Consider the following 72089-nt stretch of genomic DNA (forward strand, 5'->3'; position numbering starts at 1 on the left):
AGATAAGTGAAGATTTACTTTCTTTTTCATTTTTCAAAATGAATTTTTCAAAATCTAATAGAATTAAACTCTCTACTTTGATATTTTTTTGGTCTTTTATCTTATAGTTTTCTACTGTCTTACAATTTTTTTCTCCCAGAATATTAAAATGTTAGAAGTTTCGTTGAAAATATCCTCTCATCTTCTCCTTTCTTTTACTGTCTTAAATTCTGACTTTTCTCTTTTTTATTGAGTTTTGCTTTTTCTTTTTACCCCTGCCATTCTTTGTATTTTCTCTTTTGCATTACTTCTCTTTCCCTCCCTCTTTCCTTCCTTCCTTCCTTCCTTCCTTCCTTCCTTCCTTCCTTCCTTCCTTCCTTGTTTTTTGTGTTTTTGTTTTTTAAGATTCAGATACACTGTTCTTATGTGTCCTTTAAGAGCTTTAGAAAATTATTCCAAAATGATTCATTACTTTTTAGTTCTGTCAGAAGCTGACTGGTATATCGTGCTTAAGGTGTGTGTTTCCATGCTTTCAGAATGCAGTTCACTTCACTTAACATTTGCAAAGGTTAGGACTAGTGTGTGAGTTACCCTGTGGGTTGAAAATCCCTAGTTGCCAGGCAGTACTTATTTGCTAATCAATGACAAGACATCCCACACACCCTCTCAAACTCTGGGGTTTTTGTTGTTGTTGTTGGTGGTGGTGGTGGTTTTTTTGCCCCCACTAGAGATACATTGTTTTGTTTTTAAACAGCTTTATTAAGGTAGAATTTACATGCCATACAATTCGCCCATTTTATGTATTTCAAGGAAAGAGAAGCTTCCTTCTCATTCGACTGCAGAAGTTTATTTATTATTTGAAACTGGAAAAGCTACAAAACATGATCAAATGGAAATCTTAAAACATTCTGTGAACCCCATTCTATTTTAATGCATAATTTTCCTATTACAGCCGCCTGTTTGCACCTCCCGAGTTAAGGTCACAGCAGCGTCTGCATTATAAACCCTTTTTTCAAGCGTTTATAAATGCAGCTGCTTTTGTTTGTTCAGGACTGAAGCTTGCCTCATGAGGTTTCCGTGCAATAGAGCAGCTTTTTGGGGTTGAGTTTTCTTTCACTAAATTAAAATTTTAAAACACCACATTGCCCTTTAAAAAAAAAGTCATTGCGAGTGTCAAAAAGTCTAGGAAGGAATTTCTCCCCAAATAACGTTTTTATGCATATGCCATTTTTAATTGCCTTTAGTTTCCCAAAATTCTCCACTGTGCTCAGTTTGTGATTAATGTTATTTGCCTCAAATATTTACAAACCTAAATCCAAGTCAGTTTCTAAACTAAAGAAACATGTTATATACAATTGCTGTCTTTCAGCATTGTTAACAGAATTATTTCACAGTCACAGTAAAGCCTAAAGATGGAGTGAGAGGATGGAGAGCCTGTCATCCCTTGTGAGAAGTTATACATATATATGGATGCATTGGGGAATGCATATTCTCTAGGAGAGTTTAAAATATTTAAAAAGAAAACCATTTACATTTTTAGGATCATATTTTCCCTTTTTTTCAAAACAATAAATGTGAGTGGTACAGGATACAGAAACAACCATGAATTATTAAATTGGTTTTAGACATTAAAGAACAGATCAGTAAACAAAATACAGTGTTAAAATGTAAGTTTAAAGGAGGTATAATTGAGAATCCTGACTTGGTAATTGCCAGAAACTTCTAATCAGACCTTCACTTGGTAATTTTAGGACTTTTCAGTCACAGACCAGTGAGTATGAGACGTAACCTCACCTTATGTTTCTGAAGCCTGGTTTCATCTTGCTCAATTTTATTTAAAATAATATTATTTCATATTTTCCATGCCAATACATATTTTGTATGGACAAGGTGAATAAAATCAAATGCAAAAGATTACTAGTGAATATTGTGTTCTGACATGTACATTTTGATGGGAAACAGCTTTTTTTTCTCCTACACATCAACATCGGCTCAAGCCGAAAGTGTTTTTCAGCCAGGTCTATTTCGGGGTTGACTACAAGCCCCCAGAAGTCACGGACTCCTTTTCCTCCCATGGCCATTTATGGCTTGCCCATCCCAACGCAGTCCCTGCCTCCAAAAGGTTTGTTGAATGAAGAAATGACTGCCCTGAGCCGCCCCACCCCCCACCCTAGACCTTACGGACAGCAATCAAAAACTCAAAAGCCAAAACTGTTTTTCTAACCTTCTTCCCACCTCCTGGCATCTGAAAACAAAACAAGACTAGCAAACAAACAGAAAGGTTTAATCTGGATTTATGAGACCTAGCACGAGGGTGACAGCTGGAGTTGAGGTTCCAGCGGCGGCTGACAAAGGCTGCATCAGGTGCCAGAGAAAGGTTGTCTCAGAATCTTTCTGTCATCGGAGGCTGCGATAGCCGATAGCCATCCTAAGCCCTGAAATGTAGTCGCTTGGCTCCGAACCTCCTGGCTTTTGACAATCCTTTGAATTCAGAATATATTTATCTAATCCAGTTTTTTTTTTCTAGCCAAATAAATACAATTCTAAACCAGTGTTAGGAAAATAAATGTATTTGTTCCCTGCTAAGATATTTAATAATCCTCCTTGTCTCTCCCAATCTGATATTTTTTTTACTGGAGGATTCTGTGTATCATCTGTATCTGCTGTTGTTTTTTTAGCCAAATATTGTTTGATTGAATTGTGGTGTACATTCAGGATCATTAGAGGAATGGGAAAAATCATTGTATAAATTCGCTAACAGGTTTAATCCTTCTGTGTGGTATTTCAGTTAACGGACTGTTTTTCCTGTGGGTAAACAACAACAAAAAGGTGCCTCTGAGCGCTTTTATCCCCAGCGAAGTGAGGCATTGCTGAGCCAGAAACGTCGGAAGCAGGGGTGGGGGCGGGGGGTGCACAAGGTTTCTGTGTAGTGATATCAGCCAAACAAACATGCGTTTCTGTATTCCACATCCACACACGTGCGAGGGAAAACGGGCACCCAGCACCCAGAAAGAAAATACAATGATGGAGGTGTGAAATCATCTTCTTTTGTGAGTGAATGCATCAGATTTTCATTCCAGAGTGAAAATGAATCCATCATTTCCAGCCCCCCCACTATTTCCCATTAATCCCTGAGTAGTTTTTGCTCTAAAGTTAATGCTATTAAATGTGGGCACTTAGGTCCCTGAAAAACCCAGAGTTCAGGGCTCCCTGAGAAAAATTAAAATCCTGCTTTTATTTGCTCTGGTGCCACGGGGCGGGATCTTGTCAGGCCTGGCTGAAATGGTGAGGAAGGAGGGACACTGCCCTTTGGAAACCTGTGCTCCCCTCCGGCGTGTCAGCAACAGTCAGGAGCTAGGTGCCTGACCATTTCCCCACGCACACCTGGTCTGAAGACATATTTACAAATTTCAAATACATATGTACACAGTTGGGATTGATCGGTTGAACCAATGACTCTGGGCTTTCTGTAGCCCATATCATTTAAGAATAGTGTGTCTCCTTTCCATCCAATGGGCTAGAATGAAATTAGGATTTGACTTGATTTGGTTTGAATTTTGGAACGCCACCGTCGTTTGGCGTCTGTAGAAACTTCTCTTCCATGAGTATACATATCCCTGTCTTTTTCATATTCCTGATACAGGCAACCATGTCCTTAAACAGTTCCTCCAATCTCCCCTCCCTCCTTCCTTCCTTCCCTTCCCTCTGCCTTCCCTGTGCTCCTCTTTCCACCCCCATCTTTTCTTTTTCCTCTCCCCATCATATCACCTGTGATTTTCCTGTTAAGTATTCCTCCAATGGCAGAGGTTAAAATCCACGGTCTGAGTCCATTTTGTTTTTTAAGTTTTCATTTAAAAATAAAAATGTAGGTCCTTCCGATTGTGTCTGCTTGATACCCTCTATTTAAATCTAGGCCATTCTAAAGGAAAACTTCTTTTCATTGTTGGCAGCACATTCAATTTCCCTTCTGCTCCTTATAGGGACAGTAATGAAGGGCTTAAAATTGATCCTTTTATTTTTTGAAATGGAGGAAGTGTCAAATATTCGAATTTGTCTTGATCGTTTATTTTCCACAGGCAGGGAGTAAACACTGTGTGAGCGATGCATGCACATTCTGTAGGTGGTTATGATGAATAAATTGGTTGTGTGATGCAGAAATCAAGTGATGGAGGGATGAGCAAATCAAATGTCTTTGCGTTCTCACTTCTGAAATGGCGTTAAGTCAGAGATTTTATAAGAGTGATTCCAAACGTCTGCTTTTCTACCAAAATGAAAGTTGCAGCTCGTGCATATCAAGACTGGGGAACCAGAAGGATTTGTGCCAATTTAGAGAGGAGGAAAAACGTCAGATTGATAAGAAATTTGTGGATAATTGAAAGGAAGATGGCTCTTGCTGCAGTTTGTGAAATTTGGGGGCCTCCACAAGTACTGGGGGGAAAATAAATGGAACATGGAACCTAAGGAATAAGAAAGAGTAATTGAGAAATGCTCATGATAAATCCAGTTAAATGCATGTTCCGTGGGCAGTTTTCATGGCCAAACTCTCCCTGTTGTTTTTTTTTTTTTTTTTTTTTTTGTAAAATACTTTCAATGCTTATTAAATCTGAAACCAGAAGCCATAAAGCAAGAACTTTGCTTATGGACTGAAACTGACAATCACCCCAAGTATTATATCCCTTTCAAGACAGAACATGAACCTAGTGGAGGGTAATTGCCATGTATTTAGTTATTAGTTAATATTGCGTCACTTCAACTAGAGGAAAAGCCACAAGAAAAAATTTCATCTCAAACACTGTGTTGTTGCCTGCTTTGGAATATTAGCATTAACAAATATTTAGCTCCGGAGGAATTTTTTTTTCAATTTCATCAAAATGAAAAGCAGTGTTGCTGTTGTTTTCTACTTTTCAGTAGTCTCTGAAACTGAGCAAATAAGTGATCTCACCTGGCCTGTATTTGTACTGTTTCTTCAAAGCAGAAAGAGTCAGCTGAATGAAATTCAACACCCATGGATTTTGCACCCTACTGTAGATAAGTATTACCAGGCCAAGCACAGTCTAGACATTTCTATACCCACTCTCTTGCCATGTTGGGAAGCTCAACACAGTCTTGTGTTTTAGACATGGGGCCAGCTTCAAGAAAAAGGGCACAGGAGAACTGGGGGAATATGCGGGGTTTGTGTACAAACAGAAGTTCTCTGAGACGTAAAGCCAGTTTCCACACATTTTGCCCGTTTCTCTTCCTCATTCTAGGTGAGGATTGCAATGGCATCTGTCCAGCATCACCTTTATGGAACATGCCCTTTGTGCAGCTCATCCTTCTCTCACTCTTTAGGTCAGGTGATTCAGCTAGACTTGAATCGTTTGTGGCCATTTCTGGTTGAGATGACTGGTGTTGGGTTTTTCATGATGACATATGGTAAAAAGTTTCCTTGAAAGTAGTACTCACCATGATAATACCTTCTGTTGATGTAGACATTTAAAATTCATCATAGTTCGTTCACATTTGTTTCCTTGTTGGATCTTCAAAAACAACTGTGTTGGATAATCAGGGATACTTAGGATTTTTCCCATTTTATAGAAGAAATGGGATGATTTAATGATTTACATTAAAATCACATGGAAGGAACTAGAACTGAAGCTCCCCTATTTCTAGCCAGGGGCTCTATACACTGTCCCAGCCGGGGTTCCATAAACTGAATCCCAGGGGCCAAGACAAGCCTGTTTTTTTTAAGGGCCCTGTGAGAGAAGAATGGTTTTTACATTTTTAGATGGTTGTATTTTAAATGGTTTTATAAGTACTTACATAATAGCCTTGATTTCACCTCTTGGCCCACAAAGTCTGAAACAGTTACTATCTGGCCCTTTAAGAATAGGTTTGCTGACCCCTACCTCATCCTCTCCAGAGCCCCCAGCTCTACTCCTTAGACCATATTTCCCTCATATCCCACTCTCCCCTCCCCCGACAATAGATTTTTGACTCTGTAAGCAGATAACTTTTTTTCCCTTATGAATTTGGAACAAAAGGTATGGGCCTCTGTGCGTGTAGGAATTTGGCTAATACTATTTGACCATTTAACTTACCCAGACAAACCCAAGTATGCCAGTTATGCCTGGAATCCTGCCTTAATTTGGGGTTAAAGTTAGAAACAGGGATGCGGTGGAGGTGGAAAAGATCTAGCTGCTTTAACTTCAGTGTTTGATTTCCAGCGTAAAAATTGGTTTCAGTCTAACCCGGACCTTCAGTGATAGAGTTTTCTCTTGTATCCTTGTATCCTAAAATAAAGGGGAAACGTGTATTGCATTTAGTTCCCTGCACCCCATGAGGTAAGTCAGGGAGTTCCTTTTTAGCTCCTCTGTGACTGTTTTTAAATAAAGACAACAGAAGAGACAGTGTTTGCTAGACATGGGTTCTATTTTAAGAGGGTCTTGAAGGTTAAGGTATTTGAATGACCACATCCGCCACCCGTAGACCTTTCTGCAGATGAAATACTCAGACCTAAATTGTCATTTTTTTTTTCGTTAGAGTAGAGCCAGAGCAGCCATTAAAGTAGAGAGTGACTTTGTTAGGCTCCCAAAAGCAGGTAGCAATTAATTACTCCAGACTCTGCAGTCTCCAGGGGTGGATCCAAGTGACCACCTGAAGTGCATGGGATTTGAACAGGAACCTGAAACATACGGGTGAAAAATGGATTTTCTTCTGCCTCAGTCTACCCCAGGAGAGACATTAGAAATTGTCTCCGCATGGTGGCCAACACTGGCATGGTCGTAGACATGGGCCAAACACTCCTCCCACAGTGCTTAGCAAGAGGCAGAGAGACCCAGCGACTCCTGATGCGGGGGAGGGTTAATAAGGCAGCTTGCAAGGTGAATTAGATTTTAAGTCACCTGGGTAGATGTTTTGGGGGGTAATGAATTCTTTCTTTTTTTTTTTTTCTTTTAAGGCTACTATTTATGTATTGCTCCCTTCCCTGAATTAGAAAATGTAGTCCAATGTAGAAAATTGGAAAAATATGAAAAATAAAATCTGAAAAAATCCATAATCCTTCTATGCAGAGCTGCCCAAAGGTACTATTTCAGTGCATTTAGTTTTAGTTTTATTTTATGTAAATATGTGCAATTTTAACAGTGTTGAGATTATACTATATTTGGTTTCTGTTTTGCTATTTAATTAATGGTATAGTATGATATTTTCCTGAGTGTTTTTAATGAGCATGTTGATGGCATAATATTCCCTGCCATAACTATATAATTATTTCCGTATTCATTCTCTTAGCAGTGGCCACATAACTTGTTTTAGTTTGTCCATTTGTTAAAATAATGCTGTGATGAATTTTTTAGGAGGGATTTCTGGAAATGGGATTACTAGTTCAAGGGGTTAAACCCTTTTCAAGATCTTAGATAATTTGTATCAATTTATATTCCTTTTAGCTCTCTATGAGAACACATTGTTACCAACTTGCATATATTCATTTATTTTTGATCTTTGCCACTCCAGTTGTTTAACAGAACATCTCAATGTTTTGATTAAATTTAATTTTTTCATGGACTTATTAACCAGTTTTATTACCTTTGAGAGATATTGGTTCATGCTTTTGCCCTTTTGGGGGAGGGTATTCACCTCTTTTTCTTACTGATCTACATGGTATCTTAAAGCCATCAGATAGTAATATTTTTAAATTATTTTACCAAGGAGAGAGAAGGAAACCAAATGGAAGCAATCAGAATTAGGAATTCATGAAGTTTGTGGTTTTACAGAAAAGATTTAAATAAATGTAAATGTTCTTATTAAGACCTTTTTTGGGTATGATATGAAGATTAGGGCAGCCCCCACTGCAGGAAAAGGCTTCGGTTCTCTTCCATTTGGGGGTACGACTGCTTTCATAGTGGGGAGGTGTTTGCTTCTTTGTCTTTATATCCAAGTTAAAATTAAGAATTAGAAGCTCCTACTTTTGCTACATTTGAACGTATAACCAAAATGCAGCCTGGGTGTTGCAAGACGTAGATTTCTCTTTGGGACCACACTTTTTGTGGCTTTCCAAACTGAAACAATTAAAACATTGTTTTAGAATAAAATATTACATAGTAAAGCCCACCCCTCAGTTTTTAAAATGTTAGCATTTTGCCATGATTGTTTCAGATCACTTTTTTCCCCCTGGTTTTCTTTTCTTTCTTATAAAATAAGAGGTCACAGCCTGCTAATCCCATTCTGCCCTTAACTCCTGAAGTTGATGTGTTTTGTTCCTGACCACGTTATGCTTTTACTACCCATGGATGTTTGTCCCAGGATCCTTTATTCTGTGTTTTACCGTTTACGCTAAGCATCGATTTCAGTAACTTCTTTCCCTTCGCTTAACATTATTGTCAAGATAGCATCACTTTTTAAAATATGAAAGTATACATTTTCAAATGCTGTCTATGTCAAGGAATATCTAGTGGGGCGAATGTGGTGAAAGTGACAAAATTGAACAGAGAACAGTAGGGTGCCACAGAACCAGAAATCGAAGAAAATATCTAGGAAATGCCTGTTCTGTTGGGTTACTGTGGGGGGTGCACAAAGTTGTAAACCTGTTCTCTGCCCTCAGTAAGTTTTATTTTAATTCAAGAAAAAGAGAAGTAAAATTTAACTCATGACAAGTTATAACAAACAGAGTGCCAAACAATTGTTAAATAGCAACACAAGGAAACTTTTTAAATGTCACACAGTAATATATGTTTCAATGTCAAGAGATGAATTGAGTTTTCTAACACCTAAAAGCCAGAGCGGAAATATATTTGTTAGTAGAACACTAAACATTTTCTGGAAAAAGAAAAAAAAAAAAGGCTATCATTCATGGTGTTGAGGTTGTCCTCAAATATTTATTGACCACCCACTCTGGGTGAGGCGGTATGTGAGGTGTTAAGTATAGCTTAAAGGTCTGGAGTCAGACTGGGTTCCAGTCCCTCTACTAGTGCTCCATGATGGATCAGATTTGGGTTATGTGCTTATTTCTCCAGAAGGGGTAAGGTGAGGGAGGTTGGCTAAGCCTGTGACAAACTAAATGGTACAGGTTTCAAAGATCCATGATGCTATTTGAAGAGAGACCGTGGTTTATACACTGGCCCAAAAAGTACGGCAGACGTGGTGATATGGGGCAAGAGGGAATGGGGAAGAAAAAGTCAGCTGTCTTCACATTTCTGGGCCACTTTCAGGTGCCATCTCTTGTGATGTTTCTCATGATTTCTTCCCAAGCTATCCATAAGAAATAGCCCACTTTAGACCTTTGTCTGTGGCCTTTGGTCTAATTTAATTAATACACATTTATCCAGATTTGGAAGTTGGTCCAAATGGTGCGCATGAGCAAGGTATCCTACATTCGTACAAAGAAGGTCTGGGGATTCCCTTATGAACCATTGAGATGTTTCCATGCACAAATAAGATGCTCAGTGTATACTTACTGATTCAATCATCTAACGGCTCTAGGCCTCCCAGCTTTACCACGGGAGCACTGGGGGGTGGAGGGAGGAGGCAGAAACTAGGGGGAAACTAACATCTGCAGCAAAATCTGAGCATAAACCTTCTCAAACAGGAGAAGCCAATTGACATCAACAGGCTTAAGAGCTCACAAAATAAAAATTCTACTCTCTGAAGAGAGGACTCATTTTCTCTATCCTGAAAGTGAACCTCATTATACCAGGGGAAGGGTATTCACCAGTGGATTGTTAGAGTTTTTTATTTTTTTAGTGACATTTTAATCTTCAATTTATTATTCATTGTGTAAACGATTTATATAGTTCTCAATCAGCTGCCATCATTTTTGATGACCTGTACTAATGGAGGGAAGCAGCCGTGGAGAAAATCCAACGCAGTTGACAATCCCAATGCTGTTAATGTTTGCTTGTGAAATAGAACATCTGGTTTTCAACTGCAGTTGGGTTTGGATTCATGGGCTCTCTATTCAGGAGGGCCCTGCTCCTGACTTAATGTTCTCCTGTCACTGCCTTGAGATTCTAATCATTTTTAAACAAAGGAGCTCCACATTTTCATTTTTCACTGGGCCCTGCAAATTATGTAGCTTGTCCTGGTTTCAGATTGGCTTTTCTTGGATCGACTCTAACATGATTCTGCATCCCAGATGATATCCATACTGACAGAAGGAGGAGACTTCCCAAAGGCAGGCTGGTAGCTGACATCCAACCTGTGGTTTTCCTTTGTCTGATACCCACATGGTTAATGGAGAGGTAACTGACATGCAGTGAGAGTCTGTCAAGCACCCAGAGCCAGAAGGGGAAGTATTACGTGTAACATCAGAAAATAAAGGTCACAGAGACTCAACTTGTCCTCCTGTGTAAGAACTAGAAAGTTATGGAGAAACCCACCCTTTAAGATACTGTTCTCATAAAAGTATGACCCAGAAAGGTGTTCTAGCATCCCAACATTAATTTTAAGTCCTGCTCTTGGACAGTGAAAGAGAACGGGTATGAACTGAATTTTGTGGATGAAAGGTGGTCTGTCTTGACCTGGCCAGGCCAAAAGAATTTGTGCTGAGGAAGCTGCAGGGAAAGCAGAAAGTAGAAGTCTGTGAGCTTCCTAGTGTCCGGGGCCCTCTCCCTGCAGAGAAGGCTTGCCTCTCCCTTAAAGATCTGCCTTATCCCAACTGCCCGTCCCGTCCCTTCTGAGCTGCACTGGGAGCAAGGGTACCCTGACTGCCTAACAGGAGCCCTTAATCTCCTCTCCCATATCAAATCAATCTTTCTGCATGACCTCATGAAGAGTTGTCTGGGAGCCATCAGGGGCCATCCCAAATGTCTATAAGGACAGTGACAATGTCACTCTGTGTCCCAGAGTCATGCAGTATAGGCCTCAATATTTATTCATTTACTCATGCAGCAGTTACTTAAATTAGCACCCCAAAGCTCTACTGAACTCTCATGGATTCCAGTGTATTCATTTCCTAGAGCTGTTGTCACAAATTACCATGAAGTAGGTGACTAAAACAATAGAAATTTATTGTCACATTTCTGGAGGCTAGAAGTCTGAAATCAAGGTGTCCTCAGGGTCATGTTTCCTCCGAAAGCCCTAGGGGAAAATCGACTCCATGCCTCTTTCCTAACTCCTGGTAGTTGCCAGCAACCCTCGGTTTGTTATTGCTCCAATCTACACCATTGTCTTCACATGGCATTCTGCTCTCCTGTGATTTCACATGCCTTCCTATAAGGACAGCAGCCATTGGATCCAGGGCCGCCCTCATCCAATGTGCCCTCATCTTAGTTCAGATAATTATGTCCTCAAAGACCATATTCCAGATAAGGCCATCCTCTGAACTTCTGGGTGGACATGAATTTGGGGGAGGGGTACTGTTCAACTCAGTACATACAGATTTTTGAAAAGATAAATTTACTGCTCTGAAGTTGCTTGCCGTCCTGAGTAGGAAAAGAGAAATGCAAATATATGGTTTATTGATACAAAGTGATAAGGCTCATTAGAAATATACAGGTCAAATGCTGTGGAAGCCCAGAGAGGGGGAGACAGTTTCCAGAGGGCAAGATCAGGGAAAGCTCTGTGGAAAAGATGACATGGTTGTTGGGTTTTAAATGATGTGTAGGACTAAGACATGTGGAGATAATGTACTGGGAGTTTGGGAAGCAGCATGAACCAGGGCAGGGAGGTAAGAATCACAGGGGTACATACAGCATATGAGTTATTCAGGTTAGCTGGAAAATAGAACATGTGATGGCGAACAATATCCAGAAGAGTCAGCTGGAGCAGACCTTGGGGATCATGAATGCTTGTGGGACTCTAATGCCTAAAACATTAGAACTTTGTTCAGCATGCAGTGAGGAGTCACTGATTTTTTTTTTTAAAGGAGGTGATAGACCGTGCTTGATCCTTGAAGTAGACTCAGTAAGGCAGAGGTAGATAGGTTGTATTCACTCATTCATTTGTGCAACACATATTTATCATGTGCTGAACTCTGAGGCTTATAGGAGATCTGAGAATATGATGGCCAGTTACAATAATATATCCTACCCACTAGAAGCTTCTTGTCCAATAGAGAAGACAGAGAAGTGGATAATAGATATTGTGTATTGTGATGAAGCAGGGTAAAGCTGAGATGGGGGGACAGGTGGCAAAGAGGGCACTAAGGGTACCCCAGGCAACATGTTTGAAGGTCCAGAAGCTAGGGCCATTACAAGAACCTAAAAGAACTTCCGTGCAGGAGGAAAGGTGGTGGGTGGGGATGGCCAGTCCAGTGTAGGTAGGAGTGGGGGAAGAGGTCAGAACTGAAGCTAGAGAGAGAGCTAGGAGCAGGTGTAAACTCTGTCCTAAGGGCAATGGCTTAGAAAGAATTGCATTTTAGAAAACCTCCCAAAGCCTGTTTTGTGGAGAAGAGATTAGAAATTGGTTATCAGGCAGAGGGAAATTGTGGGCCTGGTTTGTAGCAGTGGCATTGGGAATGGAGAGAAGAAACCAGGTTCAAGAGCTATTTAGGAAGCATAATCTATTGGACTCCAGATTGATTGGATGCAGAGTTGAGGAAGAGAAGGTGCCACAGGTGACCATCACACGAAGACAACCAAATCAATGATTCAGTGAGTTAGAGATCAGTGGAAGGGGTGAATGTGTGCGTGAGGTTAAGACAGTGAGTTCAGTTTCAGTGAATTTGAGGCTCTTGGGAGATACTTAGTTGGAGATATCCATCCAGAATATATTTATATCTCTTAAAGAGATGTAAATTAGAGTATCAAAATATCGGGACTCAGATAACGGTGTAAAAGCCATCAGCATATTAGTGGCAATTGAGTGTGAGTAGAGTCCGAATAGAAGGTCTAGCCAGAACAGTATTTGCATAAACAGTTAAGGAATGGGCAGCCAATTGGGACCAAGGGATGTGACCAAGAAAGTAGGATGAAAACCAGAATAGAATGGAGTCATGGAATCCAAGGGAAAACAGTGTTTTAAGAAGGGAATTGTTAATTTTTTGTGCAGCTGAGAGGGCAAGTAAGATGAAGGTTGAACATTGTCCATTGTATTTAGCGACTATGCAGTAGGGGCGCCCTTTCCAAGAGTACACTGGAGGCTATCATCCGGCCTGTGAGATGTGCAGACCTGGAAGAGGAGAATGAAGGCAGAAATAAATGAGATGATTAATAGTCAGGCAAGCAGTCTCAAGCTTTGGTAACAGGGATGATGGTGATATTATTGACAGAAAGAGGGACACAAATGGAGAAGTTATTTATGTGTGGGAAAGGGGAGATAATGAGCTCCATTACTAGCAGTGAAAGCATCCTCAGGAAATCTGCTTGTTCCAGCAACCCTAAGACAGATACTCTCACACATACTCCCTTGGAGACCTATGCAAGAGCTTCTCTGGGGTTTTGATGAGAAATGGAACTGCTGAGTCATACTTGCATATAAGGCTATTTAAGCCAGTTGGGTCGCTCTTCAAAAAGCCTCTCCCATTTTATGCTCCTACCAGCAGTGTATGAGGGTTCATATAATTCCACTTTCTAATGTTTCCCAGTCTCCTAGGGGTAATGTGGTATCTCACTGTTGTTTTCAAATACATTTTTCGCTATTGCTGGTAAGATTAAATCTTCATACATGTATAAACATTCGGATGTTTTCCCTCCTTGAATTGCTTAGTCATATCCTTTGTCCGTTTTTTTCCCCTGCTGGTTTCCCATCATTTCCCCATCATTCATTTCTTCATTGTATATTTTTGATGTTAAACCTCCATTGGTTTTAGACCGATGGTTCTCATTTATTAGAAATCTGTAAATTTGATGTTGTCATACCTTCAGTATTTTTATGGTATAATTTCTTTTCCCTATCACCTTTCAACATCCCAGGTATTTTCTTGATCTTTCAGTTTATAGGGCTTCTTCTTCTTTTAGCTTATAGTGTTTACCTTTTGTTCTACGCTTCTTAACCCGCCTGGAATTCCCTCTTGAATATGATGTAACATAGGAATCCGCCTGATTTTTCTCCCTCTGCTGAATCAGCTTCCCCAAACAACTTAGTCAACAATACACTCCTTCACTGGTTATTTGTTTGTTCTTAGAACATATCCCATCGTGCCGGTTCTGTGTCCTGTCTTTGTTTTATATCTTGATATTCTTAGAATGAATTCCACATTTTTTATTCTGCTTACATACACCTTGATATAAATTTAAGTATAATTTTGTTCATCTTTTTAAAATCCTGGCTTAATTTTGATTGAAATTATAGGGAATTTTCAGACCCATTTTAGAACAATTCATACCTTTGCAGTACTAACTTGTTACATCCATGAATAGGATCTATCCCTTTCTTATTCAGATCTACTTTGTATCCTTTAATATATTTTAGAACTTGTTCCTATTAGGGTCCTGTGTCCTTTGTGCTAGATTTATTACTTGATACTTCTTAGTTTGGGATGTTATTGTGAATAGCATCTTGTTTTCTACTAGAGTTTCTAGTTGGTTATTGTTGGTAGAGAAATGCTATTGATTTTTTTTAGTTGATCTTATATCTGGCACAGTCCTGAACATTTTTTATTAGTTCTAATAGTTTATCTGTGGTTCTTCTGAGCTTTCTCTCATAGATGATCATATCAACTACAACAAATGACGGTGTGTCTCTAACTTTCCAATACTCACAGCCCTTAGAAGTGGTTTCTTGTCTGAACTGGTCTCTGTGATGTATAAACGCAAAGTACTTGTTCTTCATATTAATTGCCACTTCAAACCCACTATAGTGGATTGAACTGTGGCCCCCAAAAGTTATGTCCAAGACCCAACCCTAGGAGCAGTGAATGTGACCTTATTTGGAAATGGAGATGATATCACCCTGAATTTAGGTGGGGTGGAGGGGGGGCGGGGTTCAAGTTTTTATTTAAATTCTAGTTAGTTAACATAATGTAATATTAGTTTCAGGAATTAGGGTGCATGCACTTTAAATCCAAAAACTGATATCTTTATGAGAGAAAGTTGAGGGAGATTTGAGATGTACAGAGACAGAGCAGAAGAGCCATGAAGATAGAAATGGGAATGATGTATCCTCAAGCCAAGGAACAACAAGGACTGCCTTAGCCAACAGAATCTAGGGGAGAGGCATGGAATTAATTCAGCTTCAAAGCTTCCAGAAGGAACCAACACTATTGACACCTTTATTTCAGACTTCTGGTGTCTAGAACTGTGGGAGACTAAATTTCTGTTGTTTTAACCCACCAAGTTTGTGATAATGTGTTACAATACCTATAGGAAACCAACATACCCACTGGTGGGCTTAAACTTCCCTGACCCTAGATGAAATACTGGGAAAATTCTATAGTTTTTCTGGCCACTCCACTTCTGTCTCCCTTGCTATTCTAACTTCTTGAGTTAGATGTTTAGGTCCTCAATTTTTAGACTTTGTCTTTGCTAATATATGCATTTAAGTTCATAATTTTTTCCCTCAGGAGTTCTTTCTGCATTCTGCAAAATATTTACACTCTACATATACTATGTTAAATATATTTATATATACCATATATAAATGTATGTGTTGCAAATGTTGGTATATAATATTCTCATTGAGTTCTAAATATTTTCTAGCTTCCATTATGGTTTCTCTTTTGAGCCATGAAATAAATAGAAATGTGCTTTTGTTTCTAAGAATAAGGTTTTTATCTGTTAATGCTGTTGTTGTAAGCTATTGTTACCAGTATTTGTTTATGGTCTTAGCACAGGGCTTAATTTTATCTTTAGCCACATGGATAGCCAGTGGTCCCAGTGTCATGTGTGGGAAAGTTGTTCCTTTCTACACCAATTCTGCAATATTGCCTCTGTCACATATCTAGAGCTATACATTTCCAGATCTGCTTCTAGACCATTCTGTTCTATTGGTCAGTTTATCTCATGTCCATTAACATCACTGTTGTAATTGATATGGGTTTATACAAACTCTGGTAGGACAAGTCTTATCTCTTCCTAGTCTTATTTTGGTCTTAATTACTCTTGTAAATTTCAGCTAATAAAACCCCTGTTGGTTGGAATTTTCGTTGACATTGCCTGCTATCTGTGGATTCACCGGGAGGTAACTGATACTATTTCACCCTTGAGACTTTTCATCAATGAATGTGGCATGGTTCCCTATTTATTTAGATCTTTTAAAATTATTCCAATAAGTGTTTGGATTTATTAATAGGCACATTTTGTGGTTATGTTATTGCAAATAATATCTTTTTAAAATTTAATTTTGCAACTTGTAGTTGAATTATATAGAAATGCAATTGCTTGTTGCATGTTGATTCAGAGTAACGTTGCTAAATTCTCCTGATAATTTATCTTTAGAATTCCTTTTAATTTATTACCTTCACAATCATATCTTATTTGAATAATTTTGTTTCAGCCTCTCCAATCATACCTTTTATTTCTCTTCTTGCTGTCTCTGTGACCTCCACCAGAATGTGAATAGGAGCAGTGGGAGGGGGCATCCTTTCTTAGTGTCCATTTCAAAAAGAAGGCTTTCAATATTTCACCATTAATAAGATGTTTGCCGGATGTAAACACCCTTTATCAGGCAAAGGGTTTTTAATTCTATTTCTATTTTGCTAGAAGTTTTCATATTGAACTGATGTTGAATTTCATCAAATTCTTTTTTTGCATCTATCGAGTAAATCATACTTTTCTCTTTAATCTGTTAATGTAGTGACTTACAGTAATTACTTTTCTGATCTTAAACAAACTTTTCATCTCTGGGATAAGTCCTACTTGGGCATTGCATATTATCATTTTTATATATTACTGGTTTGTGTTTGTTAATACTTTAGTTAGAATTTTGCATCTATTTATTTTTATGTAATGTTTTCTGTGATTTTTCTTCCCTCACAAGATCCCGGTCAGAGTTTGTTTTTTAGTTTTGTTAGCCTCATAAAATTAATTAATTGTTAGCCTCATAAATTCATTAGCCTCATAAATTAATTAAAAATATTTGTTCCCTGATTGTTTGGGAAAACTGAATTGATAAACTACTGAAGGCCTTAGTTTTCTGTGTGGGTGGATTTTTGATTACTGATTGAATTGTTTTAAAAATGTTTATGTTTAGGGGTGCCTGGGTGGCTCAGTCAGTTAAGTGTTTGATTCTTGATCTCAGCTCAGGTCTGAATCTCAGGGTCATGAGTTCAAGCCCCATGTTGGGCTTCATGCTGGATAGAGAGCCTACTTAAAAAAATAATAATAAATACTAAAAATGTTTATGTTTTAACATTATGTTTAAAATGTTTATTTCGTTTTTCTTTTTCTTTTTTCAGTCACTTTTGGTAAGTTTGATTTTTCTAAGAATTTGTCAGTTTACCTAAATTTTCAAATTTATTGATAAAAGGTTGGTAGCACTTTCCTCTTAGATTCTTCTAACTGTCCAATCTATAAGTAATCTCTCTTTTCATTAATAACACAGCTTTTATATCTTTTCTATTTTTTTCTTCTGTCCACCAGTGGTTTACTGGTTTTATTAAATCTTTCAAAAGTTAAAAATTGGTGTTTTGTTGAATCATTTCACTGTGTATTTATTTCCAAGTTCCATGTGTTGCTCCTACTCTTTTTTATTGCTTTCCTGCTTTCTACTTTTTGCTTTAACCAAACCCTTTTATTGTGGAAAACTTCAAACATATGCAAAAGTAGAATAGTAAAACGAACCATCATGTACCCATTATTTAATCTCAACAGTTATTGAGATATGATCATCCTTGTTTTATCTATACCCCTACCCACTTTCCCCCTGCCCTTAGATTATTTTGCAGGGTATACGTCCAGCCCACGTGGCATTTTCTCAATAAATATTTTACTGTATATCTCTAAATAATAAGAAAAAGTTTAATTTTTTTTGTTTTTTCATAGCAAATTTCAAATATGTACAAAAAATAGGAAATACACTTCACCCTTGAACAACACAGGTTTGAACCACACATGTCCATTTATATGTGGATTTTTTTCTATAAATGCAGTATAGTACTGTAAATGTATTCTCTCTTCTTTATGATTTTCTTGATAACATTTTCTTTTCTCTAGCTTATTTTATTGTAGGAATTCATTATATAGGACATGTAATATGCAAAATATGTGTTAACTGACTATCTTATCAGTAAGACTACTGGTCCACAGTAAGGTATTAGTAGTTAAGTTTTGGGGAGTCAAAAGTTATACAAGGATTTTTGACTATGTGGGGGGTCAGCACCCCTGACCCCCACATTGTTCAAGGGTCAACTGTAGTTCAGTGAGCCTTAATGTATGTATCATCCGGCTTGAGCAACTATCGATGCATGACATCTTATTTCCTCTGTATCCCTCCTATTCCCCTTATCCACATTATTTAGACAAATATTTTTTTTTTAAGATTTTATTTATTTGACAGAGAGAGAGATGGCCAGTGAGAGAGGGAACACAAGCAGGGGGAGTGGGAGAGGAAAAAGCAGGCTCCCATTGGAGGAGCCTGATGTGGGGATCGATCCCAGAACGCCGGGATCACACCCTGAGCTGAAGGCAGACGCTTAACGACTGAGCCACCCAGGCGCCCCTAGACAAATATTTACCTAAAGAAATATCCTTACATATCTTTCCATTTACAACTGTCTGAATGTATCTGTAAAAACTAAGGACTTCTTTACAAAATGTGGACACCACACCATTTTCATGTCTAAAGATTATTAACAGTAATTCCTTAATATCATCAAATATCCAGTGTTCATTTTTCTAATTCTCATTTTTTTTACCATTTCCTTGAATCAAGATTTAAGTTTATACAGTTCATTCATCAAAATGTATCTTAACTCTTTATCTATAGATTCCCCATCTCTCTCTCTTTTACTTCCTAATTTTTGCTTTGTTTTGTTTTATTTGTAACTTGTTTGATTAAAGAAACCAAATCATTTGTCCTGTAGTTTTTCCCACAATTTGGATTTTGCCCTTTACATCCCTTTGTTATCATTTAATGTGTTTTGTTCCCTTATTTGGTGTAAATTTTTAGTTAGATCTACAGGTTTAATTAGATGCTGGCTTGATTTTTTTTTTCTTTTCATAAAATATGGGGTGAGATATACCTTTATAAGGAGACACATGATATCCAATTTTTTTAGTGTGATATTACAGCTATTGATGATTATTGCCTTTATCTATTAATTCATCAGAAGCTTCAAAATGGCAATATTCTGTCATTTACGTTCTGTTTATTAGCCAGCACATTTCTTAGAGCAAAATAACCTCCTCGGCAAATATTTGACTTCGGGTAAAGTTTATATAGGAAATACAGGGCAAATATTTGATTCTTTCCCTTTATTTACCAGTTTTCAAATAAGGGTTGATTTTCTAAAATAATGATGACCAATGTCATCAAAAGTAATTTTATGAACTCATGAAGTTTAATATGTTGATCTGTTTAGATGGGCTAAAGTTATTATTGATAATAATAATGCTGCACATGTTGTCCCATTTGTGACTGTTGGGAATCTCTTTAATTTGGCTCTTATTACCTTTTGATACAGCTTTAGTCATCACTGGCACCCTCCTTTGTGGCATGATAAGATGTTCCATGTTCATTTTGTACAATTTTGTCCCAGACTGGGAATCAATTATATTTCTAAGGAGCTCTGGTTCCTCTTAGCTGAAAATAATTAAGAGACCACAATCTTGATGGGAGACTAGTTCATTGATAGTAGGCCTGCCATGGTTTTTAAGAGTTTTCAATAGACAAAGTTAGGACATGGTTTTGTTTTAGTGAGTCTATACTGATACTTCCAATTCAGGTTTAGGACTCCAGGTTTTTAATTACCTTCATCAACCTTATATCCGTATATCCTTTCTCCCATGCTGAAAATCTCTGTGCCAATATGATTACTTATCTCCTTATCCCACGATAGACGTAGAACAGTCTCAGCATAATGAAACCAAAACTATCACTAACGATATGATTGTTGAAAACAGTTTGAAATTTTTTACTGTATTTATTATTAAGGCACTTGAAATCTTTCTTCTTTAAGGGACAATGTTGCCTACTAGATGAAATTAGGTGACATTGTTGTACTTTAATTTCAATTTTTAAGGATCGCATTTTTAAATTTAATGTTGTTTTATACTTTTACCAGGTTCCAAAGTCAAATCCACAAGATGAAATATATTCGTAGCTAACATTATAACTTCTTTTACTGTCCATTCCTCTTCTCTTCCTGTAGGTAGCCATTGTTTTTAATTTTTTCACTTATTCTTCTCTTGTTTATGTATATTAACAACATACATGTGTATGATTCCCCTAAATTCTGAACTTATGAGGGTTTCCCTAGATACCTTTGTTTTTCTGATTCTAGCTTAACTGAATGTAGAGAATATACCAGTGTTTTCTGTAGTAGTAGTAGATTATGTAACTAGTCACTTCAATTCTTTGAAATTTGCTAAAATTTGCCAATATTGCTATTAATACCCAATATATGTCCTATTTCTGTAAATGCTTCGCATGTGCTTGGAAAAAATGTGTATCCTGTTCTGTGGTAGGGTTGATGCAATGTTCTATCTACTTAGGTTGTACTATATGAGATTGCTATTTTTGGATGTCAAAATGGAAATTCTGCATTTTTTTGGTAAAAGTAATTCTTATTTATTTAAAATCTGTGCAGTTAGCATTGATAGTTTTTCTCTGGATGGAAGATTTCATGTTTGTAAAATTTGGCACTTTTAGACTGTAGGAATTATTCATATCCTCCAATTACAACTTCTCTAGCAAATGTTTCATTTATTGGGAAGCACTCCAAATCCTGAGAAGGGGTGCAGCACATTGGATAAAAGTCTGCTGAGAATGCTGGACGCGGCTAATACGTGTCACCCAGTTCAGTGGCTTTTGCCGTGGCAACCTGTGACGAGTGGGTTACTTTAAGATCAGTTTTCGATGCACAATTTCAATTTCTTGATCATATGCAACTGCTACTAACTCAAGTTTTAAAAAGAATGATAAACTATGACTTTCCCAACCCAACACGCAGTCACAAGAACCACATCGGTAGTAGGTAGAGTTTTGGTGCCTGTTTGGGAGTGTCATCAACTGCCAGCCATCGTCTGGGTCCTCTGCAGTGTCACACAGCTGCTTTTGTCACGGATGATGACTCACTCTAAAAATGTCTCTGCAGTAGTAAGAAGTGGGTGTATTTCTAAATGTCTCTGTTTTTTGATCACTAAGCAGTTAGGGTGTTCACTTGTGTGATTTTGTAAACGTTTTATATTTAACTCAGAGGTTGAGGAATTGTCACAGATTTCAAATTATGAATTACGAATTAGCTTCTACTGGAACTGTGTGTGTGTGTGTGTGTGTGTGTGTGTGTTAAGATTTAGTTATTTATTTGAGAGAGAAGGTGAGAGAGAGTGCAAGGGAGGGGCAGAGGGAGAGAGAGAATCTCAAGCAGACCCCCCGCTGAGCGTGGAGCCTGACGGGGTGGCTCAGTCTCACGACCCTGAGATCATGACCTGAGCTGAAACCAAGAGTCAGATGCTTAACCAGCTCAGCCACCCAGGCACCCCAGCTTCTACCGGGCCTTTAATTGACCTTTGAAAGCAGAGGTCTTTGAGATTCAAATCACAGAATATAGTTTCTGACCCATCAGCAAAGAGCTCTTTAACTAAGAGAGCCATCTCTAAAGGCAAAATCGTTATCATAACCTCTTTCAATGGTACCATGTCTGGTTATATTTATATATTTCTGTTATAAGTATTTAGAATTCTTTTGAAGACATCATAATATCTACATAGTGGGGAAAAAATAACCAATAGCAAAAATAGCCCAATTATCAAAGAAAATTAAAGAATGTATCTGTTATAAATTTTTTTTAAATTTTAATGTTTTTTTATTATATTATGTTAGTCACCATACAGTACATCCCTGGTTTCTGATGTAAAGTTCGATGATTCATTAGTTGCGTATAACACCCAGTGCACCATGCAATACGTGCCCTCCTTACTACCCATCACCAGTCTATCCCATTCCCCCACCCCCATCCTCTCTGAAGCCCTCAGTTTGTTTCTCAGAGTCCATAGTCTCTTATACTTCATTCCCCCTTCTGACTACCCCCTTTCTTTATCCCTTTCTTCCCCTACCGATCCTCCTAGTTCTTATGTTCCATAGATGAGAGAAATCATATGATAATTGTCTTTCTCTGCTTGACTTATTTCACTTAGCATTATCTCCTCCAGTGCCGTCCATGTTGCAGCAAATGTTGAGAATTCGTTCTTTCTGATAGCTGAGTAATATTCCATTGTATATATGGACCACAGCTTCTTAATCCAGTCATCTGTTGAAGGGCATCTCGGCTCCTTCCATGATTTGGCTATTGTGGACAATGCAGCTATGAACATTGGGGTGCATATGGCCCTTCTCTTCACTACGTCTGTATCTTTGGGGTAAATACCCAGTAGTGCAATGGCTGGGTCATAGGGTAGCTGAATTTTTAACTTTTTAGGAACCTCCACACTGTTTTCCAGAGTGGCTGTACCAACCTGCATTCCCACCAACAATGTAGGAGTGATCCCCTTTCTCCACATCCTCTCCAGCAATTGCTGTCTTGCCTTGTCAATTATAAATTCTTAAGAGGCAGTAGGAAATGTACTAGATAACAATTTTACTAATTTCAGACAATTTTTGACTCATCTGATACTAGCTATTTTGTGTGATAAAACCTAATATTTCCATTAGATCAATTTTAGTATTTTAGTTTTGTGTTTTTCAAATCTTGCATTATCATTACTTATCTTCTGTCTGCTTCACCTATCGGTAAGAGAGAGGGATGAGTTAAACCTTCATCTGTGATTGTCGATTTGCTTCTTTCTCCTTATAATTCTATCAGTTTTTGCTTTATGCATTTTGAAGCTGTGTCCTGAAGTACATACACATTTTGACTTTTTGTGTTTTCCTTGTGAAATGACACTCTATTTCTAGTAAATTTTTGACTTGCAGTCTATTTTGCCTGATAATAACATAAGCTGTCGTAACGTTTTTCCCCCATACTGTTGCTTTCATTTATATTTCCCCCTTTTTTTTCTTACAGTTTTTCTATATGTTTTAATATGTCGGTTTTAAACAGCGTATTGTTGTGTTCCTTATACTGTATTTTATAACCTTATATATATTTTTACCTTGTGTCCTTTTGTTTTATATTTTATATTTGTATTTCTAAATACAGGTGGCTCTTGAACAATACAGGATTGAACTGCGCTGGTCTACTTATATGTAGATTTTTTCTGATAACGTACAGTACTGTAAATCTATTTTCTTTCTTATGAATTTAACATTTTCTTTTTTTCTAACTTTATTGTGAGAGCATAGTATATAATACATGTAAGATACAAAATATGTGTTAATTGACTATGTTATTGGTAAAGCTTCTGGTGAATAGCAGGCTATCAGTAGTTAGGTTTTGGGGGAGTCAGAGTTACATGTAGATTTTCAACTGATGGGGTCAACTGTGCATTTTTTTTCCCTCTCTTGCCTTCTTTTGGGTTAGTTTGTACTTATTCCATGTTTTTCCCCCCCTATGGCTCATTTGGAAATTATATACACTCTTCCTTTTTTCTTTCCTTTTTATTTTTGTTGTTAATTGTAATATATATTAACTGATCAAATTCTAAAATTAATATATTTCCATACTTTTGAGTCACTCCAAGACCTTAAAACTTTTAAACTGCATTTACCCTCTACATATGAGTATTTCCATGTTTTATTTTTATTTAACCCCACAAGTCATTACTTTTAAAGTTTTTGTTAGATTTACCCACATAGTTAGATTTATAGGTTTTTTTAGATTTACCCACACATTTTTTACCCTCTGTGCCTTTCACACATTATCACATCTTTATCTTCAACCTGTCAAAATGTTCATAATGCTCAAAGTATATCCTTTAGACTCCTTTAGTAAATGGCCTCATGTTGGCAAACTCTGTGTTTTCATCCTTATTTTTCAAAGATATTTCCTTCACTATTTGTAGAAGTCTATATTTATAGTTATTTCCTCTTGATACATTGAAATTTTTTTAAAGATTTTATTTATTTATTTGAGAGAGGGAGAGGTAATGAGAGAGAGAGCACGAGCAGGGGCAGGGAGAGGGAGAAGCAGGCTCCCCACTGAGCAGGGAGCCCACTGTGAGGCTCAATCCACCCTGAGATCATGATCTGAGCCGAAGGCAGACACTTAACTGACTGAGCCACCCAGGTGCCCCTATACATTGAAATTTTTATTCTGTGGCCTTTTCACTTCCATCATTGCCAAGCAACAGTCAGCTGTCGATCTGTTTCTCCTCTGAAGGTGAAGTATTTGCTTGTGACCTTTTCATCGTCTTTGCTGTTCTTCACTTTTACTGTGATGCATCTAAATATAGTTTTACTGTCATCTGTCCTGCTTGGATTTTATCAAGCTCTATGAATCTGATTTCCATTACATATGGAAAATTGTCTGCTGTTATTTCAAATATATCTTCTGCCTCATTCTCTCTCTCTCTCTCTCTCTCCTCCTGGGACTCCAGTTAAATTTATGTTAGAACTTCTTCTAAATGTCATTTCTCTTAACCACTTTTTCCACTTTTTCACATTTTCCATATTTTTGTCTCTGTACTGCACTCTGGATAAGTTCTTCAGATATATCTTCCAGTTCACTAATTCTCTTCTCATCTATTTTTATCTGCTTTTAACCTGATCTTTGAGTTTTTAGATTTTGGTGAATAAGTGATTTTTTTTTAATTCCAAAAAGTTCTATTTAATTTGTTTTCAGTTTGTCTAGTTATTTTTCACAGTGGGTAATTCTTTTCCTGTGCTTTTTATTCTTCCTTATATGGCTTTAATAATTTATATGCACTCATATCACAGTCTCCATCAAGATCTGATCAGAATCTATAAGATTCTATTAAAAGTTCTAGCGAGTAAATATTTTGTTTGATGGGTTTTGTTTAATTCTCTTGTGAAGCAAGGTTTTTTTTTTTCATGGTATATTTATAAATCTGAATTGTGAGTTTATGTTCTGTGGAGGCATTTGGCACTGAGATTGGAACTTTTCTGGCTAGAAGGATTTTGTACTACATTAATTTCTGGGATTTGGCATTCTTGTACAACTTGTTTCCTATCCAAATTCCAGGGAGAGAGAAACCTCATTGTTATCTTCCTGAGTATGTTGGCAGAATTTCTTTCCAGCCTGCCTTTTACCAAGGATGAGTCCTTTGAGGATTCCAAGTGAAGTGGGAGTTATTTTAACTTCCCAGGACACAGGGCACACAATTTTCTGTCTCTGAATTTGAAACACATTCCCTGTCCCCATGACACTAACCATAGTGACAGCTCATGTGCTTACCTCCCTGATTTTTGGCCCACTCTTTGCTTTCTGGTACCTGAAGATGTCCTTTCTTCTTTTTGTAAGAGTAGTTGTGGATTTTTAAAAATTAGTGTATTTTATTTAGATTTTCCAGGTTTGTTTCAAATGGGAGAGCTTACAGTTAGAATATGTATTATGGGCTCACTTTCTGGGGGGAGAGGGGTGTGCAGGTATGGCAGCAGATGAGAAGAAGGGCTTGATTAGCCCAGAAATAGTCAGTACATGTTGAGATTTTCAAAAGTATTTTTCAAGACAATTTAGGGTCTCCCTGGGAAAAGCCGGGGTTTGTAGACACTCCCCACAAACCTCCAGTCATAATTCGCCCCCTCCATTCTAAGACTAGTTCAAGAAGTGAATCACAGAGCTTTTTATATTTGGGTTAATCAAATGCTACAATTTATTTAAAACAAGGCAGTATAGTAATGACTGGAGCTTCTCAGGGTTGTTGGTACCTGAAACTAATCCCCAAATCTCAGCATGTGGATTTTATATGGCTGCTTAAGCTCTCCTGCTATGTCTCATCTGATTTCACTCCAAGGCAAGAGTTGGGTCCAGATGGGCAATCTGGATAATAAATAGTTCTCATTAGATTTAGGCTTAATTTCCTATTTTCCTGTATCTTAAGTAAAAGAATGTTGGAAGTTCATAGGAATGAGATGTGTGTCCATTTGGGGTTTTGTGGGAATGAGTACATCAGAAGTAGGGTTTATGAAGATTAGACATAACCTCACAGAAGATGAGTGAAAACTAATCAGAAGAACATATTCACAATTCCCATTTCATTATGGCCCGATCTTTGCATTGATTGTGTCTTGATTCTCCTCCTGAACTCCTCCAGGAAAGACATTGTTGCTTCTAGGGTTTTGTGCTATGGTTCTAATTTTTCCAACAAGCTGTGCCTTCATTTGTCTTCTATATTCCACGATTTCCTAGTCTTGTCTAGATCCATGTTTTGTCTCATAGTAAAATTATGCTATCATTCATTATTTCAGAGGGAGCTTGAAAGGAAGGGGAGTATATATGTTCCCAATCCACTATTTTGAATGGAACATTTGTTTTAAGTTACGATCAGTGACACGGATGGTAATGCAAACATTATCATTTCTTGGAATAGAATTAACAGCTATTTAAATGTAATACTTAAATGGGGCACCTGGGTGTCTCAGTCGTTAAGCGTCTGCCTTCGGCTCAGGGCGTGATCCTGGAGTTCTGGGATCGAGCCCCACGTTGGGCTCTTCTGCTGGGAGCCTGCTTCTTCCTCTCCCACTCCCTCTGCTTGTGTTCCCTCTCTCGCTGGCTGTCTCTCTCTGTCAAATAAATAAATAAAATCTAAAAAAAATGTAATTGTTTAAATGTAATACTTAAAAAAATCACTGCTTACACTTAAACATTTCTAACTTGACCCCCAGGAACTTTTTGAAAGTAACAAGGGTAAATTTTTTGTAGTTTTTTTTGTTGTTGTTGTTCCTACAAATGACAAAGTCTGAATTCAGATGTGACTAGAGGAGTCAGACCTATACTATGTATATAGACAATCTATCAAAGTAGAAGTTATTAAATTTGGTTCCCAACTGCTGTAGTTGAAATATTGATTTAGATAAGATTTGAGGAGGAATTAACATATTTCATATGAAATCATGTATATAAACAAAAGCGAACATTAATGTCATCAGGTTATTTTCCTTGTTGATCAGCTGAACTTAGATGATAACGTTTCCTTCTCTTGAAGATACTTAGAGAAGGCCAGTAGTCTGGCTGTTGTTTAAACCCTCTTGTTTACAAAATTTTTCTTTAAAAAGAAAGTAGGTATTTCTCAAACCTGTCCACTGAACAGGCCTAAAAATAGTGGTAACCCAAAAGTAATGAACATGCCTAGTGTCCAGATTGAGGTGTCTAACTACCCTTCTCCACTAAAAGGAACTAGGGCTTCTTAAGGAGTGATCTGATTCTAGTCTGGCAGGTGATACATAAGGTCACAACAAGAGATCTTACCGTGCCAGAAAGTAAAGAAACTATCAAAGATTAATGAATTTTGTCAAAAGGACACATGAAGAAATACAAATGGGCTCCCCTTGGTGATAAATGGAACACTAGGAGCATTAAAAAAAGGGGGGGGGGAGTGAGATTGGTTAAAAGACATTGAGTCCAGTGACACTCAAATGAAGAGAGAGGGAGAGAGTTTGAGAGGAAGGAAAACCAAAATCAACCAGTATCAGTAGGTGGGTATCATTAGAATTAACCTCTTGCTCTGAAACTTGGTAACTAAAAGGAAAGAAGTAAGTAAGCATTTATCCTGTCTTTACCATATGAATTGTCTTTCTGGGTAACTAGTCCCAGTTAATGAGGGAAACTTCTTTTGTACAGAATTTCAACTAACACGTAGGGAAGACATAATGACATTAGAGAATCGCTGTTTTAAGATCCCTAACTTCGTAATGCTAAAGACAGGATGTTTTCATTTAATCCCTGTGACATGTAACTATTTTATACATTGCCCAGAGAGAATATTTATGTAAAATATTCATATGAAAAAAGGGAGAGGTAAAGCAAAATCTGAAGAATTATCAAATCTGGGTGATGGGAATATGGAGGTTATTGTCTATTTTCTCTGCTTTTGCACGTTTGAACTTTTTTCCATAAGAAAAATTAAAATAAATGCATTTGGTTTTGTTGAAAAGACTAGAGTAGGAATTTAAAGACCTGAATTCTTGTTTTAACTCCATATAAGGGAGGCACTTTTTTTTCTTTTTTTCTTTTCTTTTTTTAATTGAAGTGTAGTTGACACAATGTTACATTATTTTCAGGTGTCCAACATAGTGATTTGACAATTCGATATGTTATGCTACATTCACCATAAGTGTAGCTACCATCTGTCACCATATAACACTATTATAATACTATTGAGTATTCCCTGTGCTGTACCTTTCATCCCTGTGACTTGTTTATTCCATATCTTGAAGTCTGTACCTCCCATTCCCCTTCACCCATTTTACCCATCCCTCTCACCCCTCGCAACCCAGTTTGTTCTCTATATTTAAGAGTCTATTTCTGGTTTTGTTTATTTGTTCATTTATTTTGTTTTTTAGATTCCACATGTAAGTGAAATCATATGATATTTGTCTTTCTCTGTCTGACTTATTTCATTTAGCATAATACCCTCTAGGTCCCTCCATATTGTCGCAAATGGCAAAATCTCATTCTTTTTTTTATAGCTGACTAATATTCCATTGTGTGTGTGTGTGTGTGTGTATCATATCTTCTTTATCCGTTTATCTATGGATGGACACGTGGGTTGCTACCATATCTTGGCTATTGTAAATAATGCTGCAATAAACAGAGGTGCATATGTCTTTTTGAATTAGTATTCTCATTTTCTTTGGGTAAATACCCAGTAGTGGAGTTGCTGGATCATATGGCATTTCTGTTTTTACTTTTGAGGAGTTTCTGTAATGTTTTCCACAGTGGCTGCACCAATTAACATTTCCACCAACAGTGCACAAGGGTCCTTTTTTCTCCACACCCTCGCCAACACTTGTCATTTCTTGTCTTTTTGATTCTAGCCATTCTGACAGGTGTAAGGGGATGTCTCATTGTGGCTTTGATTCACATTTCCCTGCTGATGGGTGATGTTGAGATCTTTTCATGTGTCTGTTGGCCGTCTGCGTGTGTTCTTGGGAAGTAAGGAAGTACTTTAAAGAAGACCAGTTGCTTCTTTGGATGTTTGTTTCCGTATTTATAATATAGTTTGTTATGCATCATTGTGGTTCAAAACTTGGTAATTAGAATTCTGATCTGTGGAAATTAAAAAAAAAAGACTCTGTTTTGAATGTAAGCTTAGAAGAACCTGCATATTATATTCTTCTTTTTTAGAATTATAATGCGTATTAGCATGTTAAAGCTTTTGGGAACTTCTGGGCAAATAAGGAATCAACCAAACATTGAACATCTCGAGCTCAGTGTTTCCCAGACATATTTAATGAAAATACCCTTCCCCTCGATTTTTTTCATTTGAGACCTATGAAATTTTTTTTTTAAAGGTTTTATTTATTTATTCGACAGAGATAGAGACAGCCAGCGAGGAGAAGGAACACAAGCAGGGGGAGTGGGAGAGGAAGAAGCAGGCTCACAGCAGAGGAGCCTGACGTGGGGCTCGATCCCATAACGCCGGGATCACGCCCTGAGCCGAAGGCAGACACTTAACCGCTGTGCCACCCAGGCGCCCCTGAGACCTATGAAATTTTGAAGAAAACCCTAGACTATACAATCTGTAAAGACCCTTTTGGGGCAGAAATTCTAGGAGTCTAATTCTGTAAGTCTTTTAAATGTCTATAGAAAATCAAAATAACCAGTTAATACAGCAGGAAAAAAAAATCAATCAAATCAGTTGTCTGACAGAAGTGCCTATTTAATTCAGTCCAAATGTTTTATCAAGTAGCCCCAGGTAGACCAGCTTGAGTGTTTAAAAAAAATAATCCCGGCACTATACTATGCGTCCAAGCTTTGTTATATTTGTGAAATGCTGAGCTTAAGTAAAGACACAACATTCATTTGGTCTGTCGCAGTGATCGATGCTGATTGCTCAACAATCAGATAGGTCACAGTGATTGATGTCAGTCAGAAAGCTCAACAAATGTGCAAGTTCACTGTTAGCATGTTTCTACTCATATGACCACTGTGGCCTAACTTGGAATAGTTATGGTACTTGACCTGGAACATGTTTGTAACTACTGTGTATCCCCCCATGAATAATTTTTCTAATCTTCACTCAATTATTAAAATTCATGGGGTGATAACTATAAACATGTGGGGGATTTAAGGAGGTACAGGGCTGACCATTATTTAAATAGTTAATTTTTTTCCTAAAAGATACATATTGTCTCTTTTATCTTCCTTGAAGATAAATTCAGAACTTTTAAAAGTAGAGGCATAACCCTCAATTTCTCAATCATAAGGAAAGAAAAGGGGGCTGTCAATAGTTTTCTTGTGTTTGCTGTTCGTAGAACTTTCTAGAAGGTTGGGAAGTGAGAGGGGGAGCGGGCACATGAGCTGAAGTGATTCGTTAACAATAGAAGAAAAAGCCTGCCCAATTCTGTGTCTATCCTACAATTGTACAACACGTGAGTTTTTAAATGAAACTTTTAATTTTGAGATAATGGTAGGTTCACATGCAATTATAAGAAATAATACAGAGAGATCTCATATATTCTGTAGACAGTATCTCCCAATAACATCTTACACAACTGTCTACTGCAACATTGCAACTAGAATCACAGTAGACCATTTGTAAAGAGTTTAAAGGAGATCCAAAGTAAAGAAGGAAGAAGGGCAAGGGCCAAAGTTACATGAACTTTTTGCATAAACTTAATTTCAGTTTACCTACCTATCTTCCACGTTTTAAAAGAAGAAATCCAAATCACTATTACCAGTAATGAGACATCCAGATGCTTTCTCTTTTTGCATTTGTATAAGTAAATTATATGATTTTCCATGTATATAAAGTGTTAACATACTCAGAAGTCATACTTACCAAAAGCATATACAGTATGATTTTGCGTATGCCCCCACACACCCCTCTGCACCAAATAAATACATAAGGTTTGAAATGTCTCAGGGTGTAAACCAAAGCAAATTTATCAGAAGCTGGGCCTAATGAAAAGATCCCATGGCATGAATTTGCTGTCTTATGAAATTTTAAGCCTGTCATTTATTTTGAATGTTTAAAGGAAGGACTGTACAAAACACCTCTCTGCTTGAGACATACGTAACGTTAAAATAGAACGGTCAGCAGGGTGTTGGCTGATCACTGTCCATTTACCTTTAACAGACTTTTACTTCCCTGGGTGCATCTATGATGATGGAAGAATCATTTCTCTTCCTTCCTCTCTTTGTGATAATTATTTATCCAAATACTGGTGCCACGTGAAACCTGCTGCTGCCATGGGTGCATTATCTATTCTTGCCCATCGTTCAGATCCTTGGGTGATGCGAATGTGTGTGTGTGAGTGTGTGTGTGTGTGCGCGTGCGCGCATGTGCGTGTGCCAAGGGTAAATATTTGACCGTGGTACCAGCCACCACTGCACAGCCCCAGAGTGACCCTGCATTAATTAGCTGAGAATTTTAGGGCTTTGAATCTGATTGAATCAAAATATTGTTTTTACAAGTTGATGAAGGCTCTTGATTGATGTGGGCCCTGCTGATTCTTTAAAGGATTAAATTGTATGTACAGATTACGGAGTCCTGGCTGTCACTGCTTAAAAGGGGATTGTTTTTTCACCAAGCTTAAAAAAAAAAAAAATAGTGGTATGTTGTGTTTTCCTCCCCATAGGCATCGTGATCATTTCAGTGGGCATGTTTAAAGGAGAATTAGAAAAATTAAGGGAAATGGTCAAGAAAAACATCAAGTGGAAATAAAGAGGCAGAAGAGACATACAAAAGGAAACAGATAAAGAGAAGGAAGAAGGGGCTTGGCTTCCATTCATCCTGAAAATAGGTTTTGCGTGCACATCTCCCATGGTGAAGCCTGCCATATTTTCCCCTGGGCTCAGGAAAGGAACACAATCATTGGGGTCTGGGCTGGTCGGGGCCTAGAGCAACTGAATGGCATGCAGCATCTCCAGTGGGATAAACTCCCACGGCCTCCGGTCACACGGCTCTTTTCCTACTGATCTGAGAGCCCCGCAGGGTGAGCGAGGCACAAGACTCTCAGTCAGGCCCTTGGCCAGAGAAAGGACGAGATAAGCAAAGCTCTGGGGGGAAACTGACAGGAATAAAGAGGAACAAGGAGGGGCACAGCTATCCCCCTGCAAACCTTCCATATTAATGGGAAATAGCCACATCCCCAAACAAGGCTAGTCTTAATATGTTGCCTTTTTCTATTTCTCTTCCTCGAGATCTCTTATATTGGTCCCCTGTTGATGTTTTTCCTACCTGCAAATTTAAAAAACTTTAATCTAATTTCATCATGCACCCGTTAACTTGAAAAATGACTTTTCTCATGGACTCTGTGTTGTGTAATGAATCAAAACCAATCAGCATATGGAAGAAACAATCAAATGGAGCACAAATCATCATGTACCCAGAACAGGGAAATTGCTGAAGGTCTTAGCTGGCAATCCCTTGCCCAGCTTCTGAGAAGGAACCTCTGGTGCTTAAATACTTCTGGGAACATGCCACTTCCCCGAGGTTCCTTTTTGGATGAATAAGCTAGAATCTTGGACCCTTTCTGAAGTTTTATTCTCCTTTCACTTGTGTCTTGAAGGGGATCCTGAAAGTTGGTTAAGCTATAATATGTTAGGTGGTGGGTAGAGCACAGGGATGGGTAGGTGACCGAGGGCATGGAAAAGGGAAATCTGTAGGAAGGAGAATTATATAAGCCTATGGCTTAGTTAAAAAAAGATCGTATCCACAAAACTGCATGTTCACGAGTCTGTCAGAGTTTGTAGCAACACACCACAGACTTTGAACAAACGGAACAACAGAAATGAATTCATCCCAGTTCTGGAGGCTGGGAAGTCAGAAGTCAGGTTGCCAGCCTGGTGAGGTTCTGGCGAGAGCCCACTGCCAACTTCTCCTTATATTCTCGCAAGGCAGAGAGCAGGAAACAATCGCTCTTTGAAAAGTTCTCTTGTGACCTGTCAGGACACTAATTTCATTCATGACAGTTTCTACCCTCATGACCTCATCTCGTCCTAAAGACCCCCCAAAGGCCCTCCTCCTAATACCATCACCTTGGGAGTTTGTGGGGAGGGTGGGGCATAGACATTCAGTCGACAGCACTGTACAAGATGGTGGCTTTAAAATGAAGGACACGAAGATGGCAGAAAAGTAGGACAACGGAGAGTACGAAGTAAGATGTGGTCAGTGGAGAACACCACCAGGAGGCAGTGGGTCTTCAGAGGCTCCTTGAGGGAGATGGCAGGTGTGAACGTGCTGAGAGCAAGGAAACTTTCCTACGGGACAAAGGACGCGTCTTAAGAAATCAGGACCCTTGGTAGTTATTCAGCTTGGTCCAGGCAGGAGAGTTTAAGGAAGTGGCTTCTTTAAAAAAAAAAAAAAAGCCTCCTGTTTATTGACAATTTGTATTTCTTCTTTTGTGCATTGTTAGTTCATATTGTTTATTTTTCCACAGGGGTGTTTGTCCTCTATCATTCATTTTAAGCATTTTCTGTGTATTAGAGATATTAATCTTTTTTCATCTACAATATAATTCTTTCTCTGCATTTGTTGTTTGTTTCTGAATTTTGTTTATGGCATTTTTTTTCCCTTGATGGAGGACCATGGCTCTCACTCTGAGATACCAAAAGCAGAGGCAATAGAGCCCCAACTGCAGACACCTAAGCAGAGGGATGACAGCAGGAAGAACCCCCATGTGAGGGTATATGAGTTCCTGGTATCTAATCTCAAAGAATTTGATTTAGTGGGTCTGAAGTATAGGGTCCATAAATAAGTAATTAAAACTCCCCACTCTTAGGACTTCCAAACTTTAAAATGCATACAAATGACCTGCGGATCTTGTTGAAAACCAGATTCTGATTCAGTAGGTCCAGGATGGGGCCCAAGATTTTGCAAACGTAGCAAGCTCCCAGATGTGGTGGCCCCACCTTGAGTAGCAATTCCCGGGTGATCTGATAACCACGTATGTTTAAGACCCACTTCCTGAGAGGATCTAAGGTCCAAGAACAATGCAGGTGCAGTAATCTGTGTGCATGAATTTTTACATCATTCCTTTGAGCAGTGAGAAATAAAGAGGTGATTTTTTTTAAAAAAAAAAGGAACCAGAACATGACCATAAAACAGTGAGACTATTTCTTTTTTGCATCCACATTTGAAATTAGTCTCATTGTACTTTAGCCTCACAGTTAGTAAAAGGAATGAGAAAAAGAAGTCTTCAGGTCTCCCTGGAATATATAAATAATGGATTATTCCTCTAGGTTCTTCTTCCTGTCTTAAGAACCAAGCTGGCATTATTTCAAAAGAAAGGGAGGAAGGAAGAGAGGAAAAGAAGGGAGAAAGGGAAGGGTGGGGGTGGGAATAAAGGAGGGAGCAGGCTGAAGAGTTACTGGAGGTGATGCTCAGCAAGGGGAGCCTATTGCTGTGAGAGAGGAAATAGCTACACCTAAATTATGTGTGTGTGTGTGTGTGTGTGTGCACAGGCATGTGCATGTGTGTATGTGTGTGTGTATACATATATAATGGTCTATAAGAATGTGTATACATACCTATGTGTATGTACAGTTATATATCATGTGTGAATATGTATATACTTATATTTCTGTGTGTATGTGTGAATGTGGAGAGAGAGACAGAGAGAGAGAGAAATAACCAAGCTGGTAGAAAATAAACCATCTAGGGGCACCTGGGTGGCTCACTTGGTTAGGCGTCAGACTCTTGATTTTGGCTCAGGTCATGATCTCAGGGTTGTGAGTTGGGCTCCGTGCTCTATGCAGAGTCTGCTTAAGAGTCTGTCTGCCCCTCCCCACCTCTCTCTTTTTTTCTCTCTCTTGCTCTCTCCCTCTCTCTCCCCCTCTCTAAAAAGAAAAAAAGAAAAAAAATCTAAAAAATAAACCATCTAATTTCCAATGAAATAGTTGGAGATACTATGGTTATGTGTAATAGAAATCGATATTAATATATTCTAATAGATTATAATCATCACTTTATTTGACACTTGCCAGTGGCAGAAGTGTTCTAAGAACCACACTTCCCTGAAACAAACATTTTTAATGTTTGCTACAGCCAAGACCATTGACTGTCCTCATTCCCGTCTTCTATTTTATGCGTATAAAGTTTCCATCTTCCCTTTACAGATAAAAATCCAGCTCTTTTCCCACGAAGGGCCAGGTTTTCTCTGTGGCCTGGCTTCAGACTGTGCACCTCCGTTCCCTTACCCAAATCAGCCCAAGAACACGGCTATCCCTCGCCCCAGTCTTAGCAATGAAGTTCGGCCATCACCGAGAAGGCTAGGCAGTCCTCGGGTTTTCTTCGCTCCCCTTCAAATAGGGGAGAGTCATGAGGGTCTTTGGCGCTAGGGGACAGGAGGGAGCATGGGCATGAGGTATGGACTTCTGGGGGTGTCTGTGGCAGGGTAAATATTCTTGCAGAAAAGCAGTGCATCCAATGCAATAAAAGGGACCCCCTCCCCTCGTTCACTATAACTCTCTTATTATCCTGGGCTCAGGTGTGTTGCATGAATATACAATAACTGGGCTAACAAGATGGTTTGGGGTCACAGAGGGATAAACCATGGCGTAATCCAGCTCCGAAAGCCGCTCTGGTAATGAAAATTGTAGAGCGGTCTTGTGGCTAGTTTTGTAATAAAGATATACAAAGATGAATACAGGTTTCCAGGAATTAATCTGAGAGCGTTTGATCCAATTTGTACTGGAGTGGCTGCACTGAAGGCAGCTCGGTAGACGGGATTCCAATTTAGGTTGATAGAGTGCTGTGGGGTCCCAGGGAGGAAGGGCTCCCTGTAATTGGGAGATGATTTTATTTTTGAAATGCCCATCTCTTGGCTTTGTCAAAGGCCGTGCATCTGTCTGCCTTGTCTGTGAATGCAGCCTGGCTCAAGGCACCGAACCCCACGGTGTAAGCTTTTGGTTCAGTATTCAGCATGACTGACAGGCTTCCAGTTTTATTCTTTCAGAGGGGGACCCCAGGACACACTGCATTTTATTGTTGCAATTGTTCTGTGGCCCAAGCAACATTAGGCCCACGGAGAAGGGAGGCTCCAGACAGCGTTCGGCACCTTCTTTTCCCCCCTTTCCATCTCTGGCCTGCTGAAGGTGACCAAGTTGAAGTCTCCTCAGAGTTTCTGCCCGGAAACCAGGAGCTCGGGGCTGGGGAGTAGGGGGGAAGCCATTCTTACTCTGTCCTTGAAAGGGTGTCATTCTCTGGCAGATGGCCAGATCGGGGACAGAACAGGGACGGCAGCTGAGTTCAGCCTATTGCTCTTGCAAAACTGGAATTCCTAGCACATTCTTAATAAAACAGCCCCAGACCACCCCGGGAATGTGGACCTTGCCGACCTTATTGTCATGCTATCTGTTGGATTCTTGCAGCTGCCAATTCAGGAAAAAGTTCCTGAAGAATATTTAGATTCAAAACCCATTTGATGCTTCCCGTTGGCTTCGTTGACTTTTATTTTTTGATAGGTGGCATTAGGGATTCGGTCTCTTCAGATCCTACCTTGGTAGCTGTTAGAAGAGGCTTGTATTAACAACTCCTGTTCTGCTTAGGATGTATCAGAAAGCATTGACTTCTGGCATTCTCCCCTGGAACCCTGGCCTCCCGTTTGTGATGTTATTTAGTCCTTTTCATGGATTGAATTTGGAACGTCTATGAGTTTATGAATTTATGATTCATCATCGAAACACTTTGTGGTTATTGGAGCACCTTCTCAAGCCCAATTTGAAAAGAAGTTTGTAACACGTTTCCATTTGCGTCGTGAATTACCAGTTAGGATTTTCGTATCCGCATTAGGAAAGTTGGCTATGTAACTGTTTGTTGTAGTGTGTGGGAAAGAAATTTAATTATTACTGAAGGCTTTTTATTTTTTTTCCATTTTTAATCCTATTTTAATATTTCCCTAAATGGTGTACATTGGCTTGTATACTGTACACGCAGGCTGGTGTAAGATTTGAACTGCCTTTAATAACAAATAAAAAAGCAGTTTGTATTCAGCTTAAAATAGCCCACAGCTAAAATGAAGGATATAGCTTTGTAGCCAACGAACCCAGAGAGAGTTTAATCATTTAGCCTGCAGATTACAACTTAAGGCATTTGTAGAGGATTTTCAAATTTATATGTATACATATATATTCTGGAATTTGCTTATTTGTATAAATCACCTTTTTGTTTAGCACAAAACCACAAACGTTTTAGTTCATTTTTACTTTTCTACTATCTTAGCTTAGATTATCTTGGATGGGAGGTGGGAGTGGTATTTTCAGACGCAGCACAGGAGAAAAAATGCATTTTCAATTGTCAGTAATATTTAATTTCTATCAATAATTTCTTAATTGTTCTCCTGAAAAGCAAAGCTTTAATGTGTCAGCCTAAATTACAATACAAAAGAAATCAGAAATTATGCTGTTAACATTTCCCATTTTCAGATATTACTGATTAGGTTAGAGAAAATTATTCCTTATAATTTCACTATAGAAAAGCTATATGTCTAGTCATATCACTACATCGAAACGAAATTAAGGAGAAACGGTTTCTTAACACAGTGTTTGCAGATTTTTTTTTTTTTTGAGAAGGAAAGATTGCAGCATCTAATTTTACCCATGATTTGTCTTTATTAAAAGCTCTTGTCAGGGAATTAAACTTTTTTAGGTCTGGGCATTGCCTTAAAAATACAAAGCCTATCATGATGTTGGTCTTATAATAAAAATTAGACTGATTTTAATTTAAAGAGATTTATAAGTGGTTCTCTTAGGAATTTTATTGTTTTATTCACCAAGTTAGTAGACCAGTGGAAACATACCAATGATGTTTAGCTTGCAAGTTAATGAAAAAACAAATTCCCTATTGAAATAAACTAGATATTTTCTTCTTTTAATATAGAGAGATCAAGTTCATGCCTAAGAAACTTTTCAAATAGCAAAATTCTCCTGAATTTTTTTCTCACATTTTTAAGATCAGATGCCTTCTGCATCATGGAACTCACCATTTGGAGGGGGTGGGGATCTTACCTTTTCAGAATTCAGTAAAGCCATTTGGTGAGGTTTAACTTTTTTTCAGTATGATGTAAATGTCTAAAATAGAAAAAAAAAAACCAACCCTGAAGGAATGAGAAAAGCATTTATTTGAATGCTTTGTATATGGGCATCTCAGGAAACACACATATCCTGCATGAGAAAGCCACCACTCCTCTGTCGTAAAAGACGCTAAATCAATGTGTATTTAACTTCAGATGAAAGTTGAAGAGCAGAACAAGCATCTATTAGGGAAACATTATATGGGGTTGTGTTTGTGCCGGGAATCCTAAGGATTTTTCTGAATACGTTAACTTTTTGGGATAACTCTGTGATGAAAGCTTACAGCCGAGCAAGTCAATTTCGTAACACAAATTTGTAAGAACGGTTTTGATATCTTTACCTTTCATGTTTCAAAGAAGCTTTGTTAAAGTCCAGTTTCTGTAAAATGTGTACTGGGAAAGTGTCAGATCACAGGAAAAGAAGACTTTTAAAAATTCAAGGAGTATTTGTTTTTTAAGTAAAGCTTGTGAAAACTGCTGGGCAAGCCTATTTTTAGGAGACCGGATAGGTCTGCACAAGAGCACACTCTACCTTCTCAGGGAGGAGACGATTCAAGGCAAAGGGGTGATTAGGGTTCTAACAGCTATTTACCTCAAATGATCAGTTGGCTGTTTTTCTTTCCAAATACTCAGATTAAGATAATAAAAGGAGTGACAGTGGATTCCTTGTGGAATTCACTGTTCTTCTCAAGCTCCATCCTGGCCATCACCGGCATTCGTGTGCACTTCCGGCCTTGCCTGCGAGTATACATGTTTGTATATCCCGGTCTCACTGGCAGACCTAATTTCAGAATACATAATGCATGATTTTGAAACCAATTTGTTATTGTAATAAAATATTTTTTAGGAATGCATGGAAGTACTTGAGAGGAGAATGTTAAATTATACATGCATTGTGGCCGAGTGGATTCATTTAGCTCAGTCTGCAGGTGAATCTCCCTGTGACCTTGGCACTTGCCGGCTAGTATAGAATAACAATCAAAGCTTGGATTGGAAATTCGACCATTTCCAAATATTAACAACTTCTTTCAAAGGAAATGCTGATTTCAGCATTTATGTTAATGGGGACATCATTATCTCTTTCAGAGTTTTTAGGGGAGGGGGAGAAATAAAAAAAAAAAGCAGCCATGATCTTAATAGGATTAAAAGCCGGGCTTTTTATTTTCAAAATGCTAATTTGTTGTCTGCATTCTGTTTTCATATCAGGGCTTGTTACTCACTACCTTAGGACCCACAGGCCACGGAAGACTCTCAGAATTGCATTGGTAATGATAGGAGAGTGACATTAAAGGTTTCTATATGAAAGGAATTCTATACTCTTTCCAAGCCCATCTCCTCCTTTTCTCATAAGTCAGCCAGTGGCCAGAGCATTTCGAGATAGAGGGTGGGACAGAACAGATATGCTCCAGGTCCTGGGCCTGGCTCCTATTTAGTTACCCTTCCACGTTAGGGAACAAACTTTAGTCATTAGCGGGGCATTAATTGAAACAGCCTGCGACCCGTATGAATCAGATGAACTGCCTGGGCTGGAGAAGTTTGGCTGTGAAGTTGAGTCGCCCGAGGCACATGATATTCTATAATCTGCTTATCTTGCAGCCTTTCCCCGGTAGCTCACCCATGGGTGAGGGAGCTGAACGGTGGGGCAGAGAGAGACGGCCAGAGCTGAGACAGTAATTTACCATGTAATTTGTGTAGAGATTCCTTTGATAGATTCCACTTTCAAAGAAACTTGCAAGTGAAGGGAACACTTCCACCCTGAAGTCAGCCTGAACTTGGGACTTGAAAAGGCTGCACCATGCCTGAGCCTGGTGAGGACCTTGGTAAATGGGACTCACCTGTACTCACCTGGGTTGAAAGAGGAATTCCCTCCGCTGTCTTTCTTTGCCTTTTGCTTTCTTGTCCAGTTGGGGGATGAAGAGAGGACATAGAAAAGTTCCATGCAGGTTGATGAAAACCGGGTGTAGCAATCCAGAGAAGCAGGTAATTTTAAGTTCAGGTCTGTTTGGCAAATGAGGTGTCCCATTTGGGGTAATACATGTTTGAGTTTTGGCCCAGCAGGTGTGCTAATGCAAGGCAGGTTTCCTATAACTGCCTTATTTAGGGGATGTTACAAATGGAAAGACTATTTAAATGCCCACAAAGACATTAACAAAAATATTCCAGCTCTCAAAACCCTTTTCTGAGAACCAGGAAAAAAAAAATCAAAGGAAAAAGGCCCACGCTTTGGGTTTTGCTCACTTGTGTTTTTAATAGTTGTTTAATGACCTATAAAGTCACTTTTCTAAGAAAAGAAACATAAAGGAATTTGGTAACTAAAAAGAATTTTAAAGGGAATGGGGTGGGGTGGGGTGGGGGGGCTGCTGAGACATTTCCTTCCAGCTGCTGAGAGAAACTGAACTGGCTATTTTCTGTGGTGCTTTGAATGGTATTTGCAGCGTTCACCTTTTCTTCCTTCCTTACCGACTTTGTTGGAGAATACAAATACCGAGGCTATTTCTTTTTCCTGCCAGAACAGTTGGTTTGCTGGGAGTTGTGTTTTGTTTTCTGTTTAAAGGAACAGCAGATAAAAGGGGAGGCATCATCTACGTTTTGCTTAGTACATAGGTTTCTGCTCAATGTCCTTTTGGAAAAAAAAAAAAAATTCCTTCAATTAACATCTTTCACAGAAACAAAGAGTTTGCTCTGTTCAGAGCTCATTATTGAAATATTCTAAGGCACATAACATCGCAGCCTGTTGCCATGAAAATGATTTGTAAGTCATGTCTTAATTAAGGGGTGCTTAGGCCAGAAGATATGCAAGCACATCCTGGACTGGGAATGGGAACAAAACAAATGGATGAAGCCTGTAAATGTCCAACTTTGTCCTCCAATTTTGAAAGGCATTTTCTATCTTTCTGTCTTGTTGAATAAGTACTGTGGAATCTGAAGAAAAAGAAGACAGTGGAGCAGACAGTGATTCAGTGGAATGACCTTGGCATATGAGAATGTTCTGTTTAGAAAGAATGTGGCTGAAGATGGCTGGTTTTATCCCAGTAGAGGGTAGAGGAAGCCCCTGCAGAAGGTCCCAAAGCAGGTGAATGAGGAAATCTTGTAGGGATGACACTGGCTAACAGTTTTCCCTCTTCTTTGAGTTCAGGGCAACAGAAATTGGGCTTCAGCTTAACATGGAGAATTAGTTCAAAGGAAGAAAAATTGTGAGTGCTTGAAATGGATTTCCCAGTATGGTGGGTTGAATAGCATCCTCCCCAAATTCATGTCCATCCAGATACTCAGAATGTGATCTTACTTGGAAATAAGGTCTTTGTAGATGTTATTAAAGATCTCAAGATGAAATTGTCCTGGGTTTAGGGTGGGCACTAAATCCAATGATTAGCATTCTTATAAGAAAAAAAAAGAAAGAGGGGGGGCGCCTGGGTGGCGCAGTCTCGTTAAGTGTCTGCCTTCGGCTCAGGGCGTGATCCCGGTGTTCTGGGATCGAGCCCCACATCAGGCTCCTCTGCTAGGAGACTGCTTCTTCCTCTCCCACTCCCCTGGCTTGTGTTCCCTCTCTCGCTGGCTGTCTCTATCTCTGTCAAATAAATAAATAAAATCTTTAAAAAGAAAAAAAAGAGGAGATATGACTCATAGAGAAACATAGGGGAAAGCCATGTAGAGACAAAGGTAGAGATGGGAGTGATGCATCTGCAAGCCAAGGAATGCCGAGGATTGCTAGAATCACCGGAAGCCAGGAGAGAAGCATGAAAGGGATTCTCGCTTGGAGGCTCCAGAAGGAAATAACCTGCTAGCACCTTGATGTTGGACTTCTGACTTGCAGAACTACAAGACAATAAATTTATGTTGTTTTAAAACACCAACTTTGTGACAATGTGTTACGGCAGCCCTCAGCAACAAATACACTTGGAAATACAGCAGCCATTTTGCATATTTTAAGCCGAACCGGAAATGATCCTGATAAATAGAGATAAACAGGAGATAAATCAGATATTCATCCGCCATCTGCAGAGGCCTCTTGGCTTAGCTTATATGGCACATGGCTGTTAGGATATTACCAGTGTCCAGGGCCCTCTGGCATGCCAGAACAGATCTTCAGCTGGTATCAGGAGAAGGTACCCCAGGAGCCCCAGGCAAGCCCTGGTCCAGAATTGCCATGGCTGCGGATTGAGTTGAAAGCTTCCACAAGGGGTCTTCTACCCAACTGGATGCAAATTCTTCCCATTTCTCCTAGGTACCAAATCCTAATTTAGCCAAGGAATCCTGAGCGCACAGAGAGATTCACCAAGGACCCACCTTTCCCATTATAGCAATGCAAGTTAGGCACACAGCCTAGGTTGCATTGGGCATTCAGAGCTCCCAACTTGGCAGATGTTGATGGCAGCCAACTTGGAGAATATGTTTACATAAAAGAGGGACTGACTGTCATAGAGTATAGAAGAGAACTAAACCTAGATTTGGAAGGAAGGCCTGGACTGGTCTGGGTGATCTTGGACAAGTCATTTAAACGATAGCACCCTTATTTTCATTATCTATACAAAGTGAGACTAGCTTATTCTCCCCCTGAGTTGTGAAGAAGAAACAAAATAATGTGTACGACAATAATTTGGAAACTATTAGGTGCCCTGCAAACCTTACGTATTTGAGGTAACCTTTAGGGAAAAGGACCCCAGTTAATTTTTTACTCCTTAGCACCATCTTGTGTCCAAGTTACTACTCTTGAATTTTAGAATTCTACATTGCAAAATGGATCAGAGGTCCCTGAAGGGCTCATTGACATTTTCTTCCCGGTGCCATCATGTGGCAACAAAAAGTAAAATTGAACAAACTATCCATGGTCCTCACTACTTCTTAGAATTAGCAGCAGATGCAAATATTTGATAGTAGATGGTTTTCTACTACACGGGATGCATGGCAACTGAGAGGCATCATCAAACCCATCATTTACAGTATTTTTCTCTTAAGAGAACAAAGAGGGACTCCCAAGTTAAATACATTGCTTAGCTACCAAGATTTAACACCATGATGTGAAGATAACAGGATTTTGGAGAAACTGCTGTCTAATTCTAATAACCTGAGCAAACTTGACCACCAGGTGCAGAGAGACTTCAGCAGTATGATTCTGAAGTATGGGGATTAAGAATGGATTAAGCTAGAAAACACACCCAGTTGAAAGTCTAATGCTGTGGGCTGGTCAGAGGGCCTGATTGTGGAGTACCGTGGTGTGCTGGGTCTAGTCCATGCCCTTGTTTGTATTGAATATAAACCAGTTAGGGTGGTGACAGAAGCAGACAGGTAGAAAGGGCGAAGTATAGGAGCCAGAGTCTTTGGGTAGTGGCAACAACTGTAATCAAATATAATGATGTTGGAACTCACATCTTCAAGTGGTGGGGTACTCAGTATAATCTAAGGATAGAAGGAATGCATCCTGTCTTTAAGGGGATGAAACCAAGGGTTGACAATATTGGAGATGTGGCAGGAGCTGATCAGTGTAGAAGGGAACTTGGGTGTAAACCAAGGTACAGGGTGGAGTGTGTTGTTTCCAATGAGTGAGAAGAAGCTGGGCTTTGTAGGCCGACAGGTACCAAGCCCTTGGTCCAGAGAAGCTGAGCTGTTGTGGAGCGTGGGTATAGGGATAATGACACATTGCTAGGTTTAGATCCCATGGACTCAGGATGGGGAGAGGTGGAAGTCAGAGGTCAAAGGTCTTTTAGACTTAAAGATGGGGACTTGTGACCAGAAAGTACATGCATGGCTTACCCTGGTTGTGGCCATGACCAAGCGATAAAACCATGCTCTGACTTACGAACATGATCGGGTAGACTTTGCCCTTGTCCTATCCCTAATAGTATGTGTCTTGCTTTGGATTATCATTAATGCTGTCTTTGAAGAACCTCACCCACTCGATTTTTTATTGTAAAAAAAAATGCTTTGAGTTACTTGAGGATTTAATTTCGGGGTCTTTGATACAGTGATTTGTCATTTCTTTTGTGGGTGTTTTGTCTTCCTACCTAGATGATAAGCTCTTTTAGGATAGTATCTATATCCTTAAATTTTTTTTTTTTTGCTCTTGCAAAAAACAATCCTAGGACTCAAAAACAAAACAGACTAAGAACTGAAGCCTGGGTACATGACCTATTCCAGGTGGAAATCAATTGCTTTCTGCGGCCAGGGGTGGGGAACAGCAGGATGGAGGGTGGGAGGAGGGTAGGGACTGATATTATACTTAGATTATTGCTGTTTGACTCAACATGGAGTCAGGCAGCAACCAATCACAACCCCTAATATCGTAGATTATCATGTGTGACATTAATGCATGTGAGAATTGGACCTTTAAGATTGCACATCCAGAGGCTAATCGCCCTCTTTGACATCCCCTCCATCGACCAAGTCTTGGTCTTCGCCTTCATTTGTAAAGACTCTGGGTACTGCTGGTTAACTGAAATTTTCCAGAGCAATATTTTGAATCACTGGCCTTAGAACTGCAACTGCATGGTTTACAGTATTTCAGGCAAAGGTCTTCTCAAACAGAAGCAAGGATTTTCTGCTTATCTTCCTATAATGGTACAATAGCTTTGCTAGAGGGTGAATTCTGAAGTATCCCTCAACAGCGATCTAGTTCCTTAAGATTCTTGATAACATGGTTTGTATTTCACTACTAGTAAATAACACCAGTTTCACAGAAAGGCCGTTAAAACCACAGATGCATTGGATTTACCTGTACTAAAAAAAAAAAAACACAAAAACCATTTTGTTTATTGTGTTTTGACCCTCTCATTGCCATTTAAAAGCCATTTTTGAAAAGGGAGACACTTTCTCTATCTTCCCTGGTGAGACAAGTGAATAAAGGTGTTTCTCACGGCCTCTTCTTAGATGCATCCCGTCCTGACACTACTGTGGGGGCACAGCCTTCACCACAGAATATTTTAGTGACGATGCCAACAGAGAAATTCCTAAAACAGGCGCTATCCCGGCAGATCCTAGGGGACTATTCAGATCCAAGATAGTGTAGGGACCCAGGGAAGTGGCCCATTTTGGGGTAGCCTGCCCTGGGCCCCTGAAATAGGTTCCCCAAATACTCTGCTTCAGTAGATGGATTTACTGGACCATCTTTGAGAAGGAACATTAATGATGATATCCTGTTTGGATGCTTAAAACTATGTCCACTCTTATCAAAAGAGTTGGCTGTAGAGATTTTTTATCTTGCTCAAGGAAGGTGATGGATGGGAAGCCTGGGTGAGTTCAGGAAACTTGTCTTTCATTTCTGCTCCAGGTGCAGAGGAGGCTTGCACCAACCTACCTCAGTGATTCGAGAGCCCACCAGAGATGGGTCAAATACGCTAGCAGGGCCTGGGACAATTAAAGTCAACTTTTGTTTCGCATTTGTATAATAGAATTTGGTATTTTTGTTTCCTTTTCAAGAATAAGCCCATTTTAGGTAATGAGAGTTTCTCATGAACTGAAGGGAAAAGAAAAGCAATCGCTGGGGGACATTAATCATCTTGAGTAAAATATAAGAACAATGACCCTTAATTATTTTGTATTTGGTAAATTTTAAATTCGTGATAATTTGACCCAGTTAGGAGAAATTTGAGATTTCTGTTACCTCTGCACTCAGTTTGTAAGTATGGACTATGACAAAACATGACGAAGCGTTTCTAAGCTAAAGCAACTGGTCTGTTCTTAAGGGTTTGATCTAGTTAATTGTGATATGCAAGATTTTAGCACTGGTTATCTGTATATCTTTCCTAAGGCCTTTCACTTAGAAACAGTTCTTTCATTTCTGGTGATTTAGGCAACTGTATATATGGTAGAAGTGGTAAAACTGATTTTTTAAAAATATTTGCTCAAATATTCAGATGCTTCATGAAGAATGACCTTAACACATAGTTCCCATCTGTGTATGTGTAGAAATTGAAACCTTTTACCTGCTTAAAGTCTACTGTCCTTAGAAAATTCTAGAACTCCTGTCTCCTGCTTCTGGAAATTAGATTGGTTCAAATATGTTATGGGATTGTCAGATTTAGCAAATAAGTACACAGAGCACCCAGATAAATTTGAATTTCAGATAAACAATTACTTATTTTTGTCCAAACATGGGACATACTTACACTAAATATTTTATACTAAATATATTAAATATTTTAGTATATTATCTGTATATATAATACATCCTGGATTTATAATACATACATATATAATACATATAAAACATAATATAAATACATAGATCATTTATTGACCCTAATTAGGGAGAGGTTTCGATTCTGTTTGTACCTTTTCTCTGGTGATTTCCTACTGTTTTGCCTGTTCAATCAAACCTTCAAGATCTCTGTATTTCAAATAAGCGACAGAGTAACACCTCCCAGTCTCATGGAGTATTTTTAACTTGTCCTGCCTCAGACCTAATGAACCATGCAGTAGCAACAACTCACAATAGTGAATTTCAAAGGCCGTGTCGCAGACATATCAGCCTCCCATCTCCTGGTTTGAAGACCTTATTTTTAAATTATGGACAGTGGCCACATGCACTGTGTGCTGTTGATCCAAGTAGAGTTCAGAGACTACGACTGAACCCCCAACCAGGGCCGCTCTCCTAGCACCTTGGACTTCCCCAAGGATTTTTTCTTTCTGTCCTGGACCCGCTCCAAGCCCATTCTTGGCAGTTAAGATGGTAGCGATGATGATTGAGGCTTTATGAAGTACTGACTTGATGAGGCAACATAAGAAAAGAACTCCAGAGTCATAAATGTAGAGAGCAAGCATGAAATCAGTGGCAAATTTGGCTTCCAAAAAAGGCATTTAAAAAATCAGCCCTGTCAATGTCTCGATGATAAAATGGCGTTGACTTTTGAAAGGACTTAGCAGCCAGTCGCAGCCCTACAGGTCTATTAAGGGGTGCCCTTTTTGTTTCCTCTGCTCCTTGTATGCAGGAGGGGGAAGGAGGGAGATCTTGTTTTTTAGTGTGATATTTACTTAGAGAAAATAAACTGAAGATTTTTGGCACATCTGTGGTCCCTGAAATAGGCCATGAAAAGATTTCCGTAATTGGGAAATCATCAGCATCTTGTGACTTATTTAACATTTGGTGCAAAAACCAGTCAATAGAAAACAAGGGAAAGCAACACAGGGAGAGAACTTGACAGACAAGCCTCTGATCATCATGGCTCTGGGTTCTCCCCCACCCTCAGGTCTTTCGTGGATGAAATGTCAAATGAAACAAGCCTTTTGAGTTCTTCTATGAAGCCCAACTTTTAATAACACGCATCCCAGAAGAGGAACAGATAATATTTGTCTTGTGAGACATGACAGTTGGTTCCCTTCCTGAGCACAGACCTGCTCACAGAACTTTGTCAGGGGCTCAGTCCTGACAAGTTTGCAGATGCTCCTGCTCGTCAATTAATCAGACCCAGACTCTTCTTCCAAACAATTTTCTCACTGGTCTTGCATCCCTTCCCATGGCGGGGACGGTGGTGGAGAGAGGAAGTGAGGAGAGCCGGAGTTTGCCAAATTTCTCTTTATTCTGCGAAGTTCTGCCATGTTATCTTTATAATGCCATGTGTGTTTCAAACGTGGAGTGTGTGCAGTGGCCAGCAAGTAACCATGGGGTGGGAGGAAAGCTCCCCGTCAGACACAGCTGCTTAAAGGAGACGCCACATGTAGATTCGGGAGAAGCATGTGTGTCTTCATTTCCTTTCTCCACTCTTCTGACAACTCATTAGGTGGTCCACTATCTCCTCGGTTGAACTTGGAGGGATGCACAGACCTGAGAGAAGAGCAGAAAGAGGGTAATTTCATTAAGGCCCGGTGTCACACAGCTATTTCCATCAGTTAGATTTAGCGTCTATCAGTGACCCGCCAACAGACTTATATTTGGAAACAGGGTGGGGGAAGGCAGGGGACAGAGAAGGGAGAAGGGGAAAAGAGAAATAGAGGCATTCTCTTCTGTGTGCAGTGGGCGGTGTGAGTATAGAGCTCGCCCTCAGAGCTTTGGGGTTCATCCCTTCCCAGTGGTCTCTCCAGCCACCAGCTCATCTTCGCACCCACCACTGCCATGAAGAGCACCAAGGCTTTCTGTGTTTAATCGACGCGTCCCCACCTGCTTTTGCAATGAGAAATAAGAGGCCCCAGCAGTGACTCCAGGCATTGTGGTAAAAAATCTCGAGCTTCAATCCCGTTTGACAAGTGAAAGAATTACCCTACCACCACATGGCGCTGGTATTTGGAAGCGCTTTCCTTTAGAAAGTTCCAGGTGCCTTTGCTCTCTGAACGCACAAACTGTTTACGAGGCAAAATTGTCCTCATTTATAGAGGGTCTGTTTTCTTTCTTTCCCTCTTGAAGAAACCTGTTATTCAGTGGGCTGTAAAATGGAAAATAAAGATCAGAGGTAGTGGAAATAATATAATGTATCTGGATAGAAACACTAGAACTCTCCCATAAAATGAAAGGCATTTAGAAATTTTCACCCTATTATTTCACCATGGCCTGTTGGGAAGCTATTCTTCCTGCTGGTCCTTTTGGCCTTGTTCTGGGACATCTTCATAAATTCATGCTCTCATTCCTTTAACTCTCAGCTTCCCGAAGGAGGGAATGCCCATTAAGAACCACTTTGGATGATTAAATTTGGTTTTCTTGGCTATAATTGCTTTGATATGGACTGGCATGTTATATCTCCACTGAGAAATTCCAGAATGGCTTTGGTCTCCACCTGGCCATCCCGAACAGTGTGATTTTGGGTTTTTCATATAGCGGGTAAGTTGTTTTGTTTTGTTTTTTTCTTCCAGCCCACAAACTGTCTATCAGATAGTGCAGTACTAACAGATTGTTGATTTTCCCAAAGCGCCGTTTCTCTCTGCCTTCTAGTCTTGCTTCTTTGATTGTGTAAGAAAACATTTGTTCACTGGATATCCCCTACCTTCTGCGCAGCTCCGTAGCATTTGTTTTCCTCATTGTTGGCTTCCCGCTCCAGCTGACCAGGTGGAATGGCCGGCCATGCCATGGCCCTCCTTCGTCCTGGCCATCCTCGAGCCACCAGCTGTCTTCGTTCACTGGGCCCTTCTTAAAGTCAGTCTTGTCTTAAAACAAATCCTCCAGTGGAGGATATGCAGCAGGCAGGGTCCGCAGGGTGAGTAAGCCCACCCATTCACCCCTAGACATCACCCCAGTCTGAATGAAATCCCCTCTCAGAACGCCTTCCTCTGGTCCCTCCATACATCCTCTTTCCTGACCACTTGCCTCTGGTCCCCAAGAAAACCCCGGTTGATTTCTCTCCAGAGAACAATGTGCTTCCGTCCTTGGTGCCCATGCAGAGCACAGAGGGAAAGTCGAGGTCAGCATGGCAGGCTGTGTAGCTTTCTTTTGAGGCGAACAGATGGTGAAGGGTAAATGACAACTCTCTGACGCCTCTTTTGAAGTAATTGGAGATAATTTGTATTTTGAATCAGAATTTGACCATTGTCAGAAGGGAGGGAGGTTAATATGGAAGCTATTTCACATGAGCCCGTTTCTTACACTGCCCCTCCCCACTTTCTTTCCTTCCTTCGCATCCTTGTTTCTTTAATCCTTGCTCCAGGCAATTGGTGAGACCATCTCTGGGCTCAGTGTGCCTCGTTTAGGCCGTGGCTGTTATGAAAGCCAACAACAGCTTATTAAGGCCAGTGATAATCTCTTCTACTGATGCATTGTTGCTTTCCCAAGGTCCAATTAAGGCCACGCATCGGAAACAAGATCTTGTAAACCTACCGCTCCTTACCTAGGACAGTTTGCAAACAAATGCACAGGCTGCTTCCTCATTTCTGCCTCTGAATGCAAACTGACTTCATATCACAGAGAACAGTGTGTCTGCAGTGAAGAAAGGGACCTGCTTGTCTTTCACTGCCTGCCACCCTTCCTTTCCAGACACTTTAAAAAAATTTATTTTAATTTCAAAGCCTGGCTTTGGGCCCCACCTCAGATGTGAAGCGTGGTATTGTTTACCTCCTAACTGCATCCTTTCAAAGAATTTACAGTACTTCCTGAAATCCCACTTGGGGAGGAAAGGGGAAGAAGCCCCTGAAAAATAAGAAATGCTTTGCATGTTCTAGAAAAGCGACTCAAAGGAGGTAGCATGTGGATTTCCCCTCTTTCTTACCCCATCAGAAATTCACCCAGGGCCAGCGGGTTCTTAAAGTAAAAATGTGCAGGGTAAGAAATTTGATATTCTTGTCAGTCTCCACCTAGGGGAAATCTGGGTGAAAACGATGCCGTCTTCTGGAGGTGGTCATGATATTAATCTAGCCAACTCATAACTGCACCATCTGGGTATAGCCGGGTACCGGGGACACGGGCTGTACATCGTGAATGGTGGACACGTTTGTAATTTCCTGGCATATGGGACCTGAAGTGTCCTGCACACAGCCGATGAGAATCGGTGAGCCCATGCCTTCCCAGGCGAGTGCCATCCCTTGTAGGCTTCTCCAGGGGGGTGGGGTTAGGATGGGTAGTTAGTTCCCTGTCTAGCCCTGTCCCCTGAGTGTCCACAATAGGAAGGAAACCTAACCACCTAACCACCACTTCGGTGAAGATGAAACTCAGTCCTTCCCATGTTGAGGTCTTAAAGCAAGCATTTAGCAATACTATGCCATAAAAAAGATCTGGATACAGTAAGTAACACAAAAATGGAAGTTTTATTCTGTGCCACCACAAAAAGTTTTAATGTGTAGAATCTAGGGGGAAGGATGGGCAGTGAAGACTGAAGTCTGTCTACAGCTAGTTTAAGTGCTATTTGCAACAGAAGTGCCGAAGGCAATATTGTATTTTATTCATATACATCTGGTTTATTATGAAGCACATTTTCCCCCCACTAACTTAGAGAAAGAAAAGAAGATATTGTCGTGTTATTCCTGGCTCTTTCTTAACCATCCAAAGTAAAGAAATGGCTGCAAAACCTTTAGAAGCAATTCAAGTACCTCTGTGGCTTTCATCAGACGTTCTCTGTACAAGGAAAAGAAAAAAAAAATCGTTCTATCTTTTTATTTTTACTTTGCTTTAATCTTATTTGATGATGTCTCAACAGGCTGGGACATGCTTTCTTGGATGGCAATTTCACTGCACCATATGTGTCTCTCACAAGATAGCAGAGTGAGATGAATCTTGGCAGGAAGAGAACTAAACACATCGACAAAGAAAAGAAAAAATTTATTTACTTAACTCCCTGTTGCCTGCATACATTCCCCCCCCCCCTTGTACTCTGACTCGCAGTACAGGAGTTTAGACTTAGTTTGTTATAAACAACTGTGTGAAATGTAGGCCCCCATTTATCGCTTTTTCTGATCATCTGCCCTCGTTTTTCTGAAAACCTACGTTAAGCGTTTCAGTGACCAGAGGACGAAGCCCGATGTACAGAAAGAGAAAATCTGGTTCCAGCCCCACCCCCGGCCCCTTTATGTGGAAGAAGCCCCAGGCCTTCCCCCTAGATCCAGGTGGGATCCTCACTTCTGCTGGACACCCTGTCACCATCTGGTCCTCAGATTGGCTTTGGATGTGGTGTTGCCATGAGTTATCATAAACTGATTAACGTGGCTGGTCTATGCAGGAGAGATTGCAGTCTAAGGACTGCCAAATAGGGAAAAAAATGCAAGACCATTGGAGGTGACTGCTTGGTTTGGGCTGTATTGGGAAATGGCTTGGATATGTCACAGTTCTATCACTTTCATCACAGGGACAGGGGTTGTTTTAGAGGGCAGATGAGAGCCCTGGTCTGGACATTTTGGTCACCCTTGGAGGGAGAAGGAGGTTGTTTGCTGTGATGCATTCAGGTCCTGCTGGCTAAAGTTCTAATGACAATGTTAAAACTCTGAAATCTGTATGCATTTATTGTGTGATGTTTTCAGAATAGCCTAGTGACCTTGTTGTGACCTCTAGTGACCTCTATTGACACACAGCACCGAGAATGGAGCTCAGCGAGCTATTTTAAAAAGTGTTGAGATTTAGGTGAAATCTAAATTTAAAATGATGCAAATAAACAACCTTTTTCATCAGTCAACTTTGAGAAAACAGGAGCTGTTAGACTTATTTCCCATGTATCAATTTGAAACGCTTGGAAGCATTATTTTATTGGGGTGAAACATCCACGTTTGATGTTCCATGGGACCAGTGAATGGAATACGCCGCCCCTGTGACCCTTTGGATCAGATTCACAGGTCAGATTAGGGCAGTTAGCAGAGCACAGTGACCTGTGACAAAGGGTGCTTGAAGCATAAGGTCTCCCTGGAATCCTCAGGCCTGGCCACACTGGGGTTGACGAGAATAAGACTCAGGTCACAAGGAAAGAGAGTCATGTTCAGAATCAGCTGCCTTCAGGTGTGCATGTGGACTGCGTGTGCTTTTCCCAGAATCTTACAGGTAGAAAGATCAGTCTAGAGCCGGAAAATTTAAATTTTGTGTTTTTTTGTCTTTTAGTACATAAAAAGGAATATAAATGCAGCATGACAAACAGGTGTCTAATGCTCCTTTGCTGCTGGATGAAATGCCTTGTATCTCTCACTTACATTCAGGTCCCCAGAGAACAGAGTTCAGAAAGAAATTCAGTCTTCTGGTTCTCAGGAAAAATATCTCAGATTGTGGAGTTGTGCAGAACCCATCCCAATTCTACTGATTTTTTAGTTAGAAATCTCATTGCAGGGATAACATGAAAGTGTAAATGTGGAATTATTGTTTCCGATTGTTTCAAAAAGCAGGCTGATTTTAGGAACTTAGTGGATTCCGTGTTTTGGGCCTTTTTAGCTTCTGCCTCAGAAACTTACATTTAGATCAGGATAGAATGATGCCTGAATGAAATGGCAGAGTGTTAGTATGAATTTCATGACTAACTTTTAAATTACTAATGGTACACATATTAGGTGCTGGAAGCACATAAACGGGCACCAAGGATATATATTTCTCTTAATTGTGCACTCTCTTAGCTTTGCACATTCAAAGGAAGAGGTGGGAAAAATTACCGAAAGCAGGGTGGGGGAGAAGGTTACTGGCAATGATGTAATTTCCCTTTGGTATCTTGTCCCACTAAAAACTTGAGATTGCCCCATTATAAATACCAGAGCAATGCAATTTATTTCTTGAGTTAGGGCTCTAGTTAGAAGTCTGTTTGGATGAGATGAGTAAAAGATGCACGACCATGTGCTTGCTCCATCGTGCTCTCTGTCTCCCTCTCTTTCTGTCTCTCTCACACACACACAGACGTACACACACACACACACACACACACTCTCACTCATTCGGTCAGAGACATACATATCTGTGTTGGGATTATTCATATCCTCTCAACATAAAACTGGAAGATGGAGTTAGCAAATGTGGATAGTTGTGTGCATATATAGTATATGCGCGTGCACACACACACACTGTACACACAATATCAATGGTATGTTGAAAGAAAATGAGTTTACCGTAACTCTTCTAAAAAGCATACCAAGACAAATCCCCTTGAATCATTTGAAGCCTCCAAATCCACAAAAATCTTATTTTTAAGCTTTGAGAACAAGATACCATAAAGCGGGTATGAGTGTGTATTTTAATTTATCCAATTTCTCTGGAATGAAGCCGGTACTGAAATCAATATGAAAATGAGTTGTAGCCTGCATGGTTTGATAAACTGACTCCTTTCTGAAGAAATAATTCTGAATTTTAGCAAGCTCTAAGGATTCCAAACTGTATTAGGAGACAAAGGGTATGAACCCTGGAAAAGTCTCTCTCAGGTTTGGATAATGTGAAGTAGACAATGAAAGCCAGACGCTTAGCTCCACCTCCCTCACTCTTGGTTAAACCTATCCCACAGCTGCTTCCTTATTTATCAGAAGGGTAGTTAATAGTTCAGTAAATAGATTATCTTGCTAATTAGATTTCTACTTTTAAGACAAAACAGATGCACAATTTGGTCAAATTATTAGCTCATTTGTTTTTGTTTTTGTTTTTGTTTTTGTTTTTTTTTGCTAATTGTGTATTGCCAACTAGTGTTGTTTAAAGGAGGGAGGGTTGTTTCTGTTGGATTCAGTTTTCGATTATGGGGGCCACTTAAAAATTCCGTCTCATTTTCCCTTCTAATGCAGTATCAGTTAATTCTCAAGAGGAATCCAGACAAGGTGTTAAAACTAGGATAAAAGCATTGTAATACCAGAGAATCTGCTCTGTCAAACCAGAGGCGCTTTGCTGGTGAGAAAGCAGAAAAAGTAAACAGTAGCGATCTCTCGCTAACAGAAGATTTAGGTATAATTTGTTTAAATAGTAGCAATAATGATTATTAATTCACCCTTTGAATGTTAACAAAGACCCGGTTTTTGTTAGTTTGTGCTTTCGATTCATTTTCAAGCTGAAGTTTGTTTTAGGCTAATGCTGCCATTGATGGGAAATGCAATTAGCTTTAGCTTCCCACTCCCCTGCCCCCCAAAACATATTTGATGTTTGGTAATACAAAATAAAATAATTCCCTTCCGGAACACTGCCTTGAGAACGTCATGATCACAATGGAGTGAATTTCTGTTGAATTCTTCTCTACTTCCCTGGGAAACAATAAGGAATTCTTTTTGTTCTTTGCCACAGAAGGTATAACAAATGGATTTCAAAATACCTGCACTGTATCAGCAGTGCTTAGAAGAAAGAGAAAAATCAAAGCGAGAAATAAAAATTACAAAATGGTGGAGCCTGACCACTTTATCCACAATTTGTGCCTGACCTCCTTGTTGAAAAATTTTGTGAAGGATCACCGTGGCTAGTTTTTCTCCCTTTGACGCCAGAACATTAAAACTAGTTTTAGGTATATTTTTTTCCTCTTGGGTGTAAAAGGGACAGAATCCCTAGAGGAGCCGACACCAGGGACCCCCTGGCATTCTCCAAAAGGCAGCGCCGTACTGGGCCTGCTGTCAACATCGACAGGCTCAAGAGCGGGGTCCAGCCTGTCCCGTCAAGTTTATCGTGCACTCCATCAAAGGGCCTAATGGTCAGCTGAGGGGGCTAAATGTGTCCCCCGTGACCTGACATTAACGGAGTGGACTGGTGTAAGTGTTACTGAGGGGGTCTCAGAATGATTTGGACGCCAATACCCGTTTCCCTCAATAAGCCATCATTTGGGTCATGACTCAATACAGCTTTGCACTGACACGGCCCAGCCCCGAAGTGCTCCTGGGGGACGTGGCCTCACCTCCGAGACCAGCAGACAGCGGGGCTGATCAATGCCCTCTGACAACAAGTGAAACAATCACCTTTTCCCTCACCCCGCCACCTCTTCGCACCTCCCACCCCCTAGGCCATCTGACCAGCTTGAAAATGATAAAGAGAAATTGTTTTATCTAAACATAGAGTCTGACACTGAGAAAAGACAGGAGGAGTGAAGAGAACCGCCCAGTTTGTAGAGAGTCTTAGATTCCAGCTTTTTGCTTCTCATGTAATTTTGATGGAAAAAAAAAATCAGTCTGTATATCAAATGTAGAGCTCGACTGATCCAGGGGGGGAAAAAAAAAAAGCCGGGAGTTGTGGTGACTATTTCTCTTCAGATTTAAGCTGGCCTGTAAACATTAGCTTTGTAGGTGTTAAGGAGACACAGGGCATTTTCTGTTTGGATTGGGATTTTGACAAAACCATATGCATAGGAAATAAATTTAAATTATAAGGTTCTTTAAAACGCTGAGTATTTTTCAAAAGGAAACCAACAACATAATACTGATGTGAGAAATCTTTAGAAAAGGCTTGAAATACTGTTAAAAAGAAGATTCCCTGCAGAGTTCTAAAATAACCATTTAAACCATTTTTACATTCCTATTTATTTGGATTTGAAACAAAACTAGATAGAAACGTACATATTCTCTTGCTATCATGACTGTCATTTTCTTCATGACATAAAAAAATACAAACCTGTAATAACTCCCAAGTAAGAAATGTGATGGGTAGACAGATATATATGAAAAAGATATTATAAATAACTATTTAACTAAAAAAGTGTTTAAAATATGTACATACGAAAATATTTTAAATGTGTTTGGAATAGTCGAAATAAGTGGATTAAAATGTTTAAGAATTATGTTCCCTTTTCTAATGATAATGTCATTTCTCAGATTGATTTAAATATAGTATTTTTTTGTGAAATCATTTTTAAATCATCTCTTTAAGGCAGAAAAGATCCAGAGTAGGTCCAGACTTACACTCCTCATCTAAGAGTATAATTACTTCTGAATATTTACAAGAGAAAAAGTATATCAGAAGCTTTAATCTCAAAGCATCACCTTTAGAACAATTCTAAATGTCCCTTTTGTAATTTCTGTGAAGAAACTAAAATTCCATATGCGATTTTTTTTTTTTAAACAAGTACCTGTTTTCATTTTTTGGCTGCTGAGAGCTGTCTCCACTCACACTATTTCGTTTGCTGAAGCGAACTGGAAATGTAAAGAAATCAATGGGAAAAGAGTCCAATACTTTGATTTTTTGATAGAGCATTTTAATTATTACTAGTGGTTTTTATCATTTGATGTTTAATTTGTTTCAACAGCAATTCAGAACTACCTTTTATTTAAATCATTTCTTATATAAGTAATTTTTCCTTCTTGGGTTTATTAATTTTTTTCTGTCTTGTTTATACTTTCCAGCAGAGTGGAGTAAATATATTGTGTATACAGTGTTTCACTATGTTATTTCAAAAATAGTTTATACTATCAGTTGCTTAAAGATGATGTTTAGAAACGGTACATAGTTATATGGGTTATTTCTAACAAGAGAGTGAAGTACATTTTATTCTTCGTATACTAACTTTAACAACAGATTAATGTCTTCCTTTTGGGAAACACAAATATTTATTATATAATTGCACTGGGGGGAAAAAAAGGGCTAAACACCCAAAGTGTCAAAAGTCAAGCTTAACAAATTTAAAAGCAATGAAATGAAAACCCAGTTAAGCACAAAAGGTCTTTTTTGAATTTGGTGAAAAGCTGTTGCAAGAACTAAGGAAGACGAGATCTGTGCCTCCAGTATTCGGTTTATTAGGTCCAATGCTCGTCTTCAAAGGAATATCACAGCCGTGTGGCATTTAAGGATTTGGAGGAATTCTGAGAATTTAAGTGCCTTTTTGCCAAAATGGATTCCGTGTGCACTTTAGCCATGAAAACTGATTTAGGACCTTTTCCTCACTCTTTGTCCTCCAGCTGTATTTGTACAGTTAGAAAACTCCCGAATTATCAGGGTGCAGAGGTAGAAAAATCAAGGAGGGATGGACCTAAACAAAAATGAAACATCTTTAGCGAAAGAAAAAAATCACACCCCTCTGTTGACAGTGAGCAGCACGCAGGTGTGGTCACAGCGCTGGCCACCAGCATCAGAGCCTGCACGTTTTCAGATGCTTGCAGGGGCGTTTAGATCTATCTTTCCTCGCCCAGTGCATATGAAGATGTTTGTAAATGGTTTTAAAGTAACATCGGGCATTGTCTGGATTCAGAAGTTCCAAAGCCATTCAGCAAAACCATATCTGCACTGCACTTCAGAAATAGGAGCCACGGGAATATGGTGTGGAATGATCCTAAGTGCCTGAGGGAAGCGCAGAGCCAGGAGGGAGCTAGGCTGTGCCACCAGGGCTGACTTGGTTAGTGTCTACCAATGACCTGTCCCTGTCTTCATCCAGGTTTAAAGGAGACAGTTGAGACCTAGTGTTCAGATAAAAAGGGCACAAAGTCAACCTTGTCTTATGAAAATCACACCGTATTCACTCTCAAGATTTTCAGCAAGAGCTGTTTCTTCCCTTTCCAACCCACCTCCTGTCCCCTCCTTCTGTCCATGGCTAAAACCTGGGTCTAGGGTTAGGAAGGGAAGTGACAGGGATCTTGAAAGACCTAATTTTGCGATGAGGGTTTCTAGTCCCTGGAACTAAAGGTATAAACCCAAAGAAAGGGAATGTGTCAGGAGAGGGGCTGAAGGGAAGCAAGTCTGAACTTTGAACAAGAAAGAATGAAGTAGGATTTAATTTAAAGCAGGGCATTACTTTCTTTTTTATTAGCTTTGATTGTATATAAGACATTGCACAGTTTTCTTTTTTTTTCTTCCTTTCCTTCATTCTTTCTATTTTTAATTTAAAGCCAATTTGGTAACATGGGGCTCGTTCTGTAAATATAAAAATAGAATAGTACAATAGCCCATGTGCAGGAGGGGAGGAGATGGGGGCAGGTACCCTAGCTATGAAGATCACTGAATTTCTTACACAAAGAACAAATCTCTCCATCCTGCATTGTCATTAGGACAGAAAGATTTTTCTTTTTCTTTCTTTCTTTTTCCTTCCTTTCTTTCTTTCTTTTTCTTTCTTTCTTTCTTTCTTTTTCTTTCTTTCTTTCTTTCTTCTTTCTTTCTTCTTTCTTTTTTATCATTTCAATATAAGAGAAGGACCCCTCTCAAGATGAGGTTCCTGTTTTGCAGTGTTGGATATGTTGTTATTATAAAATGTGGTTATATTCTCTGCCTCTTCCGTTAACAATGGGGGCAGTGGTAGGGGGTGGGTCCGAGGGGCCTGAAATGACAGAATGAGGGACACACAATAGGATGGCCGTGACTCTGAACAAATAAATAAAACATGTGAATCACAGTCTCTGCTCTCTTTCCCTCCTCCCTCACCCCCCAACTGTGATTAAATTTGCTGTGGTCATTTCCCAAATGTCTGCCTGATAAAAGAAGCAGCAGCCGCCACAGAAGCAGGGGCAGCGGCAACAGCAGAGGCAGGGGCAGCGGCGCCCAGAGCTTTTTCTCACACCGTGACTTCAAGCGAGGGCCCTTCCCGGAGCTGGCAGTCTCCACTCCTGCCAGTCAATCCTCCCAGCACAGACACGCACGCCGTTTTCATTAGCGAAAATGCTCCACGTCTAATTGCTGTCCCCCACAGCCCCCTCAAATGAAAAACAAAAACAAAAACCAAAAGCAAAAAACAAACGACCAACCCTAGAACAGAACTCGGCCCCCTTAATAAACAGCTTCCCCAACTACCCCCGGCATCACACTGAAACCCTGGGCGCCCGGAGCTCAGTAATGGGATTTCTCATACCCCTTCCCACAGCCACCAACGCAGCTTCCCAGCAACCCATTGAATGCACAGGGGGAGAAAAAGAATACATTTTAATAAATCGAGGGGAAAAATGATTTTGGTCCTCTAGCCCTGTTCTTTAGTAATAGAAAAAGGTGAGGTTGTTGGGGGGATGAGGGGGGAGGAATTTAATATTGCAAGAGATAATAGCAACTATGTTAATATCCGGAATTTTCAATGTACCATAAGTACATTTTGTTTTTCCTTTTAGCACGATTTATAATTAAAGATTTTAATCTGGCTTCACATTGAGTTAATAAGCCCTTTGATTGATTAGGATTCATAAAATTGCCATTTCCCGCTGATGCTTTGTGTTTCTGGGGATGTTCTTTTGAAAAGCTGGGTTAAGGTGAATAGGAAGCAGCCATTGTTTGGGCTGAGCTGTGCCAATTCTGGGAACTCGGAACTGCTTTATTCAGAGTTTGTCCCCTGCAATATCTTGTTGTTCAGCCAAATTAATGCAGATAGGATCTGCTGGGCTACAGTTTAGCCATTTTTAGGGGAAAACTTTTTTTATTATTATTATTTCAGCAGGTGTTCCATGCAATTTCTGCCTCTGTTTCCTGACCTGTTCTTTGCCTTAAAAAAAATAAAATAAAAACCACAATGAAATAGCATCAAATTGATAAACAGAATGTTACAAACTGTTTCAAAGATAAAAGAGAGAAAGGCACAAACCAAATGAATATAAATACTGTAAACCCAAGAAAACTGGGCTCCGATTTTTCTTTTAAAAATTCAACTTCAGAGGCTGTATAACCAATAAATTATCCTCTTGCATTAATGGCCAATACAGCAATATGTGGGAAGTGTCCTCCTTCAGCTAAAGGGATGTCTTAGAAATGTAAACACAAATGAATAAATAGGAGCGAAGGCCGAGGGAAGGAGGCGGGCGAGGCGGTGTTCTAATGCTGTTTATCAAGTTAAATAATACATCCCACCACCCCTCCCTCTAGAACCAAAGCAAAATTAAGAGCAAAATCAAGAAACAATGATAAATTCTGCAAAGAAGAAAGAAAGAAGAAAGAAAAAGAGAGAAAGAAAAGAAAAAGATGGAAAGAAAAGAAAAGAAAGAAAAAAGAATTATAAGAAAGAGCTGGTGATTTGAAATGTGCCGTCAAAGGGCCCCTTTTCTTCAGTTCATTGTACCCGACATGTCTATACGGGAGTGTGTACAAGAGAATTCTTTCTTCCCCCCTTATTTTTAGCATGGGGGGAAAAAAGTGACTCTCTTCAGCTTCCGAAGGGCCTCACTGTGGGGACTGAACCAGAGCAAATTCCCTTTGTGTTCCTTGCTCTGAGGGGACCTGCTATTGTTGACTGCAGGGCCTCTTGTAAGATCCAGCCGAGTTGGGGGCTGTGGGTGAAGCCTCTTCAGATAACACTCAACTTGTTTGGGAATTGATACTGCCTCTCCTCTCTTGTCACCCACCCCAGTTTACTTGGCATGACCAGCATTTTCCGATCCTTTTATCATTCAGATGTTCTCCAAATGCAAACATTTTTAGGGCTCAGTGAGAACAAACGAGAAGCCATGTCCAGGGCCTGTCCAGCAGGGAGGAAGTGCCCAAGAAGCCTCCCCCCAGGGGGGCTGGGAGGTGCTGCTGAACTCCATTCTCTCCCACACCTTTACCTGGGACTCTTCCTGGCTTTCATTCCTAACGTGAAACCCCCATCTCCGTGCCTGTGTTGCCAAGACCTCGTCCTAGCCAGCATGTTCAGTACTCTCCTCACTCAGTCCCCACCACACATCCTGATCAGCCCCCTGACCCGCACGGTGCTCTGTCCCCCCACCCCCCACCCCGGCCAGGCCCTGTTCCCCTGAGCTTTCTGGTTTTGCCATAAAATAGCAAACACCAGCGCAAAGTAGATAGCGACCAAACCCGCAGAGTGAAACGAGTTTGGGTTTCTAAACAGACAGCGATGTCGCTACCTACCCCAGGAGTCCTTGCTTTGCCATCTCTGACCTCATGAATCCAGACCTTCGGGCCTGATTGGTGGGCTTTTAAACGTGACTAATGAAGTAAATTTACCCTCAGGGGGGAGAGCCCCCTCCCTACAACCAAATAGAGTGTGCCCTGATGCGTTATTTTTTTTGCAAGAAGAAAAGAAAAAGAAAGCAAGAAAACAAAGCCCAAAACACACATTTGTGGCAATGCGAAAATAAAATAAATTTAAACCCCCCCCTTTCTTTTTCCTACCCCAGGTCCTAGGCAATGACAGCAGAGAACGAATAATTCCCGGTGCAGTGTCTTACATCAGTTAAAGGGACCTTTGTATGAATGTCAGCTCCTTTCTACCTTAGTGCCAGTCGATCGATGCTTCATTAGGGCCCAATTGTCTTTTGCCCATGCAACCTTGAAAACAGTCCCTTTAATTACCCGTGAGGAACTCGGGACCCTCCTTTCCCCCTCTATCTCCCTGTCTGCCTTCCCTCCTCTCTCTGGTTTCTCTCTCTCTCTCAGCTCAGGGAAGTGGGGGTGGGAGGATGGGGGTCACTCACATTTATTCAGTCAGTCTGAGTACATCACTCCTTGATAGAGAAGCTGGGAGGAAAAGAGAAGGTGGGGGCGGGAGGGTGATATAGAAAAGAAAGAAATATCGGACCCTGAGGTGAGAGGGCAGGGTTCAAGTCCAGACTACAGATCTATTGAAGAGGTTTCAGCCAGGCAGGCCTCCACTTGACTTTCTCAGCAGCCAGCTTTATGGATTCTCAGCTGCTCCCTTTACACCACGGCGCCTTACATCTCCCCGCTGCTAATTACCAGGGTTTTCTAAATAACGCAGAATCAGGCCCTGCCAGGGACCCCAAAGGATCCTGAGTGGCCTTTATCCGGGTCTCAAGGAAAAGGGGAACCTGTTGGCTCAATCTTTCAGAGAGATTGGAGAGAGACAGGATGCAGTACAGCTCGATGTAATCCGTCCCATCAAAACCGAAGGCGTTCCAAATAATTGTAGGCCTGGCAAGTTGAGCACTGGAAGAAAGTGCATAAATAATCGTATTTGTTAGGCACTATTAAAAATTCAGAAAGATTTTAAATTCAAGTGATAATCTGGTCATCCTGAGGGATAGGCTTGTATTTAATAGCCAGGTATTTTTACCTATTCAATTATGATGAGAAATATTCTAATGAAGTCATAAACCTCAGCAGAGAATGTTAATCACCTGTGCGTGCTCTGTTCGCGCCGTGTTGAAAAACATACCTGCCCGAGCGGAGCTTCCCCCCAACGCAGTAATTCAGTATCGTATTTGGAACCCATCTTCCCTTCAGAGAGGTCCCCAGGCACCTGGAAATAGATGGCTAAAAACTACAAAGCTCATCTGATCTTCTCTCCAGTGGCTGTAGTTCTATCCAAGCAAGGAGTCAGGGGTTAAGAATGCATTTCCCCCCAACATTTACACAACAGAATGAAGTTACATTGCATTACCTCCCTTCCTAACTCCCCCAGCACCCACTCCCCCGCCATGCACACACACAAACTGTGGGTTTAGGGCTCCCTGATAAAATACTGGATGGCAATTCAATTTAAATTTCAGATAAACAACAGATAATTTTTTAGTACAAGTATGTCTCAATTCTTGTATGGGGCATACTTATCCTTAAAAAATGCACTGTTTACCTGAAATTCAAATTGAACTGGCATCTTGTGTTGTTTTTTTTTTTGTTTGTTTTGTTTTGTTTTACTTGCTAAATCTGGCAACCTGATGCAGATTCCTTTTAAGTCTAGATATTTTCTGCCAACAAATGAGAGCAGCAATGATTTCAAGTCACTTAAAAAAAACATAATCGTGAAAGGATTTATTCACCCATTTTCAGGTCTAGCTTATGACCCTGGAACCTGAGATGTGACATGGTGTCTGTACGCAGTATATGTACACAGAGTATGGCCTGCTCTGTCCACAGCCATTTCATTCAGTCTCGACATATAATCTCTGCTGGTTGAAGAGGTTACAGCAGGCAGGTGCCTGCCCATTTGGCTTGGTTGTATGAAACTGAGGACCCTGGATAAATAAAAAACCCTCCAACCCCTGTTTGCATGTGCTCAGGCCGTGCCATCATCCTCATGTGGCAGTCCTCGTGCATCAGCCCAGTACTCCCAAGACTGCATCTGAGGCATGTATACATGGCCCCCATGGGCCCTGCATGGGCCCACAACTTCTAGTCTAGCAACACGTGGTGAGCCTTCACGCACCCTAGATCTGGTCACTGGAAAGTGTGCGGAGTGGAGGAGGGAATGTATCCTACATCCATGCTCAGCACTTGACCTCACTCAGCAGCCTGTGATGTCACCCCATTAAACTACAATAAGCACCAAGCAAGAAGGCAGAAGTCCAGGGCCCCGGGAGAAGAGGCAGAGGGAGGAAGGGGAAAGACATTTCTACACGTGCGTTGTCGGCTGGACTGAGCCGTCTTTGTGTTCAGAGGGTCCTGTGTAAGGAAAAGGGAGAATGGCAGGACCCAGGCCTCAGTCTCGGTATGCGGGGTCCTCACGCTTACTCTCAGCCGGGCGGTCAGAGAGCATTTTCATAGCCTTTACGGAGTCTGCCAAATAAATAGAAGAATTAGATTTCTTTTTTTTTTTATAGTATGTATTTCATTAATTTTTTTTTATTATTATATTATGTTAGTCACCATACAGTACATCCCCGGATTCCGATGCAAAGTTCGATGCTTCATTAGGTTGTATAACACCCAGTGCACCATGTAATACGTGCCCTCCTTACTACCCATCACCAGTCTATCCCATTCCCCCACCCCCCTGCCCTCTGAAGTCTTCAGTTTGCTTCTCATAGTCCATAGTCTCTCGTGTGAAGAATTAGATTTCTATTTACGTGTTTCTGTCTGCATGTTTTTAATGCTTTGTACGGGGTAGGGAGGGAGGCATGTCAGATCTCACATAAGTTGGCTAGGTCCAGTATAAATATTCACAGAGACAAGAATATTTGGGATGCAGATGAGTGGGTAGAGAGTGAGGGTCAGGCTGATCTGACGCTTTTGGATCACTCCTGCTGGGTGGGCAGGGGGCAGTGCTGCCATTTCTGGGAAGAGCAGAGGAAATGTGGTCTTCGACACTGCCAGACACTGGAAAAGCATCTCATTTGCCTGGATCCAAATCCCCTACATTTAGGAAGCACAGGCAGAGTGATGCATGACCACACCTTTGTGTGTGCCCAGACTCAGGCCGGCTCACAACAGTGTCCACAGACACCTCAGGCAGTGAGCACATTGATGCGTTCTGCACAAGGTTGATTCTGCAGACATGCAAATATGGTGCTCCTGGTCTGGGTTGTAATCAAGGCGTATTTGTAAATACCAGCATGCTATTTGATCTAGAAAACAGTGAAGGTGATGTAAATTGATTTTCGGAATGATATTGTTTCTTAAGGGGGAAAAACAGCCAGTGGTCAACGCTTAAAAGAGAAAAGAGGAAGCATGTATGTGACTTCTTGAGAATCAGGGAATAGAATTTTCTCTGGAGGAAGGTATAATGATTCTTTCTTTTTCCCGTTTGATGCTGATGTGGTTTGTCATTTTCTGGTAAGGTAGGAAAGAATGAGATGAGGATTCCCTGCTAGAAAATTCTGGTGAGACCAGAAAGTAAGATTTCAGATCTTTGGGGTCCTGAAGGAAAAAATGGTTGTTTGTGTCCTTTATAGAGCTTCTGCTCATGAGAGAAGACATGTTTTTCCTGAAAGTCGATTATAAAAGTAACTATATTAAAAAAAAAAAAAGCAACTACAACAAAACAAAGTTTAGCCCGCCAAGCAGATATGTCCTCTTTCATTGTCTCTCATCTATGAGTGGAATGGGCCTGGTGGCTTTGGAAGCAGTTACTTCTGGGGACCATCGAGGCCTTTGTCCCCTTGGGCCCACATCCCATGAAAGCCACAGCCATGTCACACCACAGAAGAATCTTGTTTAAATAAAACAAGTCTACATTACCCGTTATGACAATGGGCTCCCAAAGCCTTCCTCTAACGTGAGTCCCCGGAATACATAGCTTGTAGCTGCAGAGGCAGAGCTGACTAACCTCTGGGGTATTTGGGATGGAGACTCGCGCCCTCATGGCACGGAAGTCGACCATGTAGTCTGAACACCTCCTTCTATTCCCGTATGTGACTGTGCGGAGAAAAACAGCGTCTGTATATACTGGGCGTCAAAAAGCAATTTCTTGCTGCAGTGAGTTTAATGTATTCAGTAACCTTCTGTTTATTTGGGTATTATTTGCTGAAGACACTTGAAAGCTGTGGCGTAAGAGTGTAGGAAAACCCAGCCCAAGTGTTGATCCACAGCTCCCCTCTTCACACACCAATGGCCCAGACCCGCATGGGCAGACGGCGGAAGGGCTGTCTCTCTTTACTGCACCGCATCAAATAAGGTCAGTAATGCTGCTTGTGCTCCTTCTCCTTTCATTGTCCATGTTATTGAGGAAACCCATAAAAGTTCCCTCTTTTGATATCTTGACCCACGGTGTTGCTCGCATGCTGCTTTGTGGTTTAGAGATTTAAAGAAACAGAGAGGGGAAAGGAGTGAGAGAGAGAGTTTGCCTTAGGTGATAAACAGCAGTGTAAGGCCAGAGGCCTTACAAAAAAAGAAAAAAAAAAGGGAAGAAGAGAAGCAGCCATAGCAACAAGGGAGTTTGGAAATGTTCAAGAGTTCAGGGGCTTTTGCAGGAAGAGGTGGGGGCATGTAACCAAGGGCGTAAAATCAGTTCCACCCGGTAACAATGTAAAGTAGAATTCCAGGCGTTCACAAACTCATTGACACTGTAGTTTGAATGGAGGCGTATGACATACATGGCTGTGGGGGCCAAATGTTCACGCAAAAGACACCTGAAAAGCCACAGGTACACTTGTTCAACTCTCCAAGTTTTTAAAGACAAAAAAACAAGCAAACAAAAAACCAACCCTGTTTGATGACATAGGTTACTGGTTTCTGTCTTCAGTAGGAATTTGAAATTAGATGCTGTCATTCCTGCCTTGGACACCACCTCCCCCACCCCCATAATCTGTCTTATAGGTCACAGCTTCTCAGGCAGACCTCACTGCCTATGGCCCCTACCTCATCTGTTACCAGTGGTGTTTCTTGGAGTAAGATGTCCAGATGACTTTGGATTCTACACGTGTCGCTGGTTTATTGAGATGACCACTGTCCCTTCCATATGGCTTATGTTGCCTGTCTGTCCAAGGCAAGGGGCTTCTTGAAAAAGTGGTGGAAGGAGGCGCTGCTGTTGAGAGCTTGTCTGATGACCGGGAGGGGCAGAATTACCTGTTTATTTTTTCCGACTGCTTCCATGCATGGTGTCAGGCTAGCCTAGGCAGTGATTCTGAATTGTCATGTCTCCACTGTGTTAGCAGACAGGCATGTGCCAGGGAGGGAGGAATTAGGGGCCATGTGAGGAACAGGACCACTTGGTACAGGAGACGGTGACATTTGTATTTCGTCTGCTGTCTGGACATCTCCTCTGACCCTTGCTTTGATGAGAGGCAGGATTGTTTCCTTGGAAAGAAGAGAAAATGTATAAGCCTTTTTTTTTTTTTTTTTTGGAGAGATGTGATTTTAGAAATAAATACCTGAGGTTTTTGTTTCTGGAATGCAGTCAGTATGCACTTATTGTTGGTATACTTTCAGAGTTGGAGTTTGGGTTTAGTAGAACTCAAGTACAGAGTGCCTTTTTCCTTTTTTAATAGACTTTTTATTAAATTTTACTCCAATACTCCTTGATGAGATTTTTTTAAAAAACTTTTATGCAGAGGAAATAGGAGATGGCATGAGATGAGAAGATGGAGTCAGTGACATGAGGCTTTCCCACTTTTTAGCTTAGTCTGGTTAGTGAAAAAAATAGTAAAACAACGATACAGTAGTCATTGACATGTTATGCATGTGTGTCAGGTGATAATGTGCTTCTCACGTTCAACACTCAGAATATTCTCATATGACCATCTGGTTGGTCCGCTGCTTTTATTCTCGCGGTTTACTTAGATCAAGAGCAACAACAACAACAGCAAAACCAAAAAGCCAGAATGCAGAAATGACTAGTTAGTATCATTCCAAAAAACTTGTAAGGCGGTGAGCCGCATATATGAAGAATTAAGACAGGGAGAAAAGTTACTTTAAAAACAGTGGCCTTTTCAATACTGCATCAGTAAGTCCCCAACTGTTTGTGCAGATTCCATATACTACTTTGTGGCTTGAAAGTCTGTAAGATTCCAGTAAACCCAAGACCCTAACTGGTCGGCTTTGCTCTCTTTACAGTATGTCTGCTTTCCTGGTAATGGGTAAGAGAGGGCCGATTTATGCCCTGGCATCGTTTCACGGCGCTCCTGAGGAGTGGCTGAGCTGCTCCAGGTCTGCAGAGGGGCTTGGCCTGGCTGGTCTCAGGGCCCTCAGACATCGTTTCCCCAGTAAGCGCAGTTGTGACCTCTGTATTTCCAGGTCTCAGAGGCTACCCCCTTATACCCCTTAAGTCATTAAGGAGTAACTGTAGAAAGGGATCAAAACACAGGAAAACACTCCAGAGCTTTCTTCCCTTAGGGCTGAAAGCCGTGTTGGTGATGTTGAACTTGGAGCCATCAGCTGTTGAAGTTTTGAAGATAAACATCAGCCAGAAACATCAAGCCTACTTAGGGCCTGGATGGCTCGTGTTGAGTGAATAAATTCAGTTGGTCATGACTGAGTCAGGTCTCCTATTCGCTCAGCACGTGATGAGATAGAGAACTTACTGCTGGTATCTTTTCGATGCCCGGGTCAGATAAACACTCAGCAAATTAACACAAACTTGAAATGTAGGATTGGCCGATGCTCACCGTGCAAGTTTCCTTCTTTTTTAAATAAAGAATGTCATTGAATTAACCTATGCAAATACATCTTCCCAAATAATAAGACACAGATCCCTTAGTTAAATGTGTGCCTACCATGGATTGCTTTCATTTTAATAATGGCAGATTAGGTCTTCCTGTCATGGAGACTCAAAACAGAGTCCTCTGACAAATCCAGAATCTTGTGAGCTATGCGGAAGTGACTAGAAGAAAACCACATGAAAAGGAACTGCTTTAGAGAATCTGGCCTAACTAAGGGGGTGTTTTCGCTGCTATATCCCGGATGCCACTTTAGATGGCACACCCAGCAGCATTTCTTAACCATTTATTTATTCTAAGATATGTGAAAATAAAATTAACGCATCAAATTCATGATTTTATAGATATTTTGGTTTAGCTTGCAGTTCAATGAAGTTATACTTTATGCAGATTGAATGAATTGCATTTCTTTTCTGCTGTATGTTGACTTTGATGCTGCACGGTTTGGCAAGAATCATAAAAGTTGTACAAGAATGTCTGAAGTTGGCAAATGACAACCTTTTGGGTAACGCTGGCCAGGATAAATTGAGGCTGCAGCTCCCCAGATTTTCATCTCCAAGAAACCATTTTATTTTTTTTCCTGATGTAGACTTCATTTTTTGAAATATCTTTTTCACCTTTAACAAATACGCTCTTCCTGCAGTCATTTATTTGTTTGTTCAAAGCTCTGTACATCTGATAAGCATAAACAGTGTCACTGATTAGATTGGTGTAACTCCAGCCAACCCCAGTTGATAAGCATAGCATATCCTTAGGACAGTTGTTTGCAAGAATCAGAAGCCACCTGAAGTTTGACCAGTGACAGGGAATTTATTTGAGATGCAGAGAGATATCGCTTGGAAACCAAGTGCCAACATCAGGAAGAGTAGATGGATCCAGGAATTGGAAGGTGACTGATACCCCACCGAGAATTTTCTCTTGCTTTTCTAGCACTCGTTCTCTTTATAGATCTTTATTCTCTCTTAGCAGACTCTCTTTTCCTGCTACCTTGTCCTCACGAGATATAGAAGATGGCTGTGCATAGTTCCCAACTTATATTCAAGCAACGTGAAGGACTGGCTCTCTCAGCTCTGATTCACTGTCTCGAGGCAAGGGACTCTCACTGGCCCTGCGTGGGCCAGATGGCCACTCTAATCTTACCATTGGTCTACTGATGCTTGCTCATACCAGCTCCTGAGAGCCAATGGTTGGATTTTCAGGAATTTTGGCAAGCAGGTTGTTAGATACAGTTATTACTGAAAAGTACATTATTTGCACTTACAATTAAATTAATTATATTTTTAATGTAATAACTCCGTATTCCATATCACTTCTTAATCAACTTGCTACATTTTACTATTTATGTTCTTGGTGTTATTTATGTCTATCGTATCCAGACGGTAGAACTACTGTATAGTGGTACACCACTATACATCTCTTCTCAGCTCTCTGTTTGGTAATATAATGTTAGAAGCTTGAAACAGCCACAGTGGGAATATTTACACTATGGAAATTGGTGAGCACTACAAATCAGGGTGATGTCAGTGTTGTTTCCTGGAAAGCTGGTTGTTAAACATTTATTAGTACATCACTGAATCCGCTCTACTCAAGGTGGCTATGAGGCCTAGGTCCCTTTCCCTGTAAAAAGATTGGTGACAACAATCCACACCATGAATGGGTCAGGGGAATGGAAATGGGACCATTAAGAGAATCACTGTAAGCTGGATTCTACACACCAAAATCTAAAGGCTTTGCTTTTATACATAGTGAATGAATATCCTGGTGCTTATTCATTTGTTTACGTACTTTATGCTACAAAATGCCATGAGAAAGTCCCAGACACCGTTGTTATTTGGTAACTTGATGACAATAATGATAATGATGATGGTAGCTCACATTTTGAGCACTGTTTTAAGACTTTTTATACATATGATCCTATATTATTTTCAGAACATCTGTTATTCAAACTGAATTCATTTTAATTCAGCAAATATTTACCAAGCACCTGAAATATACCAGGTTCTTTTCTATGTGTAATGTGAGCAAAACAGAGATCCCTGGTGTTCGCATTCTATCTGGGGCAGACAGACCTGTAATATACATAGTAAACCTACATATCACAGAGTGCAGTGGAAGGTGATGCATCCAATGGAGTAAACCAAAGACAGAGTAGGGTGAGGGGAACTGAAAGGTCTGGGGATAGAGATGGGCTGTGATTGTAAATGGGTGGTCAGAGGGGAACTCATTGAGAAGATATTTAAGCAAAGACTTGAAAGAGGTGAGAGAGTTGCTTTTGTGGGTATTTGAGGGAAGAGTGTTCTAGGCAGAGGGAACTGCAGTGGCATGGCCCTAAGGTAGAAGCATGCCTGGTAGGTCAAAGACACATTAAAGAGACCAGTGTGGCTGGAGCCCAAGGAGAAAGAGGAAGATTCACAGCTAGTCAAAGATGTAAGGAGGTGAGGGTATAGATAACCTGGTAAGACCTTGGAAGAACTTTGGCTTTGACCTTGAATAGAAGGGGGAGCCATTAAAGAGTCTTGATCAGAGGAGTAACATGACTCCTCCTAGGTTTCAAAAGGACCACTCTGGCTTCTGGATTCAGAACAGAGGGCAGACGTAGAAAGCCTATTGTTGTAATCCAGGTGAGTGATGGCATTAGCTCTGACCAGGGGAGAAGTGGGTAGGGGTCAGATTCTGGGTGCATTTTAAAGATAGAGCCGAGAAGCTTTCCCTATGGTTCAGATGAGGGCTAGAGGAGAGAATTCAAGGACAACCCCAGTGCTTTTGCCTTGGCTTGAGCCATTGGGAGGTTGAACTTGCCATCACCTAAGGTAGGTAAGTCTGAGGGATGGGTAGATTGAAGGGAGAAAAATAGTTTAGCCAAGTTGATTTCCAGATGGCTATTAAAAATCCATGTAAAGATGTGGAGTCTCCCATTGGATATTGAAATTCGGATTTTCCAAGGGAAGCCTGAGCCACAGATGCAAATGGAGGAGTCCTTGGAACATAGTTAGTATTTAAAGCCATGAAACTGGCGGTGATCACCAAACAATAAGGATAAGGAAGAAAGCGAAAAAAAAATTGGTGATGCAAGAGAGGAAAGGGAGACTAGCTAGAGAGACTCTTCAGTCAGCAGGAGGGGTAGGGTCTAGTGTAAAGTGAAGGGATTGGCTCTAGATAAGACTGGAAGTAGTTTATGTGTGGTAATAAGACGTAATAAGACAGCGTAAGGTGAACGTGCAAGCACTCACTGGGGGGTTGAATGCAGTAGTCGGGAGTCTTTGGAAATTCGCTTCTCATCGCTTCACTTTTCTTGGTAAAGTGGGAAGCAAGGTCCTCAGCTAAGAGCGGGGATGGGGAAGAAGGCATTGATGGTTTGAGATGAAAGGAGAAAATGTCATAGTCATCCTTGGAGAATGAAATGGTAAATGAACTATATAAATACACCGTGCTCTCTGAACAGCATAAAAGGTGTGCTGGAGACTGATGGTCATGTTATGGGTACAATGGTTATTTTTCCATCACAGTGCAGGAACCTAGGCTCAGAGAGCTTAAGTTACTTGCCTAAGCTTACACACCTAGTAAGTGGCAGAGTCAGGATTTGGGTTCAGGCAGTCCAGTTCCAGAATCCATTCTCTTAAGCACCACAAGATATGCTCTCCAGTTAACTAATAAACAACTGTAATTCTGCTCCTTACAAAGACTACTAAAATAACAGCACTTTATCTATGGAATAGAAAAAATCCACAATTCAGATCCATCAAAGGTAATAGCCTTAATTAAAAAGACAAAACGAGTCTTATGTAAAAATTCTCAGATAAGAAAGGCAGTGAGGTAAATTCTGGATTATGTCTCTTGAAGGGAAAGTTGTTACTGCAAGGTTTTCAAAAGCATTTAACTAGTAGGAGAAGCTGACCTGGAAGCTAGGAAGAAGCCAATCTAACCATATTGGGCAGTGGGGGTCTGTGAAGTGAAACTAAAAGGCAGAGAAGGATGGCCTGAGCCCCAAACCAATTATATGTGAAACAAAGATTCCCATTAGGAAAAGCAAGATATCTTGAGTCTTTTAAAAGCCACGCAATTCGTAAGTGTCCCATCAAATAATGATGGTT

The 72089-nt window shown here is 40.2% G+C and overlaps 1 long non-coding RNA gene across 1 annotated transcript; it reads right to left on the reverse strand.

Moving 5' to 3' along the window:
- Positions 1 to 28984: 28984 nt before the first annotated feature.
- LOC117804563 lies at positions 28985 to 40039 on the reverse strand. The gene is made up of 3 exons (XR_004629043.1): positions 39913 to 40039; positions 38003 to 38065; positions 28985 to 29098 (listed from the first exon to the last, which is right to left on the reverse strand). It is a non-coding gene; the product is annotated as an uncharacterized LOC117804563 (long non-coding RNA).
- Positions 40040 to 72089: the final 32050 nt, after the last annotated feature.

This window comes from Ailuropoda melanoleuca, chromosome 12, assembly GCF_002007445.2.
Source record: "Ailuropoda melanoleuca isolate Jingjing chromosome 12, ASM200744v2, whole genome shotgun sequence".
Classification (NCBI taxonomy): Eukaryota; Metazoa; Chordata; class Mammalia; order Carnivora; family Ursidae; genus Ailuropoda; species Ailuropoda melanoleuca.